The sequence below is a fragment of the Primulina tabacum genome, chromosome 9 (assembly GCF_025594145.1).
Source record: "Primulina tabacum isolate GXHZ01 chromosome 9, ASM2559414v2, whole genome shotgun sequence".
Classification (NCBI taxonomy): Eukaryota; Viridiplantae; Streptophyta; class Magnoliopsida; order Lamiales; family Gesneriaceae; genus Primulina; species Primulina tabacum.
Window position 1 is genome coordinate 2,985,216 of NC_134558.1, and position 72,089 is coordinate 3,057,304.

The 72,089-nt window shown below is 38.7% G+C and overlaps 1 protein-coding gene and 1 pseudogene across 1 annotated transcript; one reads left to right on the forward strand and one right to left on the reverse strand.

The window, feature by feature from the left end:
• Positions 1-12,234: 12,234 nt before the first annotated feature.
• LOC142556856 (uncharacterized) lies at positions 12,235-14,821 on the reverse strand. Its single transcript, XM_075668354.1, has 4 exons — positions 14,439-14,821; positions 13,667-13,983; positions 12,994-13,230; positions 12,235-12,674 (listed from the first exon to the last, which is right to left on the reverse strand). Exons 1-4 carry the CDS (start codon positions 14,819-14,821, stop codon positions 12,235-12,237), a joined length of 1,377 nt encoding a protein of 458 aa, XP_075524469.1.
• A 2,678-nt stretch (positions 14,822-17,499) lies between these two features.
• LOC142556857 (anaphase-promoting complex subunit 2-like) lies at positions 17,500-59,672 on the forward strand (annotated as a pseudogene).
• Positions 59,673-72,089: the final 12,417 nt, after the last annotated feature.

Below are 72,089 nucleotides of genomic sequence, written 5' to 3' on the forward strand. Positions count from 1 at the left end.
TCCAGGTTCTTTGGTGTAACTATTAACCAGCTCCACCCTAATTCCTTCCGAATTATGGCCTCGGCCTATATCCTCTTCAAAATGAACAATCTTGTCATCAACCCTCTCATACTTCATTATTTTTTCGTTTGCAGAGTGGGGCATAATGCCTTCTCCCTGTCTGTCCGACTAAATGCTCGGTTCCTTGATGATATCCCTTCTTCCAAGAAGGGCTGGAAATGACGATTCTTTTTTATTCAACTCCCTAGTCCCTTCCCTGCCTGACTGAGTTTCTCCCTTCTTCTGCCCCCGCAACCTTCCCTTCCCAAGGCTTACAAAATTGGGGAGCCTTACACCCGAAGCCAAGAACTGGTGAAGGGTCAGCAATTTTCCTCCTCTATCCTCATCTCGGAGGAAAATTTGATAGCTTACGGTTTGAGTGCCTGGGTAGAGGACCCGATCGACCGGGTAATAGATGAAGTTGCTGGCTCGGGCGCTCAACCCGGTAACTCTTTCTTCCTTAAATTTATCTGTTTATTCCTTTTTTTGTCTACTTTAGGATCACACTAATCTTCTTTTTCCTTGTGCAGATAATACAGAGATGCAGGAGGCCTTCGCTAGGAAGTGGGCAGCTGAAAAGGCAGCCAAATAGAAACAGATGGCAGCTCGCCGAGCAGCAGCCGAAGAGAAGAAGAGACTGGCCGAGGAGGAGGTGGCCTGACAGGCTGAAACTGCCCGGACAAGTGCTAAACAGGAGAGGGAGGCATCTCGGGCTGACTCCCTGGAAGATTGTGAAGATCACGTTTCTCTTTTTCAGAGGAAAGGAAAGGCTGCAACAAGCCCAGAGCTCGTACTTCTTGAAAGCAACCAGGAGGAAGGCCAGGGCACCTCCCGCTCATCTCCTCCTCCTACACAAGAATCGTCACAGCGAGAGCTACTTCAGCCTGGCCAGTTGACCCGGGCGAGCATCTTCTCGGAGGGGGTCACTCCAACAAGTGTTCACCCCCTTAAGAAGATGCTGATCCCTACAGAGGAGGCCTTCCTGAAGAGCTCCAGGCCGACCGCCAAATTTTTTGATGGCTCAAACTGGCTTCTATCCGTAAGTATTCCTTCATATCTCTATCCTCCCCCTTTCTTTATCTCTTCTTTTTTTTACTCCTTTTATACAAGGTGTTCAAATTCTAGTGGCAGCCTTTGAAGAGGTGGCTGCAGCAGCTTTTGTGAAGAATCATCAAGCCCGGGTTGCTCGAGAGCTTCATGAGAAGATGCAGAGAGAGCTTACCCGGGCTAAGGCTGCCCATGAAGGAGAAATGGCCGACCTCTGCGCCTCTTTGGACAAGGCCAAAGATGACATCAATGAGGGCCTTGTCCGGGAGGAAACTCTGTGAGGTACTATATCTACCTTGGAGTCGAGGAATCGTTCTCTATCTGAGCAGGTAGAGGTACAACAATCCAGGGCGAAGAAATCAGAAGGCGCTCTGGCCCTGGCTGAGTATAACAAGGACAAGTGGCATGCATCATTTCTCCAGTCTCCAGAATTCAAGAAGGCCATTGAAGATCGGGCATATCCTCTCTTTAAGACCGGCTTTGACAGGTGCGGAGAACAATTTGAAGAGGCCGGGCTTGTGCCTGAGGATAGGGAAGATTTCTCGAACTTTGGATGAGCCATATCATTGCTTCCCAAGGATGGCGAGGAGGAGAAGGAGGATGCTCAAGGAGAAGAGTAGCCAGGGCCTAGCCACATAGATGTTGAATAGGAATGTAATTTTCATTTCCTTGTAATTTTGGCCCTCGGGCTTTTCATTAATGAAATGTTATTCATTTTTCCTTATGTGCCTTTAATAATTTGTTGATAAGTCATGAATTCCTGGCCTTAGAAAAAATCAAGAAAAGCTTGTGAAGCACGAAATTTTCTAAGTATAGTAAATCAATCGGGAACCTTAGTAAGTAACCGGAACGTTGAACCTCAAATTAGAACAAAAAATCTTTGTACTTCATAAATGCTCGAAGTGTAGACCCTCTAAGTCAGGGTATAGAGCCCTGGATTGTTTCAATAACCAGAGTGCATAACCCTAGGCCAGAGATCATGTCGCGGGACTTGGGAATAGTCGAGGTGCGGTGCCCCGAGCCAGGGTGTATAGCCCTGAGCTTATTAATAACCAAGGTACGGAGCCTTGGGCCGGGGATCATGTCCTGGGACTTGGGAATGGTCGAGGTGTGGTGCCCCGAGCCAGGGTGTAGAGCCCTGAGCTTATTAATAACCAAGGTACGCAGTCTTGGGCTGAGGATCATGTCCCGAGACTTGGGAATGGTCGAGTTGTGGTGCCCCGAGCCAGGGTGTAGAGCCCTGGGCTTATTAATAACCAAGGTACGGAGCCTTGGGCTGAGGATCATGTCCCGGGTTTAGAAAATTCACGTTTATGCACTTTTCTGAGAAGAACAGAACTTTCATTATATCTTCAAACAAATAATTACATCTTTCAAGCAAAATACTTCTTTAAATGAAATACATTCCAGGGTCTTTTGAGACAGCATCCTTGGGAATCTTCTAAATAATAACCTCCCGAGCTAACCTTCCAGGTTATTTTAAAAGGCCTCTTCCACCGAGCTTCTAATTTTCCAACATCTCCAGCTGGATTGACTTTTTTCATGACCAGATCTCCTACTTGAAAGTGTCGGATTCGGACTCTCTTGTTATTTGATTTTATAACCCTGCCTCGGTAAGCTTCCATTCGAATCAGAGCATGTTCTATCTTTTCTTCCACCAAATCCAATTCCATTGCCCGGCTTTGAGTATTATCATCCGGGTAAGATTCTACTCGGGCAGAAGATTGTCCGATTTCAACCGAGAGAACTGCTTCAGAACCATACACCAGATTGAAAGGAGTCTCTTGAATAGGTTCCCGGGGAGTAGTTCTATATGCCCAGAGAACACTGCGCAATTCTTCCACCCAATCTTTTCCTTTGCCTTGTAGCCTGGTTTTCAAGGCTTGCACAATAATTCTGTTCACCACCTCTGTTTGACCATTGGATTGAGGATAAGCAACAGATGTGAAAGACTGAGTAATTTTCATTTCCCGGCACCAAGCTGTGATTTCCTTTCCCTGAAACTGCCTCCCATAGTCTGGGATTAGTCTCCTTGGTATTCCAAACTGGCATACAATATTCTTCCACAAAAACTTCAAAATTTCCTACTCAGTAATCTGTTCCAGAGGCTCGACCTTTACCCATTTTGAAAAATAATACACAGCCACCAACAAAAATTTCCTATGAGCACGGGCAACTGGAGAGGGACCAACAATGTCCATGCCCCATTGATCGAAGGGGCAAGATGCCCAGATAGGCTTCATGAGGGTGGCGGGCTGTGTTGAAAATTTGAATGATGTTGACAACCCTCACAAGCCCGAACCACTCAAGTAGAGTCTTGGCTAACAGTAGGCCACCAAAATCCAGCAAGCATGGCTTTTCGGGCCAATGTTGTTCCTCCGAGATGCTCCGTGCAACATCTTTCATGAATTTCCCGGAGGACATAATCCACCTCTCTCATAGATAAGCACTTTTGTAGAGATCCCTGAAATGATGTCATGTACAAGATATTATTTAAGAGAACAAACTTGGGAGCTTGTCTCTTGATCTTTTGAGATTGATCTTTTTATCTTCGGGCAATTCATTGTGTACAATGAATTTTATCGGGGGTGTCATCCACGAATCCTCTGGTGCCGGCAATTTTTCTTCTTCAGTGGAGAGGATCAGCCGGGAAACATGCAGTACATCTTGGGTATTGAATTCTGATAGGCCATCTTTGCCAAAGAATCTGCTTCCTCATTCTCGTCCCGGGGTATCTGCTCAATACTCCAATTCACAAAAACTTCTGCCTGGACTTGAATGAGCTTGAGATATGTAATCATCCTATCATCCTTAGCCTCATAAACGCCCTTTATCTGCTGAGTAATCAGTTGTGAATCAGAATACAGAATGATCTGGGAAGCCCCAACTTTTCAGGCAGTTCGGATACCGGTAAGAACAGCCTCATACTCTGTCTCATTATCAGTCACCCGGGAGTCTATTATGAGTGCTAGTTTAATCTTCTCTCCCGGGAGAGCTATTATCACAACTCCTACACCACACCCTGAAAGGCTAGATGCCCTATCAAAAAATACCCTCCAGACTTTTTCCTCATCAAGTTGAACCATTTCTGACAAGAAATCTGACAAGTCTTGTGCTTTGATTGGCACCCAGGGCTCATACCCAATATTGTACTCTCCCAGCTCAACTGTCCATTTGATTATTCTCCCGGAAACTTCTGAATGAGTCATAATCCTCCCGAGAGGTCTATTGGTTAACACAATAATTTGATGCGATAGAAGATAAGGTCGCAGTTTTCGGGCAGTTATAACAAGAGCGAGAACTGTCTTCTCCACCTTACTATACCGGAGCTCGGGGCCCCTAAGAGCATGGTTGACATAATAGACATGCCTCTGATCATAGCCTTCTTCTTTTATCAGTATTGAGCTGACAGCATACTCTGTAGTGGATAGATAAACAAATAATTTCTCCCCGGGCTCTGGCTTCACTAAGACAGACAGCTAGGCCAGATGTCTCTTAAGGTCTTGGAAGGCTTGCTCACACTTTTCATCCCACCCAAACTTCTAGGCCTTCCTAAGAACTTGAAAAAATGGATAACTCTGATGCGTTGACCAGGATATAAACCGAGAAAGAGAAGCAATTCTCCCGGTCAGCTTTTGAACTTATCGGAAGGACCGAGTAGATGGCATATCCAGTACAGACTTGACTTTTTCTTGATTTACCTCAATCCCCCGGTCAGTAACTACAAAACCCAAAAATTTACCACTCTTTACGCCAAAGATACATTTGGCCGGGTTAACCTTTATCACATACTGCATGAGAGTGGCAAAAGTTTCCTCTAAATCAGAAACGAACCCAGCAACCTCCTTGGACTTACCCAATATATCATCCACATACACCTCTACATTCCTGGCCAACTGCTTTTCAAAGACTCTGTTCATGAGACGCTGATAGGTAGTCTCGACGTTCTTCAATCTGAAAGGCATGACCACATAACAGAATGTGCCTCCCGAGGTGATGAAGCTAGCCTTGTCTTGATCGTACTCGGCCAGGAGAATTTGATGATACCCTTGGTAAGCATCCATGAAACTCAGCAGTTCACAGCCAGATGTGGAATCCACCAATTGGTCAATTCTGGGCAGTGTAATGCTCTTTGAAGCAAGCTTTATTGAGATCACTGAAGCCTACACAAATTCTCCATTTCCCAATGGATTTTGGCACCAACACCACATTCGAGAGCCATGTAGGAAATTGTATTTCCCGAATGTGGCCGGCTTTCAGCAAATCTCTAATATGTACATCAATAACTTTGTAATTCTCATGACCAAAGTGCCTCTTCTTTTGCTTCACAGGTTGAGATACCGGGAGAATATTCAAGTGATGCTCCACTATCAGGGGTGAGATCCCTATCAACTCCTGCTAGTACCAGGAAAAAAAATCAAGATTAGTTTTTAAACATTTTATCAAACTAACCCGAGAGGATAAGTCGAGGTCTCGGGCCACCCGGATTTCCTTGCCTGGTCCAATCTTCACCACCTCCTGCTCTTCCTCTGCCACAAACTGCACCTCTCCTTTCTCCACTACCCTCTCCATCTCCCCACAACTCTGAACTTTCTTCCCTTACTTCCTCGCCCTCTTCTGGTCCACCCGGACCGCTTCTACATAACACTTCCGGGAAGAAAGTTGATCTCCCCGGACTTCATCTACCCGGTTCCCCACTGGGAATTTAATCTTTTGAAGATAGGTGGATGCTACGGCCCTTAGTTTGTTCATGGCTGGCCGCCCCAAAATAATGTTATATGATGAGGGGGCATCCACCACAGTGAAAGTGGTCATCACCGTCATCTTTAGCTCCCCGGTGCCCAAAGATAAGGTAGGACAATCTCCCCTTCCAGATAAACAACATGGCCAACAAATCCAAAAAGCGCTGTATCAACTGTTTCCAAATTATATCCCTGCTAATCCATCTATACAAGGGCCTCCTTGAAAATAACATTCATAGAACTTCCTGAGTTCACTAAGACCCTAATAATATCATAATTTGCTACAATGGCTTGAATTAACAGGGCATCGTTGAGGGGAAGATTGACACCCTTCAATCTTCCGGGCCAAAACTAATCATGGTCTCGTTCCTCCTCACCCCTTCTACCTCTATACAGTCCCTTCTGCTCCTCGACTTACGAGCCTGATTACAATCACCATCAGTAGATCCTCCGGATATCATTTTAATTACCCCCATGCTAGGGGGCGAATACTTCTTTTTCTCGGGCTCTGCATCTCTCTTCCCCCTCGGGACATCTCTGGAATCCTCCCTGGCACTGGGACCGGGCTGCCGAGCTGCCCAAGGTGGCAACCCCGGCCTCTTGCTGGGTTGATTATGTCCCTGAACAGAGGGCGAGACTGAAAATTTCCTTGATTATATCTTCTATAAGCACTGAAAATTTCCTTGATTATTTCTCAGAAATTTACCAAACTTCTTCATAAACAGTGAAATGAAATAATTACTTAATTGTTCAGCTGATTTATCCTTTGAAACTGATGTCTCCATTGTTGAAGAAGACAAGGCTTTTGTCAGTTGGATGGTAGATTGTTCACCATCTCTTGATTCTAATTCAAACTCATAAGCCTTGAGATCTACAAACAGATCATGTAGTTCCAGTTTATTTAGATCTTTAGATCCTCATGTGCTTTGGTTTTGACATTGCATTCCATTGGAAGTCCTCTCGTCACCTTTAATGCGATTTCCCTATTGTTGTATACTTTTTCAAGAGCACTAGCTTAATTACAATCCTACCGGCTCTTTTATCAAAGTCTGACATAGCCTCTCCTGACTTCATTTTGATGTTTCAAACTTCTGTATTGCGACATATAATTTATTTTCTTTAGTTTGACCATTTCCCTCATATAGTTGAATCAGTTTCTCCCATGTATCTTCAGCAGATTTGCGCATATTAATCTTAATGAAAACGTTTTTGTCTAAAGTTTTGTACAATATGTATTTAGCCACATTATATAAATTTTATTTCTTCTTATTTTCACTTGTCCATTCAGCTCTAGGCTTCTCAATCATTTGAGGTTCACCATCAGCAACTGCAACAGCTATATTAGTCTTAATTATAGTCATTGGTCCATCAGCCTTGTTCAGCTAGGTGAGCCTGCATTCTGATTTTTCAGTTATCAGAATCCTCTTTGGAGAACATGGGGATCTTATTGAATGAGACTATTAAATAGATAGTGTCCAGAAATGAGAATTAACCTCGTTTTGATACCTCTTGTTAGGATCATGTGATTGTTTAGAAGGTGAGATTGAAAAAAAATCACAATATTTTTTTCGAAATTCGATTGGGTTAAAAAATTGAATTTTACACTTCTCACCAAGTCAATGCCAGTTGGCTAATCAGATAATTTCTGTCCAGAAGGAAGCTAGACTGGCAGATTGAACACTCCAAAATGGCTAAGTAAGAAAAATAGTTGGGTTATCAAGAATAAAATAACTACAGTGTGTGATTTCAAATTGTTTGTAATTACCAGAGTATTTTAATGAAATCCCTCCAAAAGGAAGGGGTGTCGTAGAAGTATTAAAGTCTCCGAACATCTAGAAACAACCTGTGTATATTACATTTCAATCTACCTGCATTTTATTTTCATTTGACAACCCAACTGAGTTTTTGATATAAGCTTTTATTCAAAAAGTTTTAGTCAGTCTATTCCGCACAATTTTTATTATTGACATACTAAGAACCAAGTGATATGAATTTCATTTCTGTGTTGCTAACCTAACCGAAATATTTACAAATTATTGAGATTATTTATTCACTCACTCTAAATTAATCTGTGATCTTAACAAACACACACATGCACACACACATGCACACACACACACATATATAGAAATGTATATATATATATATAATACAACAAAACAAATATCACATTTCGGTCGCTCTCTCTCAGTAGATATAGTTGATGTGATATGGGTAAATCGGGTGAGCGAAAGTCGGGGCGATTCACCGGATGGTGATACAAGTTTTAAGGAAAATGAGCAAGGAAATGATATATCTTGTGAGAAGGATATATCTCTGTAACTTTGGGCTTCTACCTTCACCTGCAAACAATGAAATGAACTCGTAAATGGGCGCCGGAGGAGTGTCCGGCGTATCCAATCTGATGCTTAAGTCAGCAGGTGAAGAAGAAATGTGAAATGGCTCGTATATGTGTGAATATACGTAAGAATGCTCAAGTGTTCAGAATTCCAGAATCTGTAAATGAGAAATATATCTGCTATTTATAGGAGAAAATTCCATGATTACCTTGTTTTCAATGTCCACCTGCTAAGTATGGTAAGGCGGCTACCCATACACTGTGCTTCGGATGGCTTCTTTATTATGCCAAACCCATGTTGTTCTAAAAGATAAGATAGCCCATATCGACACAATCGAGTGTGGTGCGCTTCTCGAGTCAGCTCGGGTAGAAGTTCCCGGGAGCTTGCATGAGAGCCCGGGCACTCGATTGCCCGGGAAGAAAATATCCCGGGCATCCCAATGCCCGACTGCTGAGGAAGGTAGTCTGCATATTGACTCTGATTTGGGCTATTTATTTAGTAGTCCGGGTCATCCATGACCCGGGCTCTTAATCCATTCCAATTATAAAAGCATCGGTGGCTTCAAATATCCCCGAGGTGGGATAAAGTGCCTGGAGCTTCAATTTCTTGGGCTGTAGATAACATGCCAGGGCCTCATGTCTTTCGGACATTAAATAAGACGTCGGGGACTCATGTCTCTCAGATTTTAAATATTTTGTCGTTTAGTATTCTCGGGCAGTTAAGATGATGTCATGATGATGTATACCCTAGAATTTCAACGGTCCGAAACGTTTCGCACTCCGAGGTCATGATGAGTATGACGCCTCGACATCCATGCATGTCCTTTCATATTATGGCACAATTTCCAAGATTCATCCTATCCGTCCCATTCAACTTTAGATCAACGGTTAAGATCAATTCCCTCGACCTATATATAGTAACACATCCTCTTCATTTGTCTCTTTCTAAAATTTCAAACTTCCAACTCCCTGAAATTTCTCTCACTCCCTCAACGCAAGACGCTCCTTCCTCTCAGGCGAATCTTTGTCAACAACAATTTTAGTTTAGTCACCAACTCCTTCTTCTCAAACTCTTAAGTTTTATTTCCTTTTTTCTTTAAAATATGTCAAACTCCACCTCTTCCACCTCCGATTCACCTCCTCCTCCTTCTCCTCCACCCCGCCTTTCTGCCCAATCTTCTAAAAAACCAAAATCCAGAAAATCCAAGCCTTCCTCCTCTGGCCTTTCCCGAGCTCTAGAAAAAGCAAAAATACCAAGGGTAAGGGCAAAGCCCGAGCCTCTTCCCCACCCCAATCTGAGACCCCGGGAGTTCTTCGGTTTGCCTCAATGAGCAGCACTCTGCGCTCGGGCCTGAAGAGGAAATCCGAGCACTAAATCCCCCCTTATTTTCCTATTTTAATTCTCGGTCCTTCTGATAGTGCCAACCAACCTCTCCATGGTTTCCTCACTTTTTTCCGGAACCAGGTCAGAAATGGTCTTCGGTTTCCCATCCCTCCCTTCTACATAGAGGTTTCCAGGTTCTTTGGTGTAACTATTAACCAGCTCCACCCTAATTCCTTCCGAATTATGGCCTCGGCCTATATCCTCTTCAAAATGAACAATCTTGTCATCAACCCTCTCATACTTCATTATTTTTTCGTTTGCAGAGTGGGGCATAATGCCTTCTCCCTGTCTGTCCGACTAAATGCTCGGTTCCTTGATGATATCCCTTCTTCCCAGAAGTGGTGGAAATGACGATTCTTTTTTATTCAACTCCCTAGTCCCTTCCCTGCCTGACCGAGTTTCTCCCTTCTTCTGCCCCCGCAACCTTCCCTTCCCAAGGCTTACAAAATTGGGGAGCCTTACACCCGAAGCCAAGAACTGGTGAAGGGTCAGCAATTTTCCTCCTCTATCCTCATCTCGGAGGAAAATTTGATAGCTTACGGTTTGAGTGCCTGGGTAGAGGACCCGATCGACCGGGTAATAGATGAAGTTGCTGGCTCGGGCGCTCAACCCGGTAACTCTTTCTTCCTTAAATTTATCTGTTTATTCCTTTTTTTGTCTACTTTAGGATCACACTAATCCTCTTTTTCCTTGTGCAGATAATACAGAGATGCAGGAGGCCTTCGCTAGGAAGTGGGCAGCTGAAAAGGCAGCCAAAGAGAAACAGATGGCAGCTCGCCGAGCAGCAGCCGAAGAGAAGAAGAGACTGGCCGAGGAGGAGGTGGCCCGACAGGCTGAAACTGCCCGGACAAGTGCTAAACAGGAGAGGGAGGCGTCTCGGGCTGACTCCCTGGAAGATTCTGAAGATCACGTTTCTCTTTTTCAGAGGAAAGGAAAGGCTGCAACAAGCCCAGAGCTCGTACTTCTTGAAAGCAACCAGGAGGAAGGCCAGGGCACCTCCCGCTCATCTCCTCCTCCTACACAAGAATCGTCACAGCGAGAGCTACTTCAGCCTGGCCAGTTGACCCGGGCGAGCATCTTCTCGGAGGGGGTCACTCCAACAAGTGTTCACCCCCTTAAGAAGATGCTGATCCCTACAGAGGAGGCCTTCCTTAAGAGCTCCGGGCCGACCGCCAAATTTTTTGATGGCTCAAACTGGCTTCTATCCGTAAGTATTCCTTCATATCTCTATCCTCCCCCTTTCTTTATCTCTTCTTTTTTTTACTCCTTTTATACAAGGTGTTCAAATTCTAGTGGCAGCCTTTGAAGAGGTGGCTGCAGCAGCTTTTGTGAAGAATCATCAAGCCCGGGTTGCTCGAGAGCTTCATGAGAAGATGCAGAGAGAGCTTACCCGGGCTAAGGCTGCCCATGATGGAGAAATGGCCGACCTCTGCGCCTCTTTGGACAAGGCCAAAGATGACATCAATGAGGGCCTTGTCCGGGAGGAAACTCTGTGAGGTACTATATCTACCTTGGAGTCGAGGAATCGTTCTCTATCTGAGCAGATAGAGGTACAACAATCCAGGGCGAAGAAATCAGAAGGCGCTCTGGCCCTGGCTGAGTATAACAAGGACAAGTGGCAGGCATCATTTCTCCAGTCTCCAGAATTCAAGAAGGCCATTGAAGATCGGGCATATCCTCTCTTTAAGACCGGCTTTGACAGGTGCTGAGAACAATTTGAAGAGGCAGGGCTTGTGCCTGAGGATAGGGAAGATTTCTCGAACTTTGGATGAGCCATATCATTGCTTCCCAAGGATGGCGAGGAGGAGAAGGAGGATGCTCAAGGAGAAGAGTAGCCAGGGCCTAGCCACATAGATGTTGAATAGGAATGTAATTTTCATTTCCTTGTAATTTTGGCCCTCGGGCTTTTCATTAATGAAATGTTATTCATTTTTCCTTATGTGCCTTTAATAATTTGTTGATAAGTCATGAATTCCTGGCCTTAGAAAAAATCAAGAAAAGCTTGTGAAGCACGAAATTTTCTAAGTATAGTAAATCAATCGGGAACCTTAGTAAGTAATCGGAACGTTGAACCTCAAATTAGAACAAAAAATCTTTGTACTTCATAAATGCTCGAAGTGTAGACCCTCTAAGTCAGGGTATAGAGCCCTGGATTGTTTCAATAACCAGAGTGCATAACCCTAGGCCAGAGATCATGTCGCGGGACTTGGGAATAGTCGAGGTGTGGTGCCCCGAGCCAGGGTGTATAGCCCTGAGCTTATTAATAACCAAGGTACGGAGCCTTGGGCCGGGGATCATGTCCTGGGACTTGGGAATGGTCGAGGTGTGGTGCCCCGAGCCAGGGTGTAGAGCCCTGAGCTTATTAATAACCAAGGTACGCAGTCTTGGGCCGAGGATCATGTCCCGAGACTTGGAAATGGTCGAGTTGTGGTGCCCCGAGCCAGGGTGTAGAGCCCTGGGCTTATTAATAACCAAGGTACGGAGCCTTGGGCTGAGGATCATGTCCCGGGTTTAGAAAATTCACGTTTATGCACTTTTCTGAGAAGAACAGAACTTTCATTATATCTTCAAACAAATAATTACATCTTTCAAGCAAAATACTTCTTTAAATGAAATACATTCCAGGGTCTTTTGAGACAGCATCCTTGGGAATCTTCTAAATAATAACCTCCCGAGCTAACCTTCTAGGTTATTTTAAAAGGCCTCTTCCACCGAGCTTCTAATTTTCCAACATCTCCAGCTGGATTGACTTTTTTCATGACCAGATCTCCTACTTGAAAGTGTCGGATTCGGACTCTCTTGTTATTTGATTTTATAACCCTGCCTCGGTAAGCTTCCATTCGAATCAGAGCATGTTCTATCTTTTCTTCCACCAAATCCAATTCCATTGCCCGGCTTTGAGTATTATCATCCGGGTAAGATTCTACTCGGGCAGAAGATTGTCCGATTTCAACCGAGAGAACTGCTTCAGAACCATACACCAGATTAAAAGGAGTCTCTTGAATAGGTTCCCGGGGAGTAGTTCTATATGCCCAGAGAACACTGCGCAATTCTTCCACCCAATCTTTTCCTTTTCCTTGTAGCCTGGTTTTCAAGGCTTGCACAATAATTCTGTTCACCACCTCTGTTTAACCATTGGATTGAGGATAAGCAGCAGAAGTGAAAGACTGAGTAATTTTCATTTCCCGGCACCAAGCTGTGATTTCCTTTCCCCGAAACTGCCTCCCATAGTCTGGGATTAGTCTCCTTGGTATTCCAAACTGGCATACAATATTCTTCCACAAAAACTTCAAAATTTCCTACTCAGTAATCTGTTCCAGAGGCTCAACCTTTACCCATTTTGAAAAATAATACACAGCTACCAACAAAACTTTCCTATGAGCTCGGGCAACTGGAAAGGGACCAACAATGTCCATGCCCCATTGATCGAAGGGGCAAGATGCCCAGATAGGCTTCATGAGGGTGGCGGGCTGTGTTGAAAATTTGAATGATGTTGACAACCCTCACAAGCCCGAACCACTCAAGTAGAGTCTTGGCTAACAGTAGGCCACCAAAATCCAGCAAGCATGGCTTTTCGGGCCAATGCTGTTCCTCCGAGATGCTCTCCGCAACATCTTTCAATGAATTTCCCGGAGGACATAATCCACCTCTCTCATAGATAAGCACTTTTGTAGAGATCCCTGAAATGATGTCATGTACAAGATATTATTTAAGAGAACAAACTTGGGAGCTTGTCTCTTGATCTTTTGAGATTGATCTTTTTATCTTCGGGCTATTCATTGTGTACAATGAATTTTATCGGGGGTGTCATCCACGAATCCTCTGGTGCCGGCAATTTTTCTTCTTCAGTGGAGAGGATCAGCCGGGAAACATGCAGTACATCTTGGGTATTGAATTCTGATAGGCCATCTTTGCCAAAGAATCTGCTTCCTCATTCTTGTCCCGGGGTATCTGCTTAATACTCCAATTCACAAAAACTTCTGCCTGGACTTGAATGAGCTTGAGATATGTAATCATCCTTAGCCTCATAAACGCCCTTTATCTGCTGAGTAATCAGTTGTGAATCAGAATACAGAATGATCTGGGAAGCCCCAACTTTTCAGGAAGTTCGGATACCGGTAAGAACAGCCTCATACTCTGTCTCATTATCAGTCACCCGGGAGTCTATTATGAGTGCTAGTTTAATCTTCTCTCCCGGGAGAGCTATTATCACAACTCCTACAGCACACCCTGAAAGGCTAGATGCCCTATCAAAAAATACCCTCCAGACTTTTTCCTCATCAGGTTGAACCATTTCTGACAAGAAATCTGACAAGTCTTGTGCTTTGATTGGCACCCAGGGCTCATACCCAATATTGTACTCTCCCAGCTCAACTGTCCATTTGATTATTCTCCCGGAAACTTCTGAATGAGTCATAATCCTCCCGAGAGGTCTATTGGTTAACACAATAATTTGATGCGATAAAGATAAGGTCGCAGTTTTCGGGCAGTTATAACAAGAGCGAGAGTTGTCTTCTCCACCTTACTATACCGGAGCTCGGGGCCCCTAAGAGCATGGTTGACATAATAGACATGCCTCTGATCATAGCCTTCTTCTTTTATCAGTATTGAGCTGACAGCATACTCTGTAGTGGATAGATAAACAAATAATTTCTCCCCGGGCTCTGGCTTCACTAAGACAGACAGCTAGGCCAGATGTCTCTTAAGGTCTTGGAAGGCTTGCTCACACTTCTCATCCCACCCAAACTTCTAGGCCTTCCTAAGAACTTGAAAAAATGGATAACTCTGATGCGCTGACCAGGATATAAACCGAGAAAGAGAAGCAATTCTCCCGGTCAGCTTTTGAACTTATCGGACGGACCGAGTAGATGGCATATCCAGTACAGACTTGACTTTTTCTTGATTTACCTCAATCCCCCGGTCAGTAACTACAAAACCCAAAAATTTACCACTCTTTATGCCAAAGATACATTTGGCCGGGTTAACCTTTATCACATACTGCATGAGAGTGGCAAAAGTTTCCTCTAAATCAGAAACGAATCCAGCAACCTCCTTGGACTTACCCAATATATCATCCACATACACCTCTACATTCCTGGCCAACTGCTTTTCAAAGACTCTGTTCATGAGACGCTGATAGGTAGTCTCGACGTTCTTCAATCTGAAAGGCATGACCACATAACAGAATGTGCCTCCCGAGGTGATGAAGCTAGCCTTGTCTTGATCGTACTCGGCCAGGAGAATTTGACGATACCCTTGGTAAGCATCCATGAAACTCAGCAGTTCACAGCCAGAGGTGGAATCCACCAATTGGTCAATTATGGGCAGTATAATGATCTTTGAAGCAAGCTTTATTGAGATCACTGAAGCCCACACAAATTCTCCATTTCCCAATGGATTTTGGCACCAACACCACATTCGAGAGCCATGTAGGAAATTGTATTTCCCGAATGTGGCCGGCTTTCAGCAAATCTCTAATATGTACATCAATAACTTTGTAATTCTCATGACCAAAGTGCCTCTTCTTTTGCTTCACAGGTTGAGATACCGGGAGAATATTCAAGTGATGCTCCACTATCAGGGGTGAGATCCCTATCAACTCCTGCTAGTACCAGGAAAAAAAATCAAGATTAGTTTTTAAACATTTTATCAAACTAACCCGAGAGGATAAGTCGAGGTCTCGGGCCACCCGGATTTCCTTGCCTGGTCCAATCTCCACCACCTCCTGCTCTTCCTCTGCCACAAACTGCACCTCTCCTTTCTCCACTACCCTCTCCATCTCCCCACAACTCTGAACTTTCTTCCCTTACTTCCTCGCCGTCTTCTGGTCCACCCGGACCGCTTTTACATAACACTTCCGGGAAGAAAGTTGATCTCCCCGGACTTCATCTACCCGGTTCCCCACTGGGAATTTAATCTTTTGAAGATAGGTGGATGCTACGGCCCTTAGTTTGTTCATGGCTGGCCGCCCCAAAATAATGTTATATGATGAGGGGGCATCCACCACAGTGAAAGTGGTCATCACCGTCATCTTTAGCTCCCCGGTGCCCAAAGATAAGGTAGGACAATCTCCCCTTCCAGATAAACAACATGGCCAGCAAATCCAAAAAGCGCTGTATCAACTGTTTCCAAATTATATCCCTGCTAATCCATATGTACAAGGGCCTCCTTGAAAATAACATTCATAGAACTTCCTGAGTTCACTAAGACCCTAATAATATCATAATTTGCTACAATGGCTTGAATTAACAGGGCATCGTTGAGGGGAAGATTGACACCCTTCAATCTTCCGGGCCAAAACTAATCATGGTCTCGTTCCTCCTCACCCCTTCTACCTCTATACAGTCCCTTCTGCTCCTCGACTTATGAGCCTGATTACAATCACCATCAGTAGATCCTCCGGATATCATTTTAATTACCCCCATGCTAGGGGGCGAAGACTTCTTTTTCTCGGGCTCTGCATCTCTCTTCCCCCTCGGGACATCTCTGGAATCCTCCCTGGCACTGGGACCGGGCTGCCGAGCTGCCCAAGGTGGCAACCCCGGCCTCTTGCTGGGTTGATTATGTCCCTGAACAGAGGGCGAGACATATTCTCTTTTAATCGTTTTGCAGTCCTCCGTGTTGTGATAACATACTTGATGAAGGGTGAAAAACCTCTTTTTTTTTGTACTGCTGAGATGGAGGCAAGTCCCTGCTACACTCTTGGACCTCCCGGTCTTGGATAATCTTTAAGGGCACATGATGAGAAAAATTTCCCGGGTTACTCCTTCTTGGCACCTTCTCCTCGAGCTTAGATACCCGGTATCCTCTCTCTCTCCTTACTGACTCTCTCTTCTGCTTCTGGGTCTCCTCCATATTTGTATATTTTTTTGCCCGGGCCAGCAAATCTTCAAAGTCCACGGGCATCTTCTTGGTTAATGACCAGAAGAATTCACCCTCTCTCAACCCCTGGGTGAATGCAGTTGTCTTGGTCTCAGGGGCGCAAGAGGGGACATCCAAAGCCACTCTATTAAATCTCCGAATATAAGCCCTCAAACTCTCCTCCGGGATTTGTTTCACCTCAAAAAGACTAAATACAGTCTTTTTGTATTTCTTACTACTACTAAAATAGTGTAAAAACACCTTCTGAAAGTCCTCAAAAGAATGAATACTTTGAGGAGCCAGTCCCTCGAACCACCTCTGCGTCGAGTCAACCAGAGTTGTCAAAAACACTTTGCCCTTAATTCGGTCAGCATAACAATGCAACATGACCATATTCTCGAACCTAGTCAGATGTTCCTTGGGGTCTGCAATGTCATCGTAATCTTTAGCTTTGGCAGACTTAAAGTTCCCGGGAAGAGGTTCTTGGACAATAGCTTCAGGAAACGGGAAACCTTTAATGACTACCCGGGAATGATTTTTACCTTCGATCTGTCCCTCCAACACCTTCATCTTCTAACTCAACTCTTGCAACTCCTCTACCACAGTCGAGGACTTGGACCCATCACTTGATTCTCTCTCTTCCCTCTCCGCTTCCTCCTCCCCCGCCTCCTGCTCTTCTCCTGGATGCGTAGCTTGATGAGAAGCATCTCTCCGAGCTACGGCTTTTTCCACCGCCTCGGATATAATCCGAACCAAATCCTCCGAGGATAAAGGTATAAAGGGTGGAAGTCATGTGAGTGGAAGACCACCCTGTCCTGAGATATGCGCATCGTCTCCAGGAGCCCGGGAAGTTTCTTGATTTGTTCTTCTAGTAGGAGCCATATCAACGTCCTAGACTCAATTTCCCACAGACGGCGCCAATGATGTTATCAGGGTAAATCGGGTGAGCGAAAGTCGGGGCGATTCACCGGATGGTGATAAAAGTTTTAAGAAAAATGAGCAAGGAAAGGATATATCTTGTGAGAATGATATATCTCTGTAACTTTGGGCTTCTACCATGACCTGCAAACAATGAAATGAACTCGTGAATGGGCGCCAAAGGAGTGTCCGGTGTATCCACTTCGATGCTTAAGTCAGCAGGTGAAGAAGAAAGGTGAAATGGCTCGTATATGTGTGAATATACGTAAGAATGCTCAATTGTTCAGAATTCCAGAATATGTAAATGAGAAATATACATGCTATTTATATGAGGAAATCTTATGATTACCTTGTTTTCAGTGCCCACCTGCTAAGAATGGTAAGGCGGCTTCCTATACCCTGTGCTTATGATGGCTTCTTTAACACGCAAAACCCATGTTGTTCTGACAGATAAGATAGCCCATACCGGTACACTCGAGTGTGCTGCGCTTCTCGAGACAGCCCGAATAGAAGTTCCCGGGAGCTTGCATGAGAGCCCGGTCGCTCGATTGCCTGGGAAGAAAATATCCCGGGCATCCCCATGCCCGGCTACTGAAGAAGGTAGTCTGCATGTTGACTCTAATTTGAGCTATTCATTTAGTATTCAAGGTCATTCATGATCCGGGCTCTTATGGAGGTATCACCAATAATTATTACGTTTCACCAAACATAGACAAAACAACTTACTCCCAACTTTCAAGCATGATTTTCGTTCCATTGGGTCCGAGTGGATTAAGAACTGGGGATCCGGCTTAGATATCTCCCATCGAGAACTCATTAGGATTATGCATTTGAAATTTTATAATTAAAATAGATGGACAACGCCTGGCATGGATAAACTTCACGGAGGTAAATTTCAACTTTTTTTGACAAAAAAAAAAAATTGTTAATTAAAAACAGAGATCTTCGACTCCATTTGCTATTATCACAGTATATATCTTTGCATGAAATAGTGCTGCTATATATATATATATATATATAGTTTGCCTCTTATTTTAATTTATTTTCTTTATTATATTACTTTCACTGTTTTTATACCGAAGAGAATATCGGTCGAATTTGTTTCATTTGACTATTAAATGGCAACACCTAAATATTTTCTAGCCAGAGAATTTCCAAAAATAAATAAATAAAAAGAAAAAATAAAAGAATTTTTTTTGTTTGACTGTCAAAAAATTAACAAAAATATTTCACTTTGGCATCATTTGATTATTATTTTTGGTTTGTTTGTTTGTTTTTTTTTATGTGCATCATATATTTACAAATATGAGTATTATTTTGGAAGATACTAAGAATTAATAGGTTTAAACATTTTGATAGATTAATATGTTATCTTCCGACAATGTTCATGGTTTTTGGTATTTGTCTCTTAAGATGTAACTATCACTTTTAGAAGTGCAAATCTGTAACATCATTCTTGTAAAAGTTGTGCTTTCTATTTTTGTAATCTAGTTTGTCAAAATCGTGTTTTAATCTTGTAAATTTGTTTTCTTCGTTTTTTTGGTTTATTTTATCCTACCCATGTGGGCATTGTCCCCATGATAGGATGGATGACCAAGATTTGCCCATGCATATATAGGACCCATTTTTTTTTTGAAATTGTATGTGTGGCAAGATCTTAACCGTTGAAATGAAGTGAGGGTAGTACCCACATAGGTAGGATCTCATTAACCCACGTCCCGTAATTAAATTCTTATATTATTTTCCCTTGTCTTTTTCAAACACGAGTTTCATTTTGACGGGTAATAAATTATGTAGTGGACCAATTTTTTATTATTTTTTATTTTTTTAAAAAAAAAATTTGGGGCCAAATTCGATGCGGCGTCTTTATTAGAGATATAATCGAGTCGAGCCGAGCCGAACACTTGAATGTTTGAGCTTGGTTCGTTTATAATCGAGCCGAGCTCGAGCTTTATTTAACGAATATATGCATGGCTCACGAGCTTATTCAAGCCTTTATCGAGCCTAAACAAGCTTAATAAATATAAATTTATACATTTAAATTTTCATTAAATTAATTAAAAAGTAAATTATATGTTTAAAGAAATATATATTATTCTGATTAAAATTTGTAAATTTATTATAATAAATAAGTTTAATAGATTTTTCTATATATTTCATAAATAATATGCAAAATCAATAAATCAAATATGAAAACTATTATTTTTTCATCTAAAAGATTACTCATGAACTTAATATTGTAAAGCTTGAGTTTGATTTGTTTATCTTAACGAGCCTCATTAAACGAGCTCAAACGAGCTTTTATCGAATCGAGCTTCGAATAGCTCACAAACGGTTTGGTTCGTTTACATCCTTGAGCTTCATTTACAAATTGAAAATCCTATACCTTATACGATGAAACGTGTATCCTCATAATATATGATATCATTTATCTTGGACATAAATTTTCATATATTTATTTTTAGACTTTACTTAAAATATCATTTCATCTTATTAACTCATGATTTTTTTCGTATATTTTCAATGTGGAACTTTGATATTCTCCTCAAATGAAGTACGGCCATTATTACCATGATCCGAACATCCCTTCAATCTCATCCGTCCATCATCAAGGTCACTCCTCTTCATTGCATTGGGAGTACGTCTTTCGTTTAAATATACGAGAATTCCACTCACATGACTCGATCTCGATCATGGCTAGACATGTCAAAATGGGTTGGCGGGGCGGGCCAGCCCGCCACCCGCCGCAACCCGCCTTTACCCGGGGCGGGGCGGGCCAGCCCGCCATTTTGGTGGGCCTCTAAATGGTCAACCCAGTCCAACCCACCTTGGGCCTCGGGTTAGGCGGGCCGACCCTTTTATTTTTTCAAGAAAAAAATTCTAAACATATTTCAGTCAAATAGTTTCATAAAATAATTAAAAACATTGAAATAAGAATTAAGAAAGCATACAACATAATCTATAAAAAGTAAAGTGTTTAAACCAAACATGAAGATTGAGACATGGAAAAGAATATAAAGTCGAGAAAAGAAACGGTTGTAAATTTGAAAAAAAATTATGTCTTCAACAACACACATAATTAGCAAACCTCCATTGGGTCCACAAAATTTCACTACAACTCGTCGGACTTCAAACGAAACCATTATTGGGTTCACAAACAACTGCTATGCTTAAAAATTATTTTAAGATCCATGAATAAAATTTACAGGAATTTTTTCCCTTTTGTTTTCTTTATGTATATATGTAAATTTCTCTTTTTTTATTTTCTTTATGTATATTTGTTGTAGGAGTAAATTATCAATAAATTTGTTCTAAGAGTAAATTATCAATATATTTGTTCTAAGACATGGAGGCGCATAAAACTTATTCCAATTTTTATATAAAACTTAAAACTTAAAAATATAAAATTTTATCATAATTTGGCGGGTCAGCCCGCCCCGTTTGGGCTCGACCCGTCTTGGGCCCAAACGGGCTGCTATTTTATCAACCCAACCGGTTCAATTTTTATAGCGGGACGGGCCGACCCGACGGGCCTAACCCAATTTGACAAGTCTAATCATGGCTCTGATACCGCTTATTATACACAATGTATGATGTTCATTTTGAGCATAAACTCTCATGAATTTGTTTTTGATTTTTACCCAAAATATCTTATATCAATGAAAATATCAATCCGTCTTATTAACTAAAACACCGATAATGTTACCAAAAATGAAAAACATGAACGTATATATTTTATATAATATGATACTTACATAAAGTTATATTACATTAATACATAATTACGTAGAAATAGTTTTCTCATTAAATTTTCATTTATGTTTTATTATGTTATATGTATGTTTGGTTTCCAATAAAATTGGGATATTATGTGAAGGGAGTCTTTTTGCCTTTTGTAAAATATCTGCTGTCCAGTTTATAAATAGAGTTTTTTGCATTCACTTATCTTGTATTTAATAAAGATAAAAACTTGTGTGAGACGGTCTCACGGGTCGTATTTTGTGAGACGGATATTTTATTTGGGTCATCCATGAAAAATATTACATTTTATACTAAGATTGTTACTTTTTATTGTAAATATAGGTAGGGTTGACCCGTCTCACAGATAAAGATTCGTGAGACCGTCTCACAAAAGACCTACTTTTTAATAAATTTGATATTATTTCTTTGTATATTATAATTTTTATACTTAGTAACAGAGGTAAGTGTAAAATAAATAAATACAAGGGAAGTGAATGCGGAAATCTCTTTTAAATATTTGGTAAACAAGGTTCAGAATCGTAAAAATATGGGCCTCCAGGTACTAAGAATTGGGCTATCCTACTTGTATTGGGCCCTCTTATAGTTGTTCTTGGCTTAATGGTCTCAAAATTTGACCTGTCCCAAGCCCAAAATAATAGTACCTTCTGGTTCCGGATTATGACTTGAATCCATTTCCTTCGTTCAGTGATGCTCGCACGGTTTGATGATGAAAATGGCGGCAAATTATAGTTAGATTTTTCCAAGCATGCACTTCATAAAAGTCGGCTGATCTGTTCCCCCTACGTAGCAAATTATTCCCTTGATTCGAATTGATCGATGTAGGCAATATCTCAGGACCATACAAGCATTAAATGAGCGGAAACATTTTCAAAGAACATGCGAAGAACACGTTTTGCAGGCTTTGTCGAAAAAAATAGGAGGTCACGAGAAAATGCGTTTTTACGCGAGCAAAAAGCTCTATAAATAGAGCTTCATTCCCTCATTCAGAAATCATCCCTTCTTTGAATTTTTTCTCATCCTATAGCATTTGAGTACTTAGTTCTAAAATATTTGTGAGGTGTTTGTTTTCCTGTATTAAGAGAGTGTGTGTTCTATTTGAAAACACAGTCATTGATTGTACAATATAAAATATTATAATGAAATTCTTTTCATCTTACCTGTGGTTTTTATCCTGATAATTTTTAGGGGTTTCCACATAAATCTCGGTGTCCAGTTTATTCTTTATTTTCATCTTTATTATCTCAAGTTGTCGCAAGTAGGACCAACAAGTGGTATCAGAGCCTTGATTTAAACTTTTTTAAAATTCCGAATATGCTCTGTGGTCGCACCCTAGATTGATCTTCCATATCAGAAATTTTTTTTGAAGATTTTTTATTAAGGCGATATTATTTTTTCCAATCTACTAAATTGTTGTAGACATAATGACGAGAAGACTTTATGCTCTTCGGATATAAAGTTCAATGAAAGAAGTTCTATGTTGTGAAAAATAAAGATACTTGTAGTTTTAATTGGTAGATAGACGGAATTGATAGATGATGGAAAGTGAAATAAGATGAACGATAATGATGTTATAAATTTACACTTGGCTATAGCAGACGAAGTACTGTCAAGTATCTCTGAGATTAATCAGCAAAAGCTATCTGGGATAATCTGACAAAAATGTACGAGGTCAATTCGCTACATAACAAGATTTTCCTAAAGAGAAGGTTTTATGTTCTTCGGATGGTGGAATCATCATCGATAACCGACCATATCAACAAACTAAATATTCTATTTGCTCAAATCACCTCTATGGGGCATAAAATAGAGGAAAATGAACGTGCAGAGCTTCTACTTCAAAATCTATCAAATTCATATGAACAACTTATTATCAACATAACCAACAATATTCTTGTGGGCTTTCTAAAATTCAAACGATGTCTTAACTACGGTTCTTGGAGAAGAAAACCGGCGCAAGAATAAGAAACATAGGTTGGTAACATCGAAGCAGGCAGAGGCTTTACCTATGATAAGAGAAAGATTTATGGATCGTGACTCCAGTGGGAGCCAAAGACGAGGTAGATGTGGCAAGTAAGAAGAAAAATATTTACTGCTTTAAATGTGGTGGCAAAGGGCACTTCAAGAAAGAGTGTACGAGTATGAGAAAAATTCTCAAGGAAATGTGGCCAATACTTCAGGCGGTGGTGAAATATTATTCAGTGAAGCGGCAACTGTTGCAGAAGACAGGTACAAATTTTGTGACACTTGGATTATGGATTCAGGAGCGACATGGCATATGACGTCTCGGAGAAAATGGTTTGATCATTATGAACCAGTCTCAACAGGATCTGTATTCATGGGAAATGATCATGCTTTGGAAATCGCAGGGGTCGATACTATCAAAATAAAAATGTTTGATGGCATCATTCGCTCCATACAGGAGATACGACATGTGAAAGAATTGAAAAAAAAAATCTTTTGTCATTGGGGCAGTAGATGATATTGGGTGCAAAACATGTATCAAAAGCGGGATCATGAAAATTGTGAAGGGTGCGCTTGTGGTTATGAAGGCTGAAAAGTTGCAGCAAATCTGTATGTACTTTTGGGAGAAACACACAAAGAGGCCGAACTAACTGTTGCATTAATTGGTTCAGGAGAAGAATTAACAGTGTTATGGCATAGAAATTTTGGGCATATGTCAGAACAAGGGTTGAAAATTCTCTCAGAACAGAAGCTACTGTCAGGACTTAAAAAAGTGTCACTACCCTTTTGTGAGTTTTGTGTTGCCAATAAACAAAACAGATTAAAGTTTGACACTTCTACTACCAGAAGTAGAAACATACTAGAGCTGATTCATTCGGAAGTTTGGCAAGCATCAGTTGTATCCCTAGGAAGAGCAAGATACTTTATCTCGCTCATTGATGATTTCTCTAGAAAATGTTGGGTGTATCCAATCAAGAAGAAATCAGGCGTTTTCCAGATCTTCAAAGATTTCAAAGCGCGGGTTGAACTTGATTCTGAAAAGAAAATCAAGTGTTTGAGGACTGAAAATTGAGGAGAATATACCAGTGATGAATTTTGATGCATTTTGTCAATATGAGGGCATCAAAAGACAATTCACGATGACTTACACACCTCAACACAATGGAGTGGCGGAGCTGATGAACAGGACCTTGTTGGTAAGAACAAGAGCCATGTTGAGAACTTCGGGTCTAGACAAGTCATTTTGGGCGGAAAGCAGTCAAAACTGCTTATTATATTATCAATCATTCACCTTCAGTGGTGATTGATTTGAAGACTTTGATGGAGATGTAGACTGAGAAGTCGACAGATTATTCTCATTTGCATACATCTAGAATTCATGTGTGCGTTTTGTACAATGAGCAAGAAAAATCAAAGTTGGATTCAAAATCCAGAAAATGTATCTTCTTGGGTTATGCTGATGAAGTAAAGGGTTTCGCTTGTGGGAACCTACAGTTTACAAGCTTGTTATCAGCAGAGATGTTATCTTCGAGGAAGATAAAGTAAAGGGATAAAAAGACACACTGAATTCAGAAACTATTATATTTCAGGTGAAAAATAAGTCGGAGGTTTCCAATGTGAGACAGTCAACTCGAGACAAAAAACCACCAGGTTGGATTTTAGATTATGCCACTAAAAGAAAAATTACATATCGTCTATTATCAGAGGATGGTGAGGCATCGAGTTTCCACGAAGCTACTCAAAGCTCGGATATATCCTTGTTGATGATAGCAATGCTAGAAGAGTTGGAGACATTACACAAGAATAAAACTTTAGATCTTATTTTACTACTAAGAGAGAGGAAAACCATTAGTAAAAGATAAGTCTACAAGATCAAGCGTGATGATCATAACCAAGTGGAGTGGCATCGTGCTAAATTGGTGGTAAAAAGGTATGCTCAGAAAGAAGGCATTGACTTCAATGAAATATGTTTACTTGTGGTTCGACTTACAACAGTCGGAGTAGTGTTGGCATTGTGTGCTATATTTGACCTACATCTAGAACAGATAGATGTGAAAAAAAATCTCTTCGTGGAGATCTTTAGAAATAAATCTATATGCTGAATCCAAAATATTTTGCTGAAAAAGACAAAGAGAACTTGGTTTGCAGTTTGAACAAATCTCTGTACGGTATCAAACAGGCACCAACAATGGTTTTAAACCGTTTTCGTAGCTACCAAATTGCGACGTTTTTATTTTTGAAAAATCGTCGCTAATTAGCGACAGTTTTTTACTAAGCCGTCGCTAATTAGCAACGGTTTTTGACGGTTAAAAACCGACGCAAATTCTAAATCCGTCGCCATTTTTTTACGTAAAATAAAAAAATTTACTTTTATAATTTAATATATCTATCAAAAAACTTACAATCTGATTAAGCTAATAATATTCATGATCTTAACTAACACTTAAAAATTTATCAAGAATTGAAACGAAAAAACTTATCATATCTCGAAATTAAGATCGTCTAAGAGGGAAAAATTTATCGAGTGAAGAAAATGGACCGAAAACGTAGATATTTATAGACAATTTGCGACGGTTTTTGGTTAAACTGTATCTAATTTAAAAATTACGACGATTTTATTAAAACTGTCGCTAAACGAATTTTGTTAAAACCGTAGCTAATTTAAAAATACGACGGTTTTATCAAAACCGTCGCTAAATATAGCAACACTTTAAGATAATTGTTGTTGTTTGCCCAAAAAAACGCTAATAGGCAACGATTTATAAAACCTTGTCTTTGACCCCAAAAAAACGCTAAAAGACAACGATTTTTAGAAAATAGTTGTCTATGGACGGGTTTTTTAGGCTACGACAACGGTTTTTTTGAAACCGTTGTGTTTGTTAAAAGAAAAACACAACGGTTTTAATAAAAAAAACCGTTGTCTGTGTTGTTGAAGGCATATTTTCTTGAAGCGAGCCTGGTGATGATTATATTATTTTGCTGTTATATGTGGACGACATTTTGGTAGCAGGCCCCAACAAAGATCAGGTCCAATGATTGAAGGAATAGTTGGCTAGGGAATTTGATATGAAGGACTTGGGATCCACAAACAAGATTCTAGGGATGCAAGTTCACCGATACATAAGTAACAGAAAGAGTTGGCTTTCTCAGAAAAATTATTTGTATAAAGTCTTGCAACGCTTCAACATGCAAGATTGTAAGCCAATCTCGACCCATATTCCTGTTAATTTCAAGTTATCCTCTGATATGTCTCCTAGCAGTGAAGCTGAGATGATAGAGATGTCTCGAGTACCATATGCATCAGCAGTAGGAAGTTCGATGTTCGCCATGATCTGTACAAGACCGGACATTTCTCAAGTAGTGGGAACAGTTAGTCGGTATATGACGAATCGTGGAAGAGAGCATTGGAGCACTGTCAAGAGGATCCATAGATACATTAAAGGTACCTCAAATGTTGCATTATTTTATGGAGGATCGGATTTTTAACTCAGGAGATATGTCGATTCAGATTAAGTAGGTGATCCTGATAAGAGAAAATCTACTGCTGGTTATGTGTTTACACTTGCAGAGGGAATAGTAAGCTGGGTTTCAAAATTGCAAACAGTTTTGGCATTATCTACAACAGAGGCAGAATATATGGCAGCTACTCAAGCTTGCAAGGAGGTAATATGGATTAAAAGCTTATTGGAGAAGATCCCCACAAACAAGAAAATGTTTATTTGTTTTGTGACAGTCAGAGTGTCTTGCACATCGCAAGAAATTCAGCCTTTTATTCCAAGACTAAACACATTAGAGTTCAATTTCTTTTTGTTCAAGAAGTAGTAGAAGAAAGAAGTGTGGATATGCAGAAGATCCATACAAAAGACAACATAGCTGATATTCTGACCATGCCGGTGAACATTGACCAGTTTGAGTGGTGTAGATGCAAATGGCCTAGCGGAAACGTAAGCAGTAGAGAATGACAAGATTGAAAAGATATGTAGAGATGTGTTTGATTTTCAATCAAATCTCTAAGTGGGAGAAATGTTGGAAATATGTCAGGCCTAGACAAGCATTAAATCAGGGGAAACATTTTCAAAGAACACGTTTTGCAGCCTTTGTTGAAAAAAAAAAGAAGCAAACTAGAAAGCGCGTTTTTATACACATTTTCACACGAAAAAAAAGCTCTATAAATAGGGCTTCCTTCCCTCATTCAGAATGAAACACCCCACTCCCATGACATTTTAATTAACTAATTAACGTATGCGGAAGCTTTAACATTTAAAAGGGAAAGAACAATATATCCTTTACATTATAAACATTATCCATACTAATATACATGATCGTTTACAAAATATCATCCAACACATAACCACAAGCCAACAAACTAATTTGTTTTTCCCCTCATTCATTTAACAAACTATATGATATTTTAAAACTTCTCATGTTCATTGTATCCCAAATAAAAATGACATGATAAAAAGCCTTTCCCCATTTCCTTCTACATGACTTCTCCTGCCCTGAACAATCCGTTTCAGTCCTTTTTATCACCTGCATCACATGACATTAACTGGAATGAGATAAAACTCAGTAAGTAGAAAGTTGTACGTAGCAATTATATATACATAGCTTTCGGTTTAAAACATGGCTATGGCAATGACATTATGGCAATGGTAATAAAGAATGAATCATAAGTCTCAAATCAATGTAAAGGGTATCTCATATCATGAATTAAAGGAAGGAAATGACAGTTCTGTGACCTGTGGCAAGTATCTCTTTGATATAAATATCAAAACTGTGAGAGATACTTCATAATCATGTGATTGGCCAATGACATGCATGTAATGACTATCATTCCTTGGCTTTGATCATGGGAAATTTCATTGAAGCAATTCAACAAATACTTGGTAAGCAACAATAGAGTACGAGCTCCTTATCAATGAATTCAATGATATTCTTGGCTCAATAAACAATTAACAATACATACATCAATAATTTAACAAGGGAAGGAGCTAGATATCAATAACTATGGCTTTTATACATATAAATTATGTGAGCAATAGAAGGAAAAGCTTCTACTTACAACCCACAATCACTTGGTAGCTATAAAATCTTGAAGCAATCCCTGCAACCATAAACACAACAATAACTATATATCATCACCAATAGCCAAAGAAATTCATCATCTCTTTAACCTCTTGTAACTTCCAACAATACTAAGTTCTTACCTTGTAGCTTGGAATTTGATGTAGAATAAGCTAAGAATTCTACTAGGCTTCTTTAACTTGAGGTGTAATTTGAGGGAGAGAAAATCTTGGATGGAGAAAGGAAAGAATCGATGGAGAAGGATAGAAATGAGGAGTGAAGGGTTTAGAATTATATTTAAAAGCCTTCAAATACACCAAAAACGTGTTTTCTAAGCCATAGAGACGGACCCTATGCCCCTCTCCGTGTATGGGTCCATGTACATGCTGGAAATCACTCATTTTTCATGGCAAGACCCGGACCCCGTGTAGGGGTCCGTGTACCCACTGTCCAAGGGCCAAAACTGTATTTTTTCTTCCGGATTAGCCAAAGTGGTAAACATGAAAGTTGTAGCCCTATGTCTTGTCTTGCATCTCCAATTGGCCTCATGTCATTTGAAGGTCTGAGTAAAAAGTTATGGTCATTCTCCCAACATGTGTCAGTGTAAGAACAACGATACACACGACACACTTCGGGCCACTTTTGGCTCGTCTTTCCTAATGATTTGAACAAAACTCAAAACATGAAAGTTATAGCATTATATCTTATCTTTCTAATGAAAGTGACCTCACATCAATTGGATCAATATACAAAACATTATACTAAAAACCACAACTACTGCCACATTTATCATACCGTTTCTACATTTCCATTTCTTATTTGGCTCAAGATCAACTTTCTATTCTACCCATTCATTTCCATAATCATCACCAACTATGAACATAATACCAAAACAATAATTATATAATAACCATTCCAATAAACATATCCATAACCAGTAACCATTTAACATATTCTCAACCAGTAAAGCATAAAACATGATCATAACAATAATAAACCATAAGGATTAACATGATAAAAGGTTGGGCTATTATAATCTCCCCTCCTTATAAAATTTTCGTTCCCGAAATTTGCTTACCGTTGAATAAATTGGGATAACGATGTTTCATTTCTTCTTCCGGTTACCAATTCGCCTCTTCAATCATATGATTCCGCCATAGAACTTTTACAATAACAATATCTTTGTTTCTTAATACTTTTACCTTGCGATCAAGAATTTGAACCGGTACTTCTTCGTAGCTTAGGTTAGGTAAAAGATATAATGATTCATGTCGAAGAACATGAGATGGATTGGGAAGATATTTGCATAGCATAGACACATGAAAGACATTGTGCATTCGATCCAAGTCTGGTGGCAATGCAAGACGATAGGCTCGGTCTCCAATCTTGTCGAGAATTTCAAATGACCCAATATATCGAGGACTTAACTTACCTTTCTTGCCAAAATGCATCACTCCCTTGAAAGGGGCTATTTTAATAAAAACATGATCGCCTACCTCGAATGTCAAAGGTCGTCGACGAACATCGGCATAACTCTTCTGTTTAGACTAAGCAGTCTTCATTCTTTCTTGGATCGATGCCACAACATCTGCTGTTTGTTGAACCAATTCTGGGCCCAACATCTTCCTTTCACCTACTTCTTCCCAAGACAAAGGAGATCGACACTTTCTTCCATATAACTCCTCGTAGGGTGCCATGCCGATTAAAGACTGGTAGCTGTTGTTATACGTAAATTCCACTAAAGGCAATTTAGAATCCCAACTTCCCGGGAAATCAATTGTGCAAGCTCGTAACATATCTTCAAGAATTTGAATTACCCTTTCAGACTGCCCGTCGCTTTGAGGATGATATGCTGTGCTAAAGGCCAACTTGGTGCCCAAGGCTCTGTGCAAACTCTTCCAGAATTCATAAGTAAACCTCGGGTCACGTTTATATAAAATTGACACAGGGATTCATGAAGTCTTACAATCTTAGCCACATAGACTTCAGCATACTGGCTCATTGTAAATGTTGTCTTGACTGGAAGAAAATGAGTCGACTTGGTTAACCTGTCAAAAATCACCCATATGGAGTTGTAACCCTTTGGTGTTCTTGGAAGTCCCGTTAGGAAGTCCATGGTGATGTGTTCTCACTTCCATTGGCTCTGATACCAATTGAAACACCCCACTCCCATGATATTTTAATTAAATAATTAACGTATGCGGAAGCTTTAACATTTAAAAGGGAAAAAACAATATATCCTTTACATCATAAACATTATCCATACTAATATACATGATCGTTTACAAAATAGCATCCAACACATAACCACAAGCCAACAAAATAATTTGTTTTTCCCCTCATTCATTTAACAAACTACATGATATTTTAAAACTTCTCATGTTGTTGGAACTTTTCAAGTTCGCAATCTTGATTTTGATGTTAACAAAACTTGTTATTGTGTTTCTAACATATTTACTCAAGTGTGAAGTTGCAAACACAAGAAGCAAGCTGAAACTGAATTTTGCACAAACTGAATTTCTGGCGAGCTTCGGTTTTTTTATGATATCTCTCAACTGGATTATTCAAATGACAATCCGCCAACTAGACTGATTAGAAAACTCAATTTGAAACAAATCGTATTGCACGTCAGTTGGGCAAAATCGGATGTTATCATGGTCTAATTGATCGCTCAATTACCGAACTGATCACACAAAAACATCAATCAGTTGAGTTTGAGCAGCTGCGGTATTTTGGTCATATCTCTCAGCTCGGTTATCGAAATGAAGCGATTCAGTATGCGTTGGAAAGATAAGACAATGATATACAAATCATCTTCAGAAGTCAAAGTCTGAATCAAAGCTTAAGATGCTGATAAATGACGATGAAGTTACTGGTTCTGCACAAACTGAAATCAGCTAGGCTGATTTCAGCACACCAGCTGAAACTGAACCAACTGCTGACCAGCTGACCAACCAACTGAACTGAACCAGCTGCTGACCAACTGAAACTGAACCAGACCAGCTGAAGACCAGTTGAACCAGACCAGCTGAACTAAACCAATTGAAACTGAACCAGACCAGCTGAAGATCAGTTGAACCAGTCCAACTGAACCAGTTGAAGTGAACCAGACCAACTGAACCAGTTGAACTGATTGACCAGTTGAGTTGACCAGTTGACCAGAGTTGACCAGTCGAGAAAATGTCCAGCAAGACGAATTTGACCGTTGCAATTCCAGAAACAGTACAGAAACTTTCCAACGGTCATATTCTTGTGTCTAACGTATATATCAGTATTGGAGCCTATAAATACAACATATTGAAGATCAAACAACAGCTTTTGAAGTGGATTCAAAGCATGGGCAGTTAGCATGAAGATATCAGCTAGTTGAGAGCACAAGCCCTTGTGTGAGGATACATTTGAGATATACACTGTAAATGATACATTCCTCACACACAATCACTCACACATATACAAGAGAGTTGAACTTCAAAGATTAGTTGAGTGAGTCTTGCACAAAGACAATAAACTTGTGTATATAGTCTTTGCATATGAGACATTAAACAATATGCTGATTGTGAGGTGCTGCCTACAATCTTGAGTGCTAGGAGTTCTAGTTGGGTGCTACCCTTCCGTAATGGGTTGGTACAAGTAGTTGTATAAATCAAAGTCTTCTAGTGGATCCTTCCCAAGGGGAAGAAGGGGTGACGTAAGAGTGTTTGAAATCTCCGAACATCCATAAACAAATTCGTGTCTATTTGTTTATTGCATTTGCTTATCATTTTCACTGTTTTTAAAGATGCATTGTTGAAGCATTTTATGTGTTCTTCAAATATCAAAATATTGTATACCAAGTGTTTGATAAAATGCTTCAACTGAATATTTTTACTCATTCAACTTGCATATATTTTAAATGGTTTACAAAATATTTAATCGGTTTCTACGAAGGATTATTTTGAGTATCTTCCGCTTGGTTTTTAACCAAACTCGATTTAATTCATCGGTGTTCAATATTTCAAGAACCGAGCTATTGTAGCTCAACGATTACCCCCCTAATCGATCCCAACACATGTTCATTGTATCCCAAATAAAAATGACATGATAAAAAGCCTTTCCCCATTTCCTTCTACATGACTTCTCTTGCCCTGAACAATCCGTTTCAGTCCTTCTTATCACCTGCATCACATGACATTAACTGGAATGAGATAAAATTCAGTAAGTAGAAAGCTGTACGTAGCAATTATATATACATATCTTTGGCTTAAAACATGGCTATGGCAATGGCAATAAAGAATGAATCATAAGTCTCAAATCAATGTAAAGGGTATCTCATATCATGAATTAAAGGAAGGAAATGACAGTTCTGTGACCTGTGGCAAGTATCTCTTTGATATAAATATCAAAACTGTGAGAGATACTTCATAATCATGTGATTGGCCAATGACATGCATGTAATAACTATCATTCCTTGGCTTTGATCATGGGAAATTTTATTGATGCAATTCAACAAATACTTGGTAAGCAACAATAGAGTACTAGCTCTTTATCAAAGAATTCAATGATATTCTTGGCTCAATAAATAATTAACAATACATACATCAATAATTTAACAAGGGAAAGAGCTAGATATCAATAACTATGGCTTTTATACATATAAATCATGTGAGCAATAGAAGGAAAAGCTTCTACTTACAACCCACAATCACTTGGTAGCTATAATATCTTGAAGCAATCCCTACAACCATAAACACAACAATAACTATATATCATCACCAATAGCCAAAGAAATTCATCATCTCTTTAAACTCTTCTAACTTCCAAAAATACTAAGTTCTTACCTTGTAGCTTGGAATTTGAGGTAGAATAAGCTAAGAATTCTACTAGACTTCTTTAACTTGAGGTGTAATTTGAGGGAGAGAAAATCTTTGATGGAGAAAGGAAAGAATCGATGGAGAAGGATAGAAATGAGGAGTGAAGGGTTTAGAATTATATTTAAAAGCCTTCAAATACACCAAAAACGTGTTTTCTAAGCCATAGACACGGACCCCGTGCCCCTCTCCAGTGTATGGTTCCGTGTACATGCTGGAAATCACTCATTTTTCATGGCAAGACCCGGACCCCGTGTAGGGGTCCGTGTACCCACTGTCCAAGGGCCAAAACTGTATTTTTTCTTCCGAATTAGCCAAAGTGGTAAACATGAAAGTTGTAGTCCCTATGTCTTGTCTTGCATCTCCAATTAGCCTCATGTCATTTGAAGGTCTGAGTAAAAAGTTATGCTCATTCTCTCAACATGTGTCAGTGCAAGAACAACGATACACACGACACACTTCGGGCCACTTTTGGCTCGTCTTCCCTAATGATTTGAAGAAAACTCAAAACATGAAAGTTATAGCCTTATATCTTATCTTTATAATGGAAGTGACATCACATCAATTGGATCAATATACAAAACATTACACTAAAAACCACAACTACTGCCACATTTGTCATACCGTTTCTTCCCTTCCATTTCCTATTTGGCTCAGGATCAAATTTCTATTCTACCCATTAATTTCCATAATCATCACCAACTATAAACATAATACCAAAAAAATAACCATATAATAACCATTCCAATAAAAATATCCATAACCAGTAACCATTCAACATAATCTCAACCATTAAAGCATAAAACATGATCATAACAATAATAAACCATAAGGATTAACATGATAAAAGGTTGGGCTATTACACAGAAATCATCCGTTCTTCGAGTTTTCTCTCATCTTATAGCATTTGAATGCTTAGTTCTTTAATGTTTTTGATATGTTTGTTTTTCTATATTAAGAGAGTGTGTCTTATTATCTGAAGTTGCCATACTTGGACCAACAATCGAGCTCTTTTTGTCGTCTTATAGTTTCCTTTTCTTTTTTTCTTTTTTTTTTGCACGTGAAATGGAGGGGATGGTGGATTCAGCGTCGTCTATTTGAAATTTAGCTATCCTAGAGTCAGTCGGTGAAAATTCGATTGATGAAATTGAGAGTAGCTGGAACGCATTTTGCGATGCAACAGAGGAGCTTCTAATGGATGCTGGTGATATATCACATGCCTCTGAGTTCATTTCACATGTGAGGAATCACGACAGCAGTGGGCTGGAGTCATTGGCCGTGGAGGACTTCTGTTGTTCAATGGAGGTTTATGACTTCTCCACTTGTTCATTAAATTTATCTAGTAATTTTCCTTCTTACTTTGGTATGGAAAGGCTTTCTTTTGGATTATTTTCATGATGAGTTGTTGTGTTCAATCATATAAATTAGATTGTTTAGCTCTTATCAGCTGTGATTATGTGACAAATTAAAATTTAAGCTTTTTTGTAATCATGTTAATAGTTGAGACAAAGATTTCACATAAATAAAAGCTAAAAAGTGGGACTTAGTTTTCTTGTAATATTTCTTTCCCCTTAAATTTTTCCATGCTCCTCGGTATACAGCTCAAACAGAATGGAATAATTTGGAATACTGACAACCATTTAAAACAATTATGCATACATCAGCTAATGTGACTTATGTCTTTGAATGAACCATGCTGATACGTGCTAAAGTTTTTTTTTTTTTTTGCTACAGAAAAACTTTGAGGAAAAATGGATTTTGTATGCATTTTGATGCCTACAGAGACTTTGCAGTAATAAATATTGATGATCCGGTATGTATGCCAGTGATCTCTAAGTTTTCTTTCCTTTTCTTTTGTTCGAGTGTCCTGTGTTATTAAATGTTGTCTATGTTACATATTTTTAGACTAATGAACAAAGGAAGTTCAGACGAATATTTAGTAAATGCCATATATCCTTTTTTTTTTAAAATAGTTTTTAAGGTATAGTTCATCCTTAAATTACCAAGTTCTTTAAAGTTGCAATCCTAAATTAAGGTGATTTTTGTTTATCCTGACATTAAATTTTTCAATTTGATTCATAATATTTGCTATGGTTTATTTCTTTCTCACAAGAGTTACTATAAAATGGCTTTGATAATCATCCTCTTAAATATGACGCACTACCAGTATCTCCAACCCATCTCTATTTTAGATGAAATCTCCAAAATAGAGTATGGGTTGGTGCTCCAACCCAACTCCAAATGCAATCTTCATTTTGAAGATTGCAATAGTGATCATCCATTTTCGGAGGATCACTATTCATTTGAAGATCAATATGGAGATTACACTAAATTACTAAAATTTCATCGTAACAATGGTAAAATAGTCATTTTGTATTTTTATGTATTTGTTTTGCTCCATTTTATATTATTATATTTTAAATTATTTAATTAATTAATTTTAATGTTAAATAATTTTTATACTTGGTTAATTTATTTTAATTGTTTTATTATTTTCATGAATTAATTATAAGACTATTGTTTATAATAATCATGAAATGGAAATAATAAACAAGATAATGATCACAAAAATTAATAACATAATTTATTAGAAACACTTATTGTCTATTTAATTTATTTAACTTGATAAACATGCGATTTTTTTAGATGATAAACAGTAGACAATACTAAACGACATCACAAATAATTAAAAGATATCACCAACAATTTTGTAATATTTTTAGAGGATATGAGTTGAAAAAGTTTTTTAAAAATAGATATCCGTGATCTCTATTTTGGAAGATAAAAGATAAAAAATAAAAGATATGGGGTCGAAGATGTACTTATAAAATGGATGCTAACGAACGATTTTGAAAAATGTTTAATGTATATTCTCTTTCTTCGTAACGTGATAAAAGTCCGATGCCTCTGATTCCTCGAAAGGGTCAAAACCTGTAACCCAATATTTCACTGAAATTCAAGATTTGTGGCAGGAGTTTGACCTTGTTCTTGATGATCAGTTCACCTGTGTTACGTGCAGCACCAAATCCAGAATTAATATTGAAAGTGTTTTTTATTTTTTGGTTGACCTTAAGCGGAACCCGGACGATGTTCGTGCCAGGATTGTTGCCCTTGATCTTTTCCCCTCTCCCGAAGATGCATTTGCAGAAGTTCGATGCGAGGAAGTTCGCCGTAAGGTGATGCTTACTGATGATATATATCCACCTCCGTCAGCCCCTGAAGCATCGGCCTTAATGTCCAACAAACAGCCTGCACAAGGACCTCGAAAAAAATCTGATGGCCAAGGATTTCACACTCAATGCAGCCGAGAGAACACTAGTCCAGCGGGGTGTCTCTGCCTCATTTAGCAAAGAGCAGATTGTTCAGATCGAGGAATACTACAGGCTCATCGCTCAGGGTCGATAATTCCTCATTCCAGCTCCACCATCGGGTCATGCTGAGTTAGTTAATCTGGTAAAATTCCTTGGTCTTCATTTACTCCTATTACAGACCCTTGGATCATTGATTCGGAGCCTCAGATCATATGACATTTGATTCTCATTTATTTTGTTCATATTTTCCTTGTTCTCATCGAACCACTGTGAAAATTATTGATGGGTCTTTAACTCTCGTTGCTGGCATTGACAATATCCAATTATCTCCACATATTACTCTCAAATATATTTTTCATGTCCCTGCTTTGAAATGCAATTTGATCTCTGTTAGCAAAATCACACTTGATAATAATTGTGTTGCTAAGTTTCTACCACTGTAATGTCAATTTCAGGACCTATCTTCGGGGATGAAAATTGACAATGCTAGAATTCATGATGGACTCTACTACTTTGAGGATACTTCATTAGGCAGTCCACTGTCCTTGATGTCCCTTGTTACTTCTGCTTATGTACCGTTATTTTACTTTAATTCACAGTGACGTGGGGGTCGGAACCAATTTCCTCTTCCCATGAAAAAAATGGTTTCTCACTTTCATTGATGATCATACACGGTTACATAGGTTTATCTTTTTTGTGACAAATGTGAAACTAGCCACACATTTAAAGCCTTTCACAAGATGGTACAAACCCAATTGCAAACCAATATCCGCACTCTTCGCGCTGATAATGGAAAAGTATATTTTAGCTCCATCTTGGGAAACTATTTGTTGGAACACGAAATTATACACCAAACTTCATGTGTAGATACTCCTCAACAAAATGAAGTTGCTAAACGGAAGAACCGTCACATCTTGGAAGTAGCTCGTTCTTTCATGTTTACCATGAACGTCCCAAAATATTTGTGGGGGATGCCATTTTTACGGTTGCCTACCTCATGAATAGCCTTCCAAGTCTCTCACTCCTGTCTCAAACACCTCTATCTCTCCTCCAAAACACATATCCCCATCTTTCCCGCTCTCATAACATACCTTTAAAAACATTTGGATGCACAACGTTTGTACATGTTCATGCTCATCATCGCAGTAAACTTGATCCTCGAGCTTTATAAACTGTCTTCCTTAGGTACTCTCCAACTCAGAAAGGTTATCGTTGTTATTGTCCTCGCATCAAAAAAACATATGTCTTGTGCGATGTAACCTTTTTCGAAGACACTCCTTATTTTTTTCTCAACTTCACTTCAAGGGGAATAATCCTATTCATGATGAAGCTCGTTTTTATTGGGACTCTTTCCCTACTTGATACTACTATCGATACAACAGTTATTCCCACAATCATTTCTTTGTGTGATCACCCTAAAAAACCCATGATTACTTCCACTTCAAACAATGATTCAACTCCAAATCACAATGGAGAATCGGAAACAGGGGGAGTTTCAAGGATTCATCATGAAATTCGAGTCTACTCAAGAAGAGCCAAACCTCAAACTAAAAAAGAACTTGTGAATCCTAGTTACAGCCATGAAGAGGAACCAGTGGTAGATCCTCAGCCTATACACAAATCAGGTATTGTTCTTGATCTTGACTTACCAATTGCTGTAAGAAAAGGTGTAAGATCATGTACCAAGCATCTTATCTCCAAGTTTGTGTCATATTCTCATCTCTTAGCTTCTTTTCGTAGGTAATTTACAACTGCTGTAACTAATGGTGTTGTTGAAATTGCGTTCAACCATAGCGGATAAAATCCGTTGTCGTTGCTATTATTTGCGACGGTTTACCAAAAACTGTCGCTAATTAAGATCACCGTCGTTAAACTTAGCGACAGACATCACAACAAATCGTCGCTAAAATTTGTGACGGTTTAACATATCGTCGCTACAATTAGCGACGGTTTTCTATAAAGAAATTAGCGACGGTTGCTAAGTTTTTCAGTAAAATAAAAAAATTACTTTTAATAATTTAATAAATCTAAAAAAAAACTTACAATCTGACTATGCTAACATATTCATAATCTATAACACTTAAAAATTTACCAAAAATTGAAACGAAAAAATGTACCATAAATCGAAATTAAAATCGTCTAAGAGAGAAAAATTTTAAGTGTTGTGAATTGGTGTGGAAGAAAATGGACAGAAAACGCGATATTTATAGACAATTTGCGACAGTTAGGCATAAACTGTCGCTAGTAGCAACGGTTGTATATTGAACCGTCGCTAAGTTAAAAATTGCGACGGTTTTGCTTACAACCATCGCTATATTTAACGACAGTTGTGTTAAACCGTCGCTAAATTTAGCAATGTTTTTAAGCAAAACCGTCACAATTATTAAATTAGCGGCGGTTTTGTTAAAAGCGACGGTTTTAGCAAAACCGTCGCTAAATATAGCGACAGTTTAAAAGAATCGTTGTTGTTTGTCCAAAAAACACGCTAACCGACAACGGTTTTCTAAACCATTGTCGATTGTCCATAAAAACACGCTAAAAGACAACGGTTATGTTTGACCCTAAAAAAACGCTCAAAAGATAACGGTTTTCTAAAAATCGTTGTCTTTTGTTTAAAAAAACGCACATACCTGGAAGTAAGGAATTTTTCACTAAAAAAGCATATGGCAACGGTTTTTCACTAAAATCGTTGTCGTATGTGCGTTATTGAAAGGCGATTTTCTTGTAGTGCATTGATTCCCAGGTCTATCACGGAGGCATTATCCATCCCTGAGTGAAAACTGCATTATCGAAGAAATGTGCTCCATGAAACAAAACAACACCTGGAACTGCGTAGAATTACCTGCAGAAAAAAACGTTTTTTTGCTGCAAATGGGCCTTCATAGTCAAGTATAAATCATATGTTTTGTTGAAAGTCGTAAAGCATGTTTGGTAGCCAAAGGCTTCACTCAAACATATGAGATTGATTGTAATGAGAATTTCGTGCATGTTTCCAAACTGAATATTATTATAATACTTTTATTCCTAGCGGCAACATTGAATGGCCTCTGCATCAACTTGATATAAAGAATGCATTTCTAAATGGGGAACTCAATGAAGAAGTTCATATGAGTCAACTACCAGGATTTGAAGAACTAAGGGTAAAAACCATGTGTAAGCTCAAATAATCACTCTATGGGCTGAAACAGTTTACTCGTGCATGGTTTGACAGATTCTCCAAAGCAATAAAGGAGCTTGGATACGTTCAAGAACAAGCCGATCAAACACTCTTTATCAAACACTCTACAAAAAGAAGCATCACCATTCTTATAGTCTATGTAGATGTCATCATTCTAACTGGAAATGACGGTGAAGAAATGGAGAAAATCAAGATGATTGCAAGAGAATTCGAAATTAAAGATCTCGGAGCCCTGAAGTATTTCTTGGGAATGGAAATTGCTAGAAGCAAACAGGATATCTCAGTTTCTAAAGAAAATACACCTTAGATCTTCTTCTACAAGAAACATGTATATTGGGATGCAAGCCAAGCAAAACCCCATTTGAATTGGGAGATAAAGCAAAATTTATTGAAAGAAGACCAGTTGACAATGCCTAGTGGGAAAATTCATTTATCGCTCACACACTTGATATTGCCTTTTTACTAAGCTTAGTAAGCCAATATATGCATTCACCATGTCAAGGTCACCTCGATGCAGTATATGGAATCTTGAGATACTTGAAGCAAACTCCTGCAAAAGGATTACTCTTTGCAAAGACTAATAATCAAAGTGTGAAGGCTTTCACCGATTTGGAATGGGCCGGCTCCATCAATGATCCAAAGTCAACCTCGGGGTATTGTACGGTGATATGGGGGAATTCACTAACATGACGAAGGAAAAAAAGTCGATTGTCGCAAAAAACAGTGCTGAAGCTGAATATAAGTCTATGGCTCAAGGGGTATGCAAACTAATCTGGATAAAAAAAGGTATTCGGTTTGAAGGTTCTATGAAATTGTATTGTGATAATAAGTCAAAAATTAGCATAACTCACAATCCTTTTCACATTACCGAACCAAGCATGTGGAAGTGGATCAACACTTCATTAGGGAAAAAGTGGACAAAGGCACCCTTTGTATTGAATATGTGCCTACATCCCACCAAGTTACAGGTCTTTTTACAAAAGGATTAACTGAACAAACTCTTGAGTTTCTTATTGGCAAACTAGGCTTCATCAACATCTATAGCCAAGTTTGAGAGTGAGTGCAGAAAATATTTTCATGATTTTAAATGTCTATATTTTTGTAAATATCAATTGAGATAGGATTAAAAATTTGATACGATATTTTATGATTTTAGAATGATAGGATAATATTTTCTTGTTTCCTTAATTTATGGGAGGCAAAAAATTGGGTGAGACGATCTCATGGGTCGTATTTTATGAGACAGATCTTTTATTTGGGTCATCCATGAAAAAGTATTATTTTTTATGCTAAGATTATTACTTTTTATTGTTAATATCGGTAGGGTTGACCCGTCTCACAGATAAAAATTCGTGAGACCGTCTCACAAGAGATCTACTCCTTTATGGGTTTGCTTCCTTACGTAATCTATAAATGATGAAACATCGTATTCATCAATAATATGCAGAATTCATTGTCTTCCTCTGCATTTGATGGAGATTTAAATATTTTGAGAAGTATAAAATTATCATTTTCAAGTGTAAAAAACATGTAAAATAAAAGTTATCTGAGATAGAACTCGGTGCCTTGAGTAGTGAGTTATAGTTGTTCCCTTCACAGATTCACAACCTGCTCTTTACATCTTCAGTCTTTGGTTTGTTCATCTAAGCTGGTAATAAATCTAAAGGTTAATATACACTTTCTGAGTTAAGATGAAAGCATTGTCCTGGTCAATGTATTTGTGGTGTCACCTTCTGGTGTTGTACCCAAAAATTGTACATAACATTACGGTTATCTGGGAGTTGATGTATACCACTTAATTCATGAAGGGTTAGATTAGTTCAGATGTGATTCAAAACTTTTTATTAGTGTGTTTGGAAATCTGGTTCTTTCTCCACTTCTGAAACTGCTCGTCAGACTTCTATCCTGCCCGAATTCGGTCTATCAGTGTCGGCTGCACTGTCAGGTAGAAAGATTAGGGGCACTGCCCCTGGCATAAACTGCAAGCTTAAATCGCTGGATCTCTGCCTGCAACGGTCTCTGTACTAATAGCTGAGCGATCACTGCAGTCTTCTGCTCAAGCCATCTGCAACTACATTAGCCTTACCCTGATAGTAGATAATGTCACAATCATAATCCTTCACCAGCTCTAGCCACCTCCGCTATCTCATGTTCATCTCTTTCTGTGTTAAGAAGTACTTCAGGATCTTGTGATAAGTGAAAATCATGAACTTCTCCCCATATAGATAAGGCCTCCAAATCTTCAGGGCAAAAACCACTGCTGCTAGCTCGAGGTCATGAGATGGGTAGTTCTTCTCATGGACCTTCACCAGTCTGGACGCATTGGCTATAACTCTGTCATGTTGCATCAGAACTGTGTCCAAACCGAGCTTTGAAGCATTTGTATAAACCACAAACTCTCCTTGCCCCCGATGACACAGCTAGAACTGGTGTAGTGGCCAATGCCTGCTTCCACTTGTTAAAGCTCTCATGGCACTCAGATCAGATAAACTTGGCATTCTTCTTTTTCAAGGCGGTCATAGACACCGCAATAGAAGAGAAGCCCAGAGTAAAATTCAGGTAATAACAAGCCAATCCCAAGAAGCTACGGATCTCTGTCACGCTCTTGGGCACTGCCTGTAAGGCCCGAGAATTTGATTATCACAATCAGATTTGTTTTGTTGATAAGTAAGGTAACTGTAGACGCCTTGTATCGGACCGGAAGAGACGAGAAAGTAGATGCAAATTATAGATATGAGATGAACTCGGCGCATATGCGCCACTAGACCGGCGCACATGCGCGAAAAGTACAGAAGTATTGGCGCACATGCGCGAAAAGTACAGAAGTATTGGCGCACATGCGCGAATTAAGGGCGCGCATATGCGCGACACCTCCAGAGACTTTGGCGCACATGCGCAAGATGAAGCGCGCATATGCGCGAGGTATTGATGCCGAGACAATATGTCTCGCGCATATGCGCGAGTTAAGGGCACGCATATGCGCGAGAAGTCCAGCATGCACACTAAGTTGACACATGGCATGAGCTATATAATGTGTAACACTTTCATTTCTTCATCTCCATCAGCAATAACCGAGAGAAAGAGATTCAGAAAAGCTCCAAGTTCTCCCTAGCTTAGAATTGTGATTGTCTCACATTTAGTTATCCGATTTTCGATCCGAGGTGATATTCGTACTCCTCTTGCTATTGGCTACAAAAGGAAGTAAGTATTGTTAACTTTCAACATGTTTTGAAGTTAAGATGTTGAAGAAATCAGATATTGATGGTTATTATGTATTCTTGTGATGTCTCTGAACGTATATTTCAAAACGGATCGAAGAAAGATTATCGTATGTGATTATTTTGTATTTTCAGAAAATGGGTATAGGGGATTATGCAGATTTTGAAGTGTGGTGGATGATTATTGAGAATTGGGAATTGTTGATATCATATATATGTTATTGAGTTGATCGGTATCGAAATAATACGTCGTTATGCCGTCCAAAATGTACCGAGAATGAATATTGTTAAGTACATGTATGGATTGAATAGAATGTTGATCTTGTATCTATTGAACATTACCATTTCAGATTCATTGTGCCTCACTTCGACTTCGAGACCTCGACATCGATAAAAGTTCAACAAGAAAGGTATAATGCATGTTTTGTTTGGGGAAGACAAAACTCAAATGAGATTCAGTTTGAGTTTCCCAACAAAATCACATACTAGAATTATTGTTTATCTTTTGATATGATTGTGATTTGTTTATAGATTTATATTCAAATATCTTGATATGATGATGTCTTGTTTATAGATTTATATTCAAGCCTTTGAGATAGGAGAGTCATTGGCAGACTTGCCAAACTAGATGTTCGGTGGTATCGACGCTTCGGATTAGATTTACTCCGATTGTAGACATTCGATACAGATATGACCGAAGTCTAGGAATAAGACGTACAGTTACCCCGATTGGGAGGGTAAGTGACAGACAGTGACGTCTTATTCACATCGGGATCCCTAGAGTAGAGTCGATTCGAGTCAAGACATGATTTGATTTGAATTACATGTTTAGATAGATCGGTTTCATAGACTATGGAGCCATTGTTATTGCTTTCATGCATGATTTATGATTTTGTATCAGCATGTATACATGTTTTATACTGGGATTTGTTCTTACCGGAGTTTTCGGCTGTTGTTATGTCTGTATGTGTGCATAACAACAGGTGGGGTAGGATCTGGGTCACGTCAGAGATGAGATCAAGATAGCGTGGTGACTACGGGCGCAGAAGATCAGTAGTGATGTTGTACTAGATTTGTACTACTTGTAGTTTATGGTTTGGATTGAACACTAGTGATGTGTTTGTAGTAGAACTTGACATGTATATTATATGTGTTGTAATTAAATAAAGAAAGATATTATGCTTAGTATTTACATTTGAATTAATGTTAAAAAGCGAAAATTTGACCCACATTTTGAATAAAGATCCAATTAATCCCGAAAAGAATTGAGTTAGAGCCCGGGTCCCCACAACAGGTGGTATCAGAGCAGTAGGTTCTGTAGACTGAGATAGAATAGAATGAGCGGGGTAGATCGAGTCTTCTTCCTTACTTTTGCTGTGCTAGCATGATTTAATGCTTTCCCTATTATATGTTGTATTGTATCTGAGTTGATTTACAGCATATACTTGTAAAGACTGAATCAGAACCGATTCTGGATCAGAGGTATATGATCAGAGGAGGGCTGAGACAGATTGTATAGATTGTATCCTAATCTCTTTGATAATCAGATATGCCGCCTAGAAGAATACCACAACCAGCTGCAGGTCAAGTGCCAGAACAGGGGAGTACGTCAGGTACCCAGATAGACATAACCGCTACCCCGATGGAGACTCTGTTGAAGCGGTTTCAGTCATTCCGATCCCCGACTTTGAAAGGCACTGAGAGTGCAGCGGATTGCGAAAGCTGGTTGGATGATATAGAGATGTTATTTGAATCACTTGCCTATACAGATGAACGTAGGGTGAAGCTGATTGGGCATCAATTGCAAGAAGTGGCCAAGAGTTGGTGGCTAACGGCGAAACGAGCCTTAGAACATCGAGGTATTGATATTACTTGGAAATTCTTTAAAGATGAATTTTATCAACGTTTCTTTCCAGTCTCCTATCGAAAAGACAAAGGGGCCGAATTTGCAAACTTGAGACAGGGCCAGTGGAACATAGAGGAGTATGTTGCCAAATTCTCGTCCTTGCTTCGATTTGCACCTCATGTAGCAGGGAATGATGAGGCAGTTGCCGATCAGTTCATAAATGGTTTGAATCCGGACATCTTTACCCTAGTGAACACGGGGCGACCCAACACTTTTTCTGAGGCGCTGAATCGAGCGAAGGGAGCAGAGGCTGGCTTGATTAGGCAGCGAGGAGCTTCCTATAGTGTTCAGGGTCAGAGACCGCCACCGTTCGCCACACAGTTTCCACCACCTCCTTCTCGATTTGATAGTGGAATCAGTAGTAGTGGGAAGAAAGATTCTTTGAAAGCTAAGGGTAAGCAGTTCAAGAGAGCAGGGAGCAGTTCATCGAGCTCCAGTGGATCAAGACAGAGAGGTCCTGGCCAGAGTACAGATGTGACAGGTGTATATTGTACTACTTGTGGAGGCCGACATGCCACAGAGCAGTGTCAGGGGGTGATGGGCAGATGTAACATATGTAAGCAACAGGGACATTTCGCCAGAGTTTGTCCCCAGAGAGGTGCACAGAGATTTCAGAATGCAGGGTCATCAGCATCAGTGACTCAGCCTGAGAGGCAAGCTTCGTCTGTCCATTCCTTCCAGCCCACGCCTACACAGTCTCAACCTAGAGCCAGAGGTGGACAGACAGTGAGCCAACCTCCCAGACAACAGGCTATGGTGTTTGCACTGACCGAGGAGCAAGCCCAGGATGCGCCAGACGATGTGATTGCAGGTAACTGTTTTCTTTGCGGTTATCCTGCATATGTATTGATAGATACAGGTGCATCACATACATTCATATCAGAACGTTTTGCATTGACACATGCATTGCCTGTAGAGTCATTGTCTACTGTAGTGTCTATTTCTTCTCCGTTGGGAAGTGGTCTGATATCTGTGACTTCAATTAGACATTGTATACTACAGTTTGAGGGACATGAGATTGATTTAGAATGTGTTGTACTTGGTTTATCTGATTTTGATTGTATTGTCGGGATTGACATGTTGACTAAGTACAGAGCCACCGTAGACTGTTTTCACAAGATTGTCAGATTCAGACCTGAAATGACAGAGGAGTGGAAATTCTACGGTAAGGGTTCCAGATCTCGGATTCCCTTAGTATCTGCTCTGACTATGAGTAGATTGTTGCAACAAGGAGCAGAAGGGTTCCTTATTTATTTAGTAGATTTACTGAAATCGAGCCCGGCATTGGCAGATTTGCCAGTAGTACGGGAGTTTGCAGATATATTTCCTGACGAGATTCCAGGGTTACCTCCCGCCCGAGAGGTAGATTTTAGCATTGATCTTATTCTAGGTACCGTTCCTATTTCGAGAGCTCCATGTAGGATGGCTCCAATAGAATTGAAAGAATTGAAAGCACAATTAGAAGATCTTCTAGCCAAGGGATATATCAGACCTAGTGTATCTCCTTGGGGTGCTCCAGTGCTATTTGTACGAAAGAAAGACGGTTCTATGAGATTGTGTATAGATTACAGGCAACTGAACAAGGCAACGATAAAGAACAAATATCCTTTGCTTCGTATCGACGACTTATTTGATCAGTTGCAGGGATCATCCATCTATTCCAAGATTGATCTGAGATCTGGATATCACCAGCTGCGAGTACGAGATATTGATATACCAAAGACAGCATTCCGAACCAGGTATGGACATTATGAATTTATTGTCATGCCTTTTGGTTTAACGAATGCTCCAGCGGTGTTTATGGGACTGATGAACCGCGTCTTTCAGAGATATTTAGATGAGTTTGTGATTGTTTTTATTGATGATATTTTGGTGTATTCTAAGAATCTGACTGAGCATGCCAATCATTTAAGAATTGTGTTGCAAACATTGAGAAATGAAAGATTATATGCGAAACTGTCAAAGTATGAGTTTTGGCTGAGACAGGTTGTCTTCTTGGGTCATATCATATCTGGAGATGGTATTTCCGTGGATCCGAGTAAAGTGGAAGCTGTGATCAGTTGGCCGAGACCGACTTCGGTGCCTGAGATACGCAGTTTCATGGGTCTAGCAGGGTACTATAGACGATTCATCAAAGATTTCTCCAGTATTGCGAAGCCGATTACCCAGTTGACGCAAAAGAATACACCCTTTGTGTGGTCAGAGGATTGCGAGTCTAGCTTCCTAGAGTTGAAGAAGAGGCTGACCAATGCACCTGTCTTGATGATTCCTTCAGGTACTGGCGATTTCGTTGTATATTGTGATGCATCTCACAGAGGGCTGGGATGTATTCTTATGCAACGAGGTCACGTGATCGCATACGCCTCGAGACAGCTGAAGCCACACGAGATTCGATACCCCATTCATGATCTTGAATTGGCGGCGATCGTATTTGCATTGAAGATTTGGCGTCATTATCTTTATGGCGAGAAATTTGAGATCTACTCTTATCACAAGAGCCTGAAGTATCTGTTTTCTCAATCAGAATTGAATATGAGACAGCGTAGATGGCTCGATTTATTGAAAGATTTTGATTGTGAGATCAAGTACTATCCAGGGAAGTCAAATGCAGCAGCAGATGCCTTGAGTCGAAAGGTTTGTGCCCTATCCTTATCGACGATAGGTGTTTCGAATTTAGTTGAAGATTGTTGTTTGTCTGGTTTAACATTTGATACAGCTAGTAGACCTCTACGACTTGCTTCGATTCAAGTTGAGCCAGATTTGATCATGAAAATCAAAGAAGCTCAAAGAACAGATCAGAATATACAGAAGTCAATTCAGATGGTCAGATCAGGACATCAGTCTGAATATCAGGTACATGATTTTGTCCTGTATGTGAATAACCGTATTGTAGTGCCAGATGTTTCAGAGTTGAAACAACAGATATTGTCAGCAGCGCACTGTAGTCGGTTCAGTATTCATCCTGGTGGCAGGAAGATGTACAACGATCTAAAGACACAGTTCTGGTGGAAACAGATGAAATCAGATATTGCCGAATATGTGTCTAAGTGCTTAAATTGCCAACAGGTGAAGGCCGAAAGAAAGAAGCCCGGAGGTTTACTTCAGAGTTTGTCTATTCCTGAATGGAAATGGGATCACATTTCCATGGATTTCGTGACGAAGTTACCTCGATCATCCCGGGGTTGTAATGCGATTTGGGTTGTGATAGACAGATTAACCAAATCAGCGTGTTTTATTCTGTACAGAATGACGTACAGACATGATCAGATGGCTGAGATATATGTCAGAGAGGTAGTCAGATTACATGGTGTGCCGAAGTCTATCGTATCAGATCGTGATCCCCGATTCACTTCACACTTTTGGCACAGTTTGCAGCAGGCTCTAGGTACGACATTACACCTGAGTACTGCTTATCATCCCCAGACAGACGGACAGTCAGAGCGGACTATCCAGACTTTAGAGGATATGCTGAGAGCTGTAGTGCTATACTTTGGCACTAGTTGGCAAGATTCACTACCGTTGTGTGAATTCTCGTACAACAACAGCTATCAAACGAGCATAGAGATGGCACCGTTTGAAGCATTATATGGCAAGAAGTGCAGATCTCCTCTATATTGGGATGATATATCTGAGGTACCAGAACTTGGGCCTGATATGATTCGTGAGATGACCGAGAAAGTAAAGATAATTCAGAAGAGGATGAAGACGGCACAGGATAGGCAAGCCAAGTATGCCAATATCAGACGTAGACCGCTAGTATTTGAACAAGGAGACAGGGTATTCTTGAAGATTTCTCCCTTCAGAGGCATTGTCAGATTTGGCAAGCATGGGAAATTGTCTCCCAGATACATCGGTCCATACGAGATTCTGGAGAAGATTGAAGATCGAGCATATCGACTGGCTCTTCCTCCTTCCTTATCTGGGATACATGACGTTTTTCATGTCACGATGTTGCGTAGATATATGCCGGATATTTCTCATGTCATTCAGCTTGACGAAGTTGAGCTTGATCAGACATTGAGATATGTTGAACAACCGATACAGATTCTTGATCGAAAAGAAAAACAGCTCAGAACGAAGATTATTCCACTAGTGAAAGTCCATTGGAGTCGTCATGGCACTGAAGAAGCGACTTGGGAGACAGAGTCCGAGATGAGACAGAGATATCCCGAGTTATTTCTATGATGTGATTGTTCGTTCCATTTTCGATTACAGTGCCTCTTTTACTTGATTTAATTGATTGTCTGCGATTTCGAGGACAAAATCATTTCTTAGAGGGAGAGAAATGTAGGGCCCGAGAATTTGATTATCATAATCAGATTTGTTTTGTTGATAAGTAAGGTAACTGTAGACGCCTTGTATCGGACCGGAAGAGACGAGAAAGTAGATGCAAATTATAGATATGAGATGAACTCGGCGCATATGCGCCACTAGACCGGCGCACATGCGCGAAAAGTACAGAAGTATTGGCGCACATGCGCGAATTAAGGGCGCCCATATGCGCGACACCTCCAGAGACTTTGGCGCACATGCGCAAGATGAAGCGCGCATATGCGCGAGGTATTGATGCCGAGACAATATGTCTCGCGCATATGCGCGAGTTAAGGGCGCGCATATGCGCGAGAAGTCCAGCATGCACACTAAGTTGACACATGGCATGAGCTATATAATGTGTAACACTTTCATTTCTTCATCTCCATCAGCAATAACCGAGAGAAAGAGATTCAGAAAAGCTCCAAGTTCTCCCTAGCTTAGAATTGTGATTGTCTCACATTTAGTTATCCGATTTTCGATCCGAGGTGATATTCGTACTCCTCTTGCTATTGGCTACAAAAGGAAGTAAGTATTGTTAACTTTCAACATGTTTTGAAGTTAAGATGTTGAAGAAATCAGATATTGATGGTTATTATGTATTCTTGTGATGTCTCTGAACGTATATTTCAAAACGGATCGAAGAAAGATTATCGTATGTGATTATTTTGTATTTTCAGAAAATGGGTATAGGGGATTATGCATATTTTGAAGTGTGGTGGATGATTATTGAGAATTTGGGAATTGTTGATATCATATATATGTTATTGAGTTGATCGGTATCGAAATAATACGTCGTTATGCCGTCCAAAATGTACCGAGAATGAATATTGTTAAGTACATGTATGGATTGAATAGAATGTTGATCTTGTATCTATTGAACATTACCATTTCAGATTCATTGTGCCTCACTTCGACTTCGAGACCTCGACATCGATAAAAGTTCAACAAGAAAGGTATAATGCATGTTTTGTTTGGGGAAGACACAACTCAAATGAGATTCAGTTTGAGTTTCCCAACAAAATCACATACTAGAATTATTGTTTATCTTTTGATATGATTGTGATTTGTTTATAGATTTATATTCAAATATCTTGATATGATGATGTCTTGTTTATAGATTTATATTCAAGCCTTTGAGATAGGAGAGTCATTGGCAGACTTGCCAAACTAGATGTTCGGTGGTATCGACGCTTCGGATTAGATTTACTCCGATTGTAGACATTCGATACAGATATGACCGAAGTCTAGGAATAAGACATACAGTTACCCCGATTGGGAGGGTAAGTGACAGACAGTGACGTCTTATTCACATCGGGATCCCTAGAGTAGAGTCGATTCGAGTCAAGACATGATTTGATTTGAATTACATGTTTAGATAGATCGGTTTCATAGACTATGGAGCCATTGTTATTGCTTTCATGCATGATTTATGATTTTGTATCAGCATGTATACATGTTTTATACTGGGATTTGTTCTTACCGGAGTTTCCGGTTGTTGTTATGTCTGTATGTGTGCAAAACAACAGGTGGGGTAGGATCTGGGTCACGTCAGAGATGAGATCAAGATAGCGTGGTGACTACGGGCGCAGAAGATCAGTAGTGATGTTGTACTAGATTTGTACTACTTGTAGTTTATGGTTTGGATTGAACACTAGTGATGTGTTTGTAGTAGAACTTGACATGTATATTATATGTGTTGTAATTAAATAAAGAAAGATATTATGCTTAGTATTTACATTTGAATTAATGTTAAAAAGCGAAAATTTGACCCACATTTTGAATAAAGATCCAATTAATCCCGAAAAGAATTGAGTTAGAGCCCGGGTCCCCACAACAGGTGGTATCAGAGCAGTAGGTTCTGTAGACTGAGATAGAATAGAATGAGCGGGGTAGATCGAGTCTTCTTCCTTACTTTTGCTGTGCTAGCATGATTTAATGCTTTCCCTATTATATGTTGTATTGTATCTGAGTTGATTTACAGCATATACTTGTAAAGACTGAATCAGAACCGATTCTGGATCAGAGGTATATGATCAGAGGAGGGCTGAGACAGATTGTATAGATTGTATCCTAATCTCTTTGATAATCAGATATGCCGCCTAGAAGAATACCACAACCAGCTGCAGGTCAAGTGCCAGAACAGGGGAGTACGTCAGGTACCCAGATAGACATAACCGCTACCCCGATGGAGACTCTGTTGAAGCGGTTTCAGTCATTCCGATCCCCGACTTTGAAAGGCACTGAGAGTGCAGCGGATTGCGAAAGCTGGTTGGATGATATAGAGATGTTATTTGAATCATTTGCCTATACAGATGAACGTAGGGTGAAGCTGATTGGGCATCAATTGCAAGAAGTGGCCAAGAGTTGGTGGCTAACGGCGAAACGAGCCTTAGAACATCGAGGTATTGATATTACTTGGAAATTCTTTAAAGATGAATTTTATCAACGTTTCTTTCCAGTCTCCTATCGAAAAGACAAAGGGGCCGAATTTGCAAACTTGAGACAGGGCCAGTGGAACATAGAGGAGTATGTTGCCAAATTCTCGTCCTTGCTTCGATTTGCACCTCATGTAGCAGGGAATGATGAGGCAGTTGCCGATCAGTTCATAAATGGTTTGAATCCGGACATCTTTACCCTAGTGAACACGGGGCGACCCAACACTTTTTCTGAGGCGCTGAATCGAGCGAAGGGAGCAGAGGCTGGCTTGATTAGGCAGCGAGGAGCTTCCTATAGTGTTCAGGGTCAGAGACCGCCACCGTTCGCCACACAGTTTCCACCACCTCCTTCTCGATTTGATAGTGGAATCAGTAGTAGTGGGAAGAAAGATTCTTTGAAAGCTAAGGGTAAGCAGTTCAAGAGAGCAGGGAGCAGTTCATCGAGCTCCAGTGGATCAAGACAGAGAGGTCCTGGCCAGAGTACAGATGTGACAGGTGTATATTGTACTACTTGTGGAGGCCGACATGCCACAGAGCAGTGTCAGGGGGTGATGGGCAGATGTAACATATGTAAGCAACAGGGACATTTCGCCAGAGTTTGTCCCCAGAGAGGTGCACAGAGATTTCAGAATGCAGGGTCATCAGCATCAGTGACTCAGCCTGAGAGGCAAGCTTCGTCTGTCCATTCCTTCCAGCCCACGCCTACACAGTCTCAACCTAGAGCCAGAGGTGGACAGACAGTGAGCCAACCTCCCAGACAACAGGCTATGGTGTTTGCACTGACCGAGGAGCAAGCCCAGGATGCGCCAGACGATGTGATTGCAGGTAACTGTTTTCTTTGCGGTTATCCTGCATATGTATTGATAGATACAGGTGCATCACATACATTCATATCAGAACGTTTTGCATTGACACATGCATTGCCTGTAGAGTCATTGTCTACTGTAGTGTCTATTTCTTCTCCGTTGGGAAGTGGTCTGATATCTGTGACTTCAATTAGACATTGTATACTACAGTTTGAGGGACATGAGATTGATTTAGAATGTGTTGTACTTGGTTTATCTGATTTTGATTGTATTGTCGGGATTGACATGTTGACTAAGTACAGAGCCACCGTAGACTGTTTTCACAAGATTGTCAGATTCAGACCTGAAATGACAGAGGAGTGGAAATTCTACGGTAAGGGTTCCAGATCTCGGATTCCCTTAGTATCTGCTCTGACTATGAGTAGATTGTTGCAACAAGGAGCAGAAGGGTTCCTTATTTATTTAGTAGATTTACTGAAATCGAGCCCGGCATTGGCAGATTTGCCAGTAGTACGGGAGTTTGCAGATATATTTCCTGACGAGATTCCAGGGTTACCTCCCGCCCGAGAGGTAGATTTTAGCATTGATCTTATTCCAGGTACCGTTCCTATTTCGAGAGCTCCATGTAGGATGGCTCCAATAGAATTGAAAGAATTGAAAGCACAATTAGAAGATCTTCTAGCCAAGGGATATATCAGACCTAGTGTATCTCCTTGGGGTGCTCCAGTGCTATTTGTACGAAAGAAAGACGGTTCTATGAGATTGTGTATAGATTACAGGCAACTGAACAAGGCAACGATAAAGAACAAATATCCTTTGCTTCGTATCGACGACTTATTTGATCAGTTGCAGGGATCATCCATCTATTCCAAGATTGATCTGAGATCTGGATATCACCAGCTGCGAGTACGAGATATTGATATACCAAAGACAGCATTCCGAACCAGGTATGGACATTATGAATTTATTGTCATGCCTTTTGGTTTAACGAATGCTCCAGCGGTGTTTATGGGACTGATGAACCGCGTCTTTCAGAGATATTTAGATGAGTTTGTGATTGTTTTTATTGATGATATTTTGGTGTATTCTAAGAATCTGACTGAGCATGCCAATCATTTAAGAATTGTGTTGCAAACATTGAGAAATGAAAGATTATATGCGAAACTGTCAAAGTATGAGTTTTGGCTGAGACAGGTTGTCTTCTTGGGTCATATCATATCTGGAGATGGTATTTCCGTGGATCCGAGTAAAGTGGAAGCTGTGATCAGTTGGCCGAGACCGACTTCGGTGCCTGAGATACGCAGTTTCATGGGTCTAGCAGGGTACTATAGACGATTCATCAAAGATTTCTCCAGTATTGCGAAGCCGATTACCCAGTTGACGCAAAAGAATACACCCTTTGTGTGGTCAGAGGATTGCGAGTCTAGCTTCCTAGAGTTGAAGAAGAGGCTGACCAATGCACCTGTCTTGATGATTCCTTCAGGTACTGGCGATTTCGTTGTATATTGTGATGCATCTCACAGAGGGCTGGGATGTATTCTTATGCAACGAGGTCACGTGATCGCATACGCCTCGAGACAGCTGAAGCCACACGAGATTCGATACCCCATTCATGATCTTGAATTGGCGGCGATCGTATTTGCATTGAAGATTTGGCGTCATTATCTTTATGGCGAGAAATTTGAGATCTACTCTGATCACAAGAGCCTGAAGTATCTGTTTTCTCAATCAGAATTGAATATGAGACAGCGTAGATGGCTCGATTTATTGAAAGATTTTGATTGTGAGATCAAGTACTATCCAGGGAAGTCAAATGCAGCAGCAGATGCCTTGAGTCGAAAGGTTTGTGCCCTATCCTTATCGACGATAGGTGTTTCGAATTTAGTTGAAGATTGTTGTTTGTCTGGTTTAACATTTGATACAGCTAGTAGACCTCTACGACTTGCTTCGATTCAAGTTGAGCCAGATTTGATCATGAAAATCAAAGAAGCTCAAAGAACAGATCAGAATATACAGAAGTCAATTCAGATGGTCAGATCAGGACATCAGTCTGAATATCAGGTACATGATTTTGTCCTGTATGTGAATAACCGTATTGTAGTGCCAGATGTTTCAGAGTTGAAACAACAGATATTGTCAGCAGCGCACTGTAGTCGGTTCAGTATTCATCCTGGTGGCAGGAAGATGTACAACGATCTAAAGACACAGTTCTGGTGGAAACAGATGAAATCAGATATTGCCGAATATGTGTCTAAGTGCTTAAATTGCCAACAGGTGAAGGCCGAAAGAAAGAAGCCCGGAGGTTTACTTCAGAGTTTGTCTATTCCTGAATGGAAATGGGATCACATTTCCATGGATTTCGTGACGAAGTTACCTCGATCATCCCGGGGTTGTAATGCGATTTGGGTTGTGATAGACAGATTAACCAAATCAGCGTGTTTTATTCCGTACAGAATGACGTACAGACATGATCAGATGGCTGAGATATATGTCAGAGAGGTAGTCAGATTACATGGTGTGCCGAAGTCTATCGTATCAGATCGTGATCCCCGATTCACTTCACACTTTTGGCACAATTTGCAGCAGGCTCTAGGTACGACATTACACCTGAGTACTGCTTATCATCCCCAGACAGACGGACAGTCAGAGCGGACTATCCAGACTTTAGAGGATATGCTGAGAGCTGTAGTGCTATACTTTGGCACTAGTTGGCAAGATTCACTACCGTTGTGTGAATTCTCGTACAACAACAGCTATCAAACGAGCATAGAGATGGCACCGTTTGAAGCATTATATGGCAAGAAGTGCAGATCTCCTCTATATTGGGATGATATATCTGAGGTACCAGAACTTGGGCCTGATATGATTCGTGAGATGACCGAGAAAGTAAAGATAATTCAGAAGAGGATGAAGACGGCACAGGATAGGCAAGCCAAGTATGCCAATATCAGACGTAGACCGCTAGTATTTGAACAAGGAGACAGGGTATTCTTGAAGATTTCTCCCTTCAGAGGCATTGTCAGATTTGGCAAGCATGGGAAATTGTCTCCCAGATACATCGGTCCATACGAGATTCTGGAGAAGATTGAAGATCGAGCATATCGACTGGCTCTTCCTCCTTCCTTATCTGGGACACATGACGTTTTTCATGTCACGATGTTGCGTAGATATATGCCGGATATTTCTCATGTCATTCAGCTTGACGAAGTTGAGCTTGATCAGACATTGAGATATGTTGAACAACCGATACAGATTCTTGATCGAAAAGAAAAACAGCTCAGAACGAAGATTATTACACTAGTGAAAGTCCAGTGGAGTCATCATGGCACTGAAGAAGCGACTTGGGAGACAGAGTCCGAGATGAGACAGAGATATCCCGAGTTATTTCTATGATGTGATTGTTCGTTCCATTTTCGATTACAGTGCCTCTTTTACTTGATTTAATTGATTGTCTGCGATTTCGAGGACAAAATCATTTCTTAGAGGGAGAGAAATGTAGGGCCCGAGAATTTGATTATCATAATCAGATTTGTTTTGTTGATAAGTAAGGTAACTGTAGACGCCTTGTATCGGACCGGAAGAGACGAGAAAGTAGATGCAAATTATAGATATGAGATGAACTCGGCGCATATGCGCCACTAGACCGGCGCACATGCGCGAAAAGTACAGAAGTATTGGCACACATGCGCGAATTAAGGGCGCGCATATGCGCGACACCTCCAGAGACTTTGGTGCGCAAGATGAAGCGCGCATATGCGCGAGGTATTGATGCCGAGACAATATGTCTCGCGCATATGCGCGAGTTAAGGGCGCACATATGCGCGAGAAGTCCAGCATGCACACTAAGTTGACACATGGCATGAGCTATATAATGTGTAACACTTTCATTTCTTCATCTCCATCAGCAATAACCGAGAGAAAGAGATTCAGAAAAGCTCCAAGTTCTCCCTAGCTTAGAATTGTGATTGTCTCACATTTAGTTATCCGATTTTCGATCCGAGGTGATATTCGTACTCCTCTTGCTATTGGCTACAAAAAGAAGTAAGTATTGTTAACTTTCAACATGTTTTGAAGTTAAGATGTTGAAGAAATCAGATATTGATGGTTATTATGTATTCTTGTGATGTCTCTGAACGTATATTTCAAAACGGATCGAAGAAAGATTATCGTATGTGATTATTTTGTACTTTCAGAAAATGGGTATAGGTGATTATGCAGATTTTGAAGTGTGGTGGATGATTATTGAGAATTGGGAATTGTTGATATAATATATATGTTATTGAGCTGATCGGTATCGAAATAATTCGTCGTTATGCCGTCCAAAATGTACCGAGAACGAATGTTGTTAAGTACATGTATGGATTGAATAGAATGTTGATCTTGTATCTATTGAACATTACCATTTCAGATTCATTGTGCCTCACTTCGACTTCGAGACCTCGACATCGATAAAAGTTCAACAAGAAAGGTATAATGCATGTTTTGTTTGGGGAAGACACAACTCAAATGAGATTCAGCTAGAGTTTCCCAACAAAATCACATACTAGAATTATTGTTTATCTTTTGATATGATTGTGATTTGTTTATAGATTTATATTCAAATCTCTTGATATGATGATGTCTTGTTTATAGATTTATATTCAAGCCTTTGAGATAGGAGAGTCATTGGCAGACTTGCCAAACTAGATGTTCGGTGGTATCGACGCTTCGGATTAGATTCACTCCAATTGTAGACATTCGATATAGATATGACCGAAGTCTAGGAATAAGACGTACAGTTACCCCGATTGGGAGGGTAGGTGACAGACAGTGACGTCTTATTCACACCGGGATCCCTAGAGTAGATTCGATTCGAGTCAAGACATGATTTGATTTGAATTACATGTTTAGATAGATCTGTTTCATAGACTATGGAGCCATTGTTATTGCTTTCATGCATGATTTATGATTTTGTATCAGCATGTATACATGTTTTATACTGGGATTTGTTCTTACCGGAGTTTCTGGCTGTTGTTATGTCTGTATGTGTGCATAGCAATAGGTGGGGCAGGATCTGGGTCACGTCAGAGATGAGATCAAGATAGCGTGGTGACTACGGGCGCAGAAGATCAGTAGTGATGTTGTACTAGATTTGTACTACTTGTAGTTTATGGTTTGGATTGAACACTAGTGATGTGTTTGTAGTAGAACTTGACATGTATATTATATGTGTTGTAATTAAATAAAGAAAGATATTATGCTTAGTATTTACATTTGAATTAATGTTAAAAAGCGAAAATTTGACCCACATTTTGAATAAAGATCCAATTAATCCCGAAAAAAATTGAGTTAGAGCCCGGGTCCCCACAACTGCCAATCTCTGACTGCCTCAAATTTAATGGGGTCGACCTCTATACCATCCCGAGATACAATGTGGCCCAAGAATACCACTCTGTCTAGCAAAAACTTACACTTACTGAACTTGGCATACAGCCGTCTTTCCTGTAAAGTCTGCAGTACGGTCCTCAGATGCTGACTATGCTCTTGTCTGCTCCTAGAATAAATCAGTATGTCATCTATAAAAACTATGACAAACTGATCCAACTATGGCTGAAACACGTGGTTTATGAGATCCATGAAGATCGCTAGCACGTTCTTCAGTCCAAAGGGCATCACCATAAACTAATAGTGTCCATAACGCGTCATAAACCTCGTTTTATGCACATCAGACTCTCTCACCTTGAGCTGATGGTATCCAGATCAAATATCTATCTTCGAGAATACTGATGCTCCTTGAAGCTGATCAAATAAATCCTCAATCCTGGGCAATGGATACTTGTTCTTGACCATGACACGGTTCAGCTCCCTGTAGTCAATAAAAAGCCGGATGCTGCCATTTTCATCTTCACAAAAAGTACCGGTGCGCCCTATGGAGAAAAACTAGGGAGAATGAAACCCTTATCTAGCAATTCCTGAATCTGATCATTCAGTTCATTCATCTCTAAAAGTGCTAGACGATAGGGCGCCTTAGAAATAGGCATGGTACCTGGCATAAGCTTGATAGAAAAGTGACAATTGTTGAAACAAGATCAAATAGGTAGGATGTAGGAAGTACTGCATAGAGCATTAGAAAATATATCTTCTAAAAAGAATACCAGGAGAAGTGCTTGTTGTTGTTGATTCATGCTTTAGAGATAGGCAAAGAAAGTAAGTCAATGGATCAAACTCCTGATGCTCACATACTCTCAAATATCAGTTAACTGTGTTTTCTGTCCTGATGTCCAGTCTTCCTCGACATTTCCCTGGTATAAATTTATACATGTATCTTCAACAATGAAGCATCATCCATGTTATTAATATGTGTTATTTCTATTAATTTTATTCATAGATGTACTTCAGTGGTACTTTAAAGGAAGATTAGAAGAGTTAAGTGCAATGGCAGCTATAGGCGATGGTGAATTTAAGGTAGATGATGGAATGGACCTAGACTTCAAGTCATGGGAAATTGATAGTGATGGAACTCATCCGAGTGAAAATATTTTGGTGATTTTGTGAGGAATGTTGGTGTGGTTGTTCGTGATTTTAGGAGCCTTGGCTGTACCTCAATGGTTGAAGATGCTTACGATCAACTATATTTCTTCTATTGAAGGTTGTATGTGTGTAATCACAATATTAATTAGCAAAAGCAATGCCCTAACAATGTTCTAATGATGTAATTGTTTTGGCTGATCTCAAAGAAGTGATGCTAGTATCTTCTGCTTTTTTAAGATCTAAATTCCTATATCCAATTGTAGACTGTGACAACATATTTGAATGTATAAATCGTAGCATCTGAATAAAATCTCTCATGATCTCCTTTGTTTGTGGTTCTATTTTTAATTAATATTCTTGTTCTCATTGTTTTGTAGCTGCTTTCTGGACAGACCAAAGTACATGATCTGGCTGGTGATGAATTTAGTTTTTGAGTGAGAGATTCCATTAAAGGATGGATACATGTAGTTAAGATTGGAATTTGGACCTAACTCAACCCAAAAAGCTTGCTCAAGGGGTGATGATTGTCCAAACCCATATATGCAACTTCCATGTAATTTATCCAACTGATATGAGACAACTAACACGCCCTCTTCACGCCTAGAAATGAACATCTGGAGCGCGAAGTTTACAAATGATCCAACTATGGGCAGAACAGTTGGTCCAATTATGGACAATCTAACATGTAACGGTGGAACTTGAGCTATGATATCATGTTAAGATTGGAACTTGGACCTAACAAATGTCCAAGTTCCAATCTTAACAACAGATAGTATATTATAACTGATATTGCTTCAGTTTTCACGTGCCCGGTCAGAATCAACACTATCTTTCTATAAATTTTTATTATGTGCTTTAGAATTTTAGTGCTGTGACACTTAGTTTCTGTACTACTTCTGAAGTGAAAAAGATAGTCATGATTTGACATGCAATAGCTCAAACTGAGAGTTATTATTTGCAGGTTGTGCACCACCACTTTTTGCATGCCCTTCTTTCTTATCTTGGAGATTCTAATGTAAGAAAAACGTGACACATATTAAAAGAAGTAGCGTGTACAAATTGAAATTGGCGACGGCCAAGAAAATTTAGATGCGTACACGATTCTTCTTTTTACTCTCGGCCCCGATACACTCATCGATGGTATGAGATGCCTATAAATAGAGATGATTTAGGTCTCTAAGCATACATACCTTATAAGAAATATACACCATCTATCGAGAGGGTGGAGTGCTTAGAAGGCTTCAACCGAGAGAAAAAGCAGAGAAATCAAAAATTTTCAATGGCCGGAGGTAATTCTCGATCTGCTTCCGCATATTGATTATCATGTTTATATATGTGCAGAAACATGATTGATGAGAAAAATTCTAACATTTGATATCAGAGCCATGATACCTCTGCCTTGAAAATATTTGTTTTCAGATCATGAAATTTTGGGAAAAGAATTTTAAGTTTTACGTAAGAAACTTAAAATTTAAAGATCAGACATAATAATATTAAGAAACTTACCTTAGAATTGTGTTCTCGATCGGAGTTTGAATTTCTTCCTTGAATCTTGAAAAATAAAATAAAAAAATGGGAGCAAAATATTTTCGGGGAAGGTGCTACTGGTTTTTTCTGAAAATTGAAGAAGATGAAGACTTGCATGTAATGAATAATGCATACTAATGTGTAGGAATAATGTATATTAACGTGTATGCATTAAATATTTAAGAGCCCACACAAAAAAAAATTGAATGTCATTCAATTTTCCTTTCAAATGTGTCGGCAATGATTCATTTTACTATTATTATTATTTTATTTTTTTTAATAATAATAATAATAAAAGAAATTGAAAGGGACATGTCAACTACTACAAATAAAATCACAATGACATTTGGTAAGTTTTCGGTTTTCCAATACTATAGTGATGGTTTTCAGTGATTTGATTAAAATGAAAATTCTATGCAAATTCTAATACAAGTTTAGAAATTAATTTTGCATTTAGATAATAGACATGCAAATTCAATATTATGTTTGCATTTATTCTTGAAATTTAAAATGCAAATAATATTAAAAAAAATAATTGGTACATCAATATTCACATTATGTTCATATTAAATTATATTAAGTTGTTTATAATTTGAAATGAACATATTAAGTAAAAATGTGAATATAAAATAAAATATTTCAGATGTTCACAAATGAACAAATAATCCTTACTTTATCACTATTCTGATAAAAGAGAAAAAATGATGAGGAGCCAATATTTTCACGTAAATGTGATCCTCACTTTATCACTACTCTGATTGAAGAGAAAAACTGATAGGGAATGTAATTGTTCATATGTGAATATAAAGTTATTTAATAAAAAAAAATTGGCTTATAAAGATTCACATAAATGTTGATAATTAAGTTGAATAATAATTATAAGGTGACGTAAGAAAACATGATCTGAGGGAGTTCTTCATAGATCGGTTTAAACTGCCTTGACTTGACATCGGTCTCCCTGAGGAATGTTGCTCTGACTAGGAATTAGGTATTTAAAGGGCCTTAGCACTACCTATCTTTCCTGGGAGCACTCTTGGAAAATGTTGAATATGTTACTAAATAATTATTATATAAAGTATTAAAGTAAAGCCAAAATTTTGTCCGGTGAATCGTATAATTTTAAATAATTGAGGAATAGCCACATCATCCTTAATTATGAAAAATTATGCATTAAGTGGATTTGGATCACATAATGGACATCAATTGTATTTAATTATATAAACATAATAAATTTTATCCCACATGGATTTTTATTATATTTATATAACTAATTAGGTTAAAATATCAAATTATATTTTTCTTAATTTACCCACAGGAGTTAAAGAAAATACATTTTGATAGTTTTATCATAAAGTTACATAAAAATTTTATTGAATTAAAATTTTAGCCCACAGAAAAGTTTTATGTCACTAGATTTTTAAAACATGAATAACATTGGTAAAACATGATATTGTCTCAAAATTTTAAGCATGTGATATTTTATGCAGTTATGCAACTTGCAAGTTTTTCTGATATGAAATGTGACATTCCCAAACTAAAGGGCAATAACTATAAAATATGGAAAGAACGAATTCTTCTACAATTGGGGTGGATGGATATTGATTATGCTATACGGAAAGACAAACCATATGCTATTACTGAAAACAGCATTCCGGATGATGTTGATCTTTATGAAAAATGAGAACGATCTAATCGACTCTGTGTAATGTTCATAAAGACCAAAATCTCTGCTGGTATGCGTGGTTCTGTCGATCAGCATAATAATGTCAAAGAATTACTGGAGACTATTGATGAACAGTTTCAATCTTCAGATAAGGCACTTGCCAGTACCCTAATTATGGAATTCTCTTCATTAAGGCTCACCAGTGTGAGAGGTGTGAGAGAGCACATCATGAAAATGCGGGACATAGCGGCTCGGCTCAAGATACTTGAAGTGGAAATGTCTGAGACTTTTCTTGTGCACTACATTTTATGCACTCTTCCAAAACAATATGGACCCTTCAAAATTTCTTACAACACACATAAGGATAAATGGTCAATCAATGAATTAATGACCATGTGTGTTCAAGAGGAAGTAAGGTTGTTAATAGAAACAAGTGATAATGTATTTATGACTACACAAGAAAAGTATAAGAAGCAAGTCAAAGTCAAGGGAAAAAGGAAATGAATAATTCCACCCCAACCTGACATCAAGAAAGAATCCAAGTGTTTTTTCTGTAAAAGACGGGACACATGAAGAAGGATTGTAACAAATTTAAGGATTGGCTTCAAAAGAAAGGTATTCCTATTTCATTTGTCTGTTATGAATTTAATATGGTTGATATGATTTATAACACATGGTGGATTGATTCTGGTTCTACAATCCATGTTACAAATACCTTGCAGGGTATGCAAAACCTAAGGAAGCCAATAGAAAATGAGCGGAGCATTTATTCAGGAAACAAGATGTCTTCGCATGTGGAGGCTATTGGGACTTGCTGCCTAGTGTTGAATAGTGGCTATATTTTAAGATTGAAAAAGACCTTTTATGTTCCTAGTTTTTCTAGAAATTTAATTTCAGTTTCAAAACTTGTACCCTTTGGTTATTCATTTCAGTTTTTGGATAAATCAATAAATTTGTTTCATAAATCAAATCTTATTGGAAATGGTACAATGATTGATGGTTTTTTCTCTATTTTTTTACAAAATAATAACACCTACTATGCATGTTCAAGGAGGTATCAAAAGATGTGTTATAAATGAAGATTCCTCTATATTGTGGCACAGGAGATTGGGACACATCTCTATAGAAAGAATTAAAAGATTAGTAAATGATGGAGTACTCAGTACTTTAGATTTTACTGATTTTAAGACTTGTGTGAACTGTATTAAGGGAAAGCAGACCAATAAGTCTAAAAAGAGTGCCAAGAGGAGTACAGAAATATTAGAAATCATACATTCAGATATTTGTTGTCCAGATATGGACATGCAAAGTTCGAAATACTTCATCTCTTTCATTGATGATTACTCACGATACATGTATAACTACATGCTTCATAATAAAAACGAAGCACTAGAAGCCTTTAAGGTTTTTAAGGCTGAAGTGGAGAAGCAATGTGGAAAACATATTAAGATCGTGAGAACTGATAGAGGTGGAGAATATTATGGTAGATACACTGAGAATTGACAAGCACCTGGTCCGTTTGCGATGTTTCTCCAAGAACATGAAATTGTTGCCCAATATACTATGTCTGGTTCTCCGAACCAAAATGGCGTAGCTGAGAGAAGAAATCGAACATTATTGGACATGGTGAGGAGCATGTTTAGTAGCTCTAAACTTCCTAAATCCTTGTGGACTGAAGCTCTTAAGATAGCTGTGTATATATTAAACCGAGTTCCAACTAAGGCTGTTCCAAAGACGCCATTTGAGTTATTTAAAGGTTGGAAACCGAGTTTGCAACATATACGCGTTTGGGGTTGTCCTTCTGAAATAAGAGTTTACAACCCACATGAAAAGAAACTGGACTCAAGAACTATAAGTGGATATTTCATTGGGTATGCTGAAAAATCCAAATGGTACAGATTCTATTGTCCATCTCACAACACTAGAATTATGGAATCAAGAAATGCAAAATTTCTTGAAAATGACTTGATTAGTGGGAGTGATCATGACATATTTTTTGAGAATGATCACATTAATACACAACCCTCTTATTCAAATGACAGATTGATTGTTATTCACACCCCTCAAGACCAAATGGGTGTTAGACAACCAGTTAATGAAGTTTCACAAATAGCTGATGAAAATCCAGTAGATCAAGTTGTTAATGAAGAACAACAAGAAATTGTTGATCAACCAAACAATCTTAGGAGATCTACTAGAATAAGAAGATCAGCAATATCTAGTGATTATGTTGCGTATTTACAAGAATCGGATTTTAACATCGGAGCTGAAAATTATCCTGAAACGTTTTCACAAGCCATGAGTTGTAATGAGTCAAAACTATGGTTTAATGCTATGAAAGAAGAGATGAATTCTATGGCAGTTAATGGAGTCTGGGATCTTGTTCAGTTGCCTAATGGTATAAAAGCCATTTGATGTAAATGGGTCTTCAAAACAAAGAAAGACTCATTAGGCAACATTGAAAGGTATAAAGCAAGACTCGTAGCTAAAGAATTCACTCAGCAGGAAGGAATCGACTACAAGGAGACTTTTTCTCCTGTATCTAAGAAAGATTATCTTCATATCATTCTAGCATTAGTTGCACTATTTTGACTTAGATTTACAACAAATGGATGTGAGAACAGCTTTTCTCAATGGAGAACTAGAGGAAGAGGTTTATATGAAACAACCTGAAGGATTCTTCTCTAGTAATAGTGAGCAATTGGTTTGTAAGCTTAAGAAATCTATATATGGATTGAAACAAGCTTCCCGTCAATGGTATTTGAAATTTCATGATGTTATCTCTTCATTTGGATTCGTTGAGAACCACATGGATCAATGTATATACCAGAAGATCAGTGGGAGCAAGATTTGTTTCTTTATTATATATGTGGATGATATATTACTTGCAACCAATGATAAGGGTCTGTTATATGAGGTGAAACAATTCCTCTCTAAAAACTTTGATATGAAGGATATGGGTGATGCATCTTATGTCATTGTCATTAAGATACATAGAGACAAAATTAGAGGTATTTTAGATCTGTCTCAAGAAACCTATATAAACAAAGTTTTAGAGAGATATCGGATGAAAGATTGTTCAACAAGTATAGCTCCCGATGTGAAAGGCGATAAATTCAATTTGAGCCAATGCCTAAAGAATGATCTAGAGCGGGAACAAATGAAAAACATTCCTTATGCTTCTGCTGTCGGAAGCTTGATGTATACTCAGGTTTGCACTAGACCTGACATTGCATTTATTGTTGGGATGTTGGGAAGATATCAGAGTAATCCAGGTTTAGACCATTGGAAAGCTGCAAAGAAAGTGATGAGGTACCTTCAAGGGACCAAAGATTATATGCTTATGTTCAGACGAACTGAGAATTTGGAAGTAATTGGCTACTCTGATTCAGACTACGCTGGCTGCATTGATTCACGAAAATCCACTTCATGATATATTTTTATGCTAGCTGGTGGAGTTGTATCTTGGAGAAGTGCAAAGCAGACATTGACTGCTACTTCCACTATGGAAGCTGAGTTTGTAGCTTGTTTTGAGGCAACCTCACATGGTGTATGGTTGAAGAGTTTTATTTCAGGGCTTAGAATTATGGATTCTATATCTAGGCCATTAAGAATATATTGTGACAATTCCCTGTTTTTATGGCTAAAAATAACAAAAGTGGTAGTCGAAGCAAGCACATCGACATTAAGTATTTAGCCATACGAGAACGTGTTAAAGATAAGAAGTTACTTATCGAGCACATTAGCACTGAATTGATGATTGCGGATCCTTTGACTAAGGGCATGCCACCATTGAAATTTAAGGATCATACAGAAAGAATGAGACTTGGTTCTTTTATGTAATTTTGTTGTAATAACAAATTTAATGAAACTTTGATGTGATATTTTCTCATATTTGTTGTGTACACATTCATTGATTTGAGAAATATCAATAAAGTTGGACCTCGAATAAATATAAGGTTTATTCATTAAGTTATTTGAGAGATATAATACATTGTAATACATGGAAGATAATAATCATTTTAGATGACCTATCGCCATGATTCATGTATTATGTTTTCTCTTATGATAAATGAGATATATGTGTCAAGTGGGAGAATGTAAGAAAAACGTGACACATATTAAAAGAAGTAGCGTGTACAAATTGAAATTTGTGACGACCAAGAAAATTTAGATGCGTACACGATTCTTCTTTTTACTCTCGGCTCCCGATACACTCATCGATGGCATGAGATGCCTATAAATAGAGACGATTGAGGTCCCTAAGCATACACACCTCATAAGAAATATACACCATCTATCGAGAGGGTAGAGTGCTTAGAATGCTTCAACCGAGAGAAAAAGCAGAGAAATCAAAAAATTTCAATGGTCGGAGGTAATTCTCGATCCGCTTCCGCATATTGATTATCATGTTTATATATGTGCAGAAACATGATTGATGAGAAAAATACTAACATCTAAAAGTTATGAAAGCCAAGCTGGTTTAAAGTCGCCTTTGGCCATTCAGCCATCTTCTAGATGTTTTGGATCTGGACCTCCTTCTGAAGAGCTTATTCGATGGCAGCTGCACTTAGAGTAATTTGCATATGAAACACTACAAGATCTCAGAATTTCTTATTAAGAGCATTTTGACACTGTTAACTTATGTGTCTGGTGGAAATCCAAGTGGAACAGAACGTACTGGGGACAACTTTCTTGAAAAATTGAATAGTAATGAAGAAAAACAAGCGAATCCTAGTGTCGACGATGATTTCAAGCATCGATGACAAGAAAGCATGGATAAATGCACAAAGGTAACCTACTAAACTTTGAAGAGAAAAAATTTACAGAGGTAGATCAAATTTGTATCGCTTTATACATATGATCAAGTAAGATATTTATACACATAAAAAAATAAACATGAATACTATTTAATATACTAAAATTTAAAAGTTATTCACCAGTAATAATTTCTGAGATCTTTTTTAGATATAAATTTAATTTTAAAATTAATGAAATGACTAATAAAATATATCTTGTATGATTCTATTAGGCATGCTTATCGGCTCCACAGTTCCGGGTCGAAACGGTTTCGGTTCCAGATCGGGTGATGCCGGAACCGGTTCCGGAACCAATCCAATCTTGGATCGGTTCGATAATTTTTAGAACGGTTCCAATCTGGATTGGACCGGTTTCGAGTTCCGTGTCCGACTATTATTATTTTTAATGAACATTTTTTTATTTAGTATTTTGTGTTGAAACAATAATGACTAATCATAAACTTAAAATAATTTTAACATTGATTTTACAATTGAACATCTAAAATTCATCACGATTTATTAAAATATATTTTGAATATTCCGGATCTTCGTCGGAACTTGAGCTTTGAAATTCATCGGTTGCTCCAGCGACCCTATTCTTTTTTCGGTTGCAAACCAATCTTGTAGGTATATTAGCATGAAAAGTGTTTCTGGTTTTAAATTAGTTCTTTGTTCACAAACGATTCGTCCACGTACTGAAAATGCTAATTCGGAAGCAGCACTTGAACTTTGAATGGGTAATAAATCTCTTGTTGTAACGTCCAAAAAACCAACATACGTAAATCATATGCATGCGAATTATTTTAATTGCTTAAATTGTTTTAATTAATTGATTTTAAATGCTAGCATGATGTTTATTATATGATTAAATGTATGATTGCATGATTAAATGATAATATGACAGGATTAAATGAAATTTAAGGATTTTACCCGAATGTTAGATAATAGGCAGGGGAAAGGAGACCGGGGACGACCAAGACAAGAATATTTATTTTTCATTAAATATTGGCAAGGTTTCCTAATATGATTAAAAATTATTTAATTTTCTTAAAAATGTTAAAGTTCGAATTATTTTACGAGTTGAGCTCGATTTTTCCCGGGAAGCCGGTTTTGGGCAAACAAGGAATTTTAAAAGATCAAAAATATTATTTTTTGGGAAACAAATTTTATAAACTTTTATGTTTTAATTCAATAAGTGTTATTGGACCCAATTTAATTAATTTAAGTATGCCCAATTACCCTTAAGATTACAAGCCCAAAACTAAAGCCCATTAGCATGTTGTTTAAATCTATAAATATGTTACCTAGGCTTTCAAAACCCCATAATTTTACTTTCAATCAGCCGAAACACACCTCACACACACTACAATAACTTCGAGATTTTTGGGGAAGAAGAAGGCATGTGTTCTTCGTCGTTCAGTCGTCCAAAATAGCACCCTCACCAACGATCGTATGTTCGAGCGTTATAAATGCAAAGGCACGTTCTATAAACCCTTTTAAACATCATACAAATCATAATATGTGTGTTTTAATTGATTATTCATGAAAAAATATGGGTGTTCGATTATTTTACGGTATGATACATATTTTCAACGTTTTTACGATTTTACGCTTGTTGATGTAACGTTATGATTCCTGAGGGTTAAGCTGCCAGTATATGATTAAATATGAATGAAATTTGAGTAATTAAATAAGAAACAAAAGGCTGGAACAGTAGGGAGAAGAAAGGGAGGAACCATGGGTTTTTGGTTTGGTTTGTTCAAGATTCAAGGGCGACTACTGTGCATGGGGGATGAGGCTCGGCCAGGGCTGGTTGGGTATGGGCTAGGAGGGCTAGGGCTCGAGCCTTGGGCTGGGGAAGAGTCCACGTGAAGAGGGACTCTCTCCCAAAGAATGCTCGTGGCTGGTGTTCGGGAGAAGGAGACTTGCGGCTGGCCTAGGGGCGAGCCAGGGTGGTCTATCAGGGTCCAAGGGAGATGGGCAGGTCCTAGTGGCTCGCTGCAGGGGTTCAGGGGTCTGGGATGGGCTTGGTTGGATCTGGGCATGGTACAGGGTCAGTTAGGGTCAGGTTGGTTTGATGGTGGCTCGACTGGAAGAGTCCTAGACTAGATAGGAGTCCTAATTCTCCTAGGAGTCTCACACACACACACATGCAGAACAAGGTCTCGGTGCCAAGGGTGTTGGAGCGAGCTAGGGTCTGATTATATGGGCTGGGATTGGTCAGTATGGTGCCTAGGTGGGTTGGCTCAGGTTTGGCTCGAGGTGGCTTGAGTAAATTGGGAGATGGCTCAGGTTGTTCACTTAAGGGTCAATTTCGAGAATTTAATAAAAAATATTGGAACCATGGGTCCACGGGTGTGGTTCATGGCTCGCAAGGGTATACTATGTAATAAAAATGTTATGTTTAAATTTGAGATCAAAATAATGAGTTTTGAATTTATTCGGGATTTAATCGTCTCACGAAACGTTAATTAAAAAATTAATTGAAACGCCTAGATTTAAGCGGATTAAAAATTATATTTACGCTTAAATAATTATTTGGAATAAGCTCATGTCATTAAAAGTGAGAAAAAGATAAAAAAAACGAGAATTTTTACATCTGGGGGTAAAACCGTAATTTCACACTTGGGAAAATACATAAAAGCTTGGCAGCGTCCCGAATTATCATCATGCATATTAAATGATATTTTATGATTTAAAATGATGATTTTGATGAAAATATGATATTTTATGAATATGGATATTTTATGATTTATGGTAAAAGCTGTGCAATTTTTACTGTCTAAAATGTTATTTTTGGAACGTTATGATGATTTATGATTTTAAAATAAAATTAAAAATAATTTGAGGGATGTGAATTGACTGTGACAAATGATACATGATTTTGTGGAGATGACGTGAGGGCCAAGGCCCCAGAGAGAATCCATATTCGGGCCAAGGCCCCAGAAGGACCCCGTTTACGGGCCAAGGCCCCAAAGGGACCCTGTCTATGGGAGAAGGCCCTAGAGGACCTCGACGATCGTATTTCCATGGTGGAGTCTAGTGCTCACCTTCATAGACCATGTGGAGCTGAAGACTAATTAGTCGACCGAAAGATAAAAGCTAGTCACTTTCAAGGATCAAACTTCACCCAAAATGATAAATGATTGAAAGCTTTACGATTAAAATGATTTATGATATATGATCTATGCTTAAAGCTATTTTTAACTGATTTATTTATGCTTAAATGTTTTTTAAATGATTTTAAATGGTTTATTATTGTTCAAAAGCTATTTTAAATAAAAACATGATTTTTAAATGTATGTTATTGTATATGTATTATTTGCTACTCATGTTTAGAACATGCTGAGTCTTTAGACTCATTAGGTTTGTATGGTGCATGATTTGACGATTTTATGGGAGGCTCTGACGATTGAGTGGATCGAGTGCAGCAGTACACTCCCGAGAGACCTTTATGTTTCCGCACTAGATTGTTAAATATAAGATTTATGTTAATGATTTTATTAATATTTTTATGATTTAATTTATGTTAGTTTATATTTTTAAAGGTCGACGTAGGATTTTTGGTTAATCGATGATTTAGAGATTAATTTTATGCACTTGAGATTTCAAAGCTTAATTTATTATGGTTATGAAAATGTTAAGTATTTTAAATTAGTATTTTCGATTTATGTTTTAAAAAAATTTCGAGGTCGTTTCATTTGCAGTTGTCGCTAACATTAGATAAATTTGAGAATTTACTTTCCACCAATCAAGAACATCAAAATTCTCCGTATTCTCAATATATTGGCATAGATAAATTTGGATCTCATTGTAATTTGTTATTATCACCGATTTTCCTTTGAACTTTTGTCATTTCAAACTTTGAAAGAAGTTGAGTGCTCCACTTTTGCTTTTATATGTCGGCCTCTCCTCCGGCTGCGCACTTGGTTCATCACATTGTTCACTACCATACAAATCAAACAATTCTTGAAGAGAATACATGATTGACTTCTTTTGATCTTCAACATTCTTCTGAATTCAAAAAACGCGTCTAATCTTCGTTGGTTTTGACTAAGATCAAGTAATGTTGCTAAACCATGCACAATTGAGATATTTTCCCGATATTTTAAAATTTCGTTTTCCATAATTGAAATAAAATCACGCATAACAGAATCATAACGATATTCAATAAATTTATAAAACATAAATCAAAGGTAAATACATGGTTGAAGTAGGGTAGTTAATGACAGAAAATTTTTCAGTTACTTCTTTAAAAATTTCTAACAAAGAAACACATTTACCCAAAATGTTCCAATCATTGTCAGTCAGCATTACCGCAATATTATTGTAATATGGACTAACTAAATCTTGAAAACGTAATAAAGTATGAAGCAAGTGATATAAAGAATTTCATCTAGTTTCAACAGGAACAGGAAATTTTTTTAAATTTAATTTCGTTTGATTCGACTAGTGTTTTTCAATCACGTTCATGTCTTTTTTCATGTAATAATTTCCCACATAATTTGAATTTTTCTATTATAGTGGATATATGCTCATCACAGACACATTTAACACATGAGTTTATAATATGACATGCACATCTAACATGAAGCAAATTGTCATCTAAAATCGGTTTTAGTGAATCTTTAAGATATTTAATAGCAAAAGTATTGGCACTCGCATTATATAATGTGATTGACATTATTTTATTTTTTATGCGATAAATCTTAACAACATTTAAAACATATCTAGCTATAGTGTATACGATGTGTGACGATTCTAAATGATCTAGCGCTAAAATTCTTTTTTGCATAGTCCAAGTTTCATCAATCCAATGACATGTGACAACAAGATAAGATTCATATTTCAAATTAATCCAAATATCAGTTATCAAACTAATTCTACAAAAAATATTTGAAAGATGCGATTTTAGTGTTTCTTTATATTCTTTATAAATATCAAAGCAATGTTTCTTAAGTGTGTGCATAGAAATATTGTGAAAACCAGGTTGAATAGTACTAGTAAATTCAACAAAACTTTCTTGTTCAGCTATTATAAAAGATTGACAACATTTGGTATCAAAATTTACGATGATTTTTCGATAAATTTCTTTTGTAATTGTTAAAGCTTTACCACATGAAGGATCAATTTTTTGTTGTGTTGGTTCCCCTACCGAATAATTGTAGTGTATCAGGGCCAAGTTCATGTACCTTAACTAAATATTTTTTCCAAGTGCGGGTACCAACACCCGTTTTGTAAGATATCTCGTTTTGCAAATTTCACATACAGCAAAAAAGTTTTTTATACCTTGTTGTTCAATATCGAAGTGATACCAAACTTTTCTTGGGCTGTCGTCGTGCTAGTTGACATCGTGTTGCTTGCTCGGATGGACGATGGCGTCTCTACATCTTTGTTGGAAAGTTCCATGGCTTCTTCCTCGTCGTGGCCAGGTTCGACTTTATCAAAGTCGGAGATG

Excerpts from the sequence above, each read along its gene's own strand:
- LOC142556856 (XM_075668354.1), bottom strand. The coding sequence starts at position 14,821 with ATGGATGCTTACCAAGGGTATCGTCAAATTCTCCTGGCCGAGTACGAT. Across the intron at positions 13,231-13,666 it reads GTATGAGGCTGTTCTTACCG|GGATCTCTACAAAAGTGCTT; the intron begins GTATCCGAACTT and ends ACATCATTTCAG. Across the intron at positions 12,675-12,993 it reads CCCTCATGAAGCCTATCTGG|AGGTGGTGAACAGAATTATT; the intron begins GCATCTTGCCCC and ends ATGGTTAAACAG.